Consider the following 72,089-nt stretch of genomic DNA (forward strand, 5'->3'; position numbering starts at 1 on the left):
CTAGACGATATTAATTATATCTCTAATACTTCTATTAGCGAGAGCGGTAAGAGCCTATAACCTAGGAAGTAACGAAGCTTACCAGCTTCCCAGAAAACCTTACCTTCCGGCCCTCCTACCTTTAGCCTTAATAATGGTAATAAACGTATTAAGGAGCGAGCGGCCTTCGCTGCGTGGTCTGCTAGCCCTTCCCTTTAGCAATCTTTGTCTTCTTGTAATGTTAAATCACCGCAAAATAAGGTTAACAATAATCGTAATTAAATTCTCAACGATCTTATTAATGGCTCGGCTAAAGAATACGATTATAGCGATAATACTAAGAATAGCGAGGTTATAGACGAAGGTAATACTAAGAACTGCAACTACGGAAACGACGACAGCGGCGATACAGATAATAACGACACTAGGGATAGCGACAGTAGTAATAGCAATAAGAGTAATAAGGCCCATAGGTGTGCGGGGCAGCGAGGATCGCTAGCGCCCGTTAGTGGTAAATTAAAACCAAAGCGTGCTATAAAGCATCGTCTTCAGCGGTCTTACCTTTCCCCTTTAATTCTATCTATACACATATCCGACCGAAGTACTACGCTTAGCAGCGATTATTATAAGCGGGCTAGATCCCCTATATATAATCGCCTTTATGCCTAAAAGCCGCTATTAAACTTAGCCTCTAACTCTAACTCCAGTAAAGCGATACTAGGAGCCGTCTTAAATACTAATTTAAAAGAATGGTTAATCTAAGCAGCTCTTAGGCGCTAGGAAAATAGGTCGTATATACTAGATATCCCTCCTTAATAATTCCCTTTACCTTTTAACCTAGTTAAGTAGCCCTAGAAGCTAAAGCCCTAAGAGCTAAAGGCTAGAGTAAAATTCACTAAAAAGGAAGACGCGCTGCTTATTAAATTAAAGGAGGAAGATAATCTTCTATAGGAATAGATTAAAGACCACTTTCTAAAGAGAAGTCTTGGGTCACTATAGGCATATTATTATTCAAAATTAAAGGCCCGGCCTGCTATATAGAAGAGAAGAAGCTAGCCTACTAGGTGAAAGAGACAGTAATAATAGTAAGGCCCTTCTTTCTAGCTATGTATTCTATTTATGGCTTTATCTATTTATAGCGCATTTTCTATAACATCTTATAATTTCCCATTATTAGCCCCTTATCTCAGCACTATAATATAAAGCGGTTACGGCTTTAGCATATATTGCAAGCCTAGGAGGTATAAAGATATAAGCTTAGCAAGTTTCCACGCAAGCTTCTAATTGTTTTTAGGGACTAGGGTCCTATTAGTTTACAGCGTTTAAGGCGGGATAGGAATTTAATATTAGTGTTTTGGGAGGTATAAGTTTAAAATAACGTACTAGATCCTAGGCGGGTCTAGTTATATAGTAACGTATATTATAGGGTAGGGCTAATATCCGGGCCTAGTATATAGTAAGAACTTACTAGTATAGAAAGGAAGTAGATCTCTAAGAGGTCGAGGTATATAGGAAATAATTGCATTAATTAGCGGGAAGAAGAGTTAGCTAATCTATAGAATTTTATATCTATTATATTATTAAGAACTACGGACCTGCCAATTAATCTATATACTAAAGTTGGACTGCCTCTAGGTCAATCTTTGCCCATCCTTTAATTAATTAAAGGACTGCTTGCACCATACTAGTCCATAAATTTTAGACCACCACTTTCGCACTCCAAAAGCAGTTAGACTATCGTAGCGTCCCTATATACTTTAGCTATAGATAATAGTATTCTGCCGAAGGAGTCCTTTAAGTTAATATTAACACCCCTATACTTAACTAGAAGTTATACCACTGTATTATACTTATAATCAACAGCCCATAATAGTAGTATCCGACTTAAGCGGTCTCTTATATTAATATAAACATTTTTATATTCCAGAAGCAGTTAAACTACATCTTTATGCCCCTTTTCTGCGGCTAATAATAGCGGTGTCTAGCTGTTTCCCTACTTATAGTTCACATTAACGCTTTCTAAAAGTAGCCGCATTACTACCATCCGCCTAAACCTTATAGCGCATAACAGCTTATATAAAGAGTCCTCTAGGTTAAGACTGCTAAGTCCACTTCTAATTAATAGCCGTACCACTAATTCGTGTCCGTTTCTTACTGCCTATAATAAATCCGCACGCCTATAGTATCAATATTAAGTTACTACTCCAATTTTAGCGGCTTTAAGAGATTTTTAAGTAGTTATATCTTGTCCTTGTTTCGCAGCCTATATTAGTGCCGTGTTATCCTTCTATTTAACGTTATAGCGATAAAGGTAAGGATTTAAAATACTATAGAGGCGGTTATTTATCTAGGCGAAAGCGTTAATATCTCCCTTTACTTATAGGTTCTCGGCTATTAATAACAATATTTTATCCGGTAGATTAAGTAGCAATATTCTCTATAACTGTTTATTAGGACCATAAGTAGTTATGCTTAAGCGGCGAGAATACTTACTGCTAAAGTGGAAAATCTAGCTAGGGCAATTATTATAGTTCAATTAAAGGGCCTATTATGTCCCTTAAAACTAAGGTTAATTTTTCCAGAGAATAAATTTGTGTTAGCGTAAATCGAAATCTAAATTCCTTAAGCGCTGTGGCTTTAGGCAGTATGCCCTTAGCATACCACCATTAACCACTTATTGCTCCCGCTGACGCTATAGTACGCGCTAAGCAGAAATCTAATTTATAATATCTAAATCTATTCTACGCGTATAAGGTATAAGTAGCAGTTATTAGTAGTCCTTATATTCTAATTTACAAACTCTTCGTTTTAATCTTTACTTTTTCCCCTTATACGTCTTTTATAAGTTTAGAATGTATAGTAAGCTCTTATAACTCTTTAGCGACTTATTTAAACTTTATAAAACAGTATATAAGCCTATAAAGGATCCTTAAATACTAAACTATACTACTCTACGGGCTAAAAGACAAAAGAGAGAGTATGCCATTAATTTAATAAATTCTCCGCTTCCTAAAACGTCACCAGAACCGCTACCTGTTGGTTATAATATATCTTATTCCGTGCCCCTTAAGGGTTCTTTACAGGCGTTATCTATTAAGTAAATTCCGCCCTTTCTAGAAGGCAAGGCAACTAGAACTTCTGTGCGATAATATAATACCCTAAGGATAATCCTACGGCTAACACTAAGATAGTTAAGCTGTAGTGATGTTAACATATTGGATAAACAGGGCCTTAAGAGATCTCCAATAAGTAAGGCTTCTAAAGAAGATGGAATAAGACCTAAAACTAAAACAACTCTATTAAATAAGGGTGAAGTCCACGCATAAACTTAAGAAAAACGGCAATAACTAGGGTTTAGCAGACAAAGTAGCACGTTATTTAAAAAAGCTAATAAGCTTAGTAACCTAACCGGAGCTGAAATATTCATAATAGTGCATTATAAGGGAAAGCACTTCGTCTATATTTCTGATAAGAGCTTATCCTAGCTAGAAAGGCTTCCACAGGTAAAATATCTCCTTAGGAATTTCTTAATATGCTATTACTAATATTTTATAGGAATCTAAGGTTATTATTATCCCTACTAATATTAAAGCTTAGGAGAGCATGTTTTAAGTTAATCTTTAATAGGTATTTTCTAGGGGATTTAATAAGGATATTAAGTTACTGCTTTGGACTATCTATATATTTACTATAAATTTAAATTTTAAGTTCTATTTTATATTTATCTAAGTAGGGTTAATAGATGTAGTTTTTTATTAGCGAAGCGTAACCATGCTTTAAACCTATGAGCTATAATTTAATCTAACGTCCGTCCCTAGGTTAAGAGACGCACCCCATTAAGAGACAAATTTGCGGTTTTAACCTCTAAAGTCTCTTACTCGGGAGTTAATAAAGTCATACTTAATGTCTTCTTATTCTTCGGCTATTTCTTTATATGGAAACCACTCTACAGCGAGAAAATAACTGTATTTAGTCATGCTATTAATAGTCCTGTCAGTAGCGTCAAGAGCCACTTTAGCTGTTCCCCCCTGCTCTATTATAACTATAGGCTTAAGTATAAATTTTAGGGTCCCAGATTAATAGCTCTATTAAAAAAATATATAATTTAAAAGTTTTAAGACACTCTGCTTTTATAAACATGCATTTAGGGAATTTCGCTAGGTAGAGGAGGGGTATCTACTAAGGCGTAATAATTTAGTATATATTAATGTGCATTAGCGTGCTTATATTAAACTATATTTTTATAGTATTAATTTTAACACCATCCTATTTTTAGAATACATTTTAGCATCATTATAGCGCACGCAATCTCTTCCCCGCTTCCTATTATTAAATATTTTAAACATTAACCACCACCTTAAACCCTTCTAAGACGTCTATAAACATTTATTAAATTATACTGCGAGAGCACGGCAAACAAGATATGCCACTATATGTCTTTCCCTAAAAAGTATACGTGCAACTATATAGTCGACTATAAGATCTGGGACTATTGCCCAAACTTACTAGATAGTAAAACTCCTTACTCGGACTAAAAGCCGATAAAGGGTAAAAACGGAGCAATTATATAATTAGGTAGTTCCTTAGCGAAAGAAAATTGCCCCAACTGCACCTAATAGTATGTTCGATATTAAGTGTGCTTATTAACGTACTAATCTCTAAACCTATAAGACCGCCGTAAGTAACCCAAATGCCAATATTGTAAAGGCTAATACTGCTATTTTAGAGGGGTCAAAGGATTTAGGAGTGATTTAACGGCTCTCTAGACTTATTATTAGTAATAAAGTTTTTAGTGAAAATAATATACCTTTAAATATTTTTGCAACTTTATCTGCACTATAGTAATTTCCTTCCCAGCAGTTTATAATAATATAGCCTATAAGACCTAAGTATTCCATATTAGGGAATTAATAGCTTTTAAATAACTCTTTAATCTCTTTATTAGTCTAACCATTAAAAGGAGTCTGGCCACTCGCTACCTTATATAGGGTGGATTTAAGGGCGAAGATGTCTGCCTATACTAATAGTAGCTCTCTAGGGTATTAATAACTATAAGCCACAGTAATAAGGAGAGCAGAGCTATCTAAAGATAAGCCACTAAAGTCGGCGACTTTTGTATGCAAATCTTGGTCCAAGAAAATATTACAGCATTGTAGGTCCCTATGGATTACGCTGTTTAAATAGATAAAAGCAACCGTATCCGCAATTTCTTGTCCCTATTAAAGCCGCTATTCTAAAGTAACGTTGTCCTTATAATCCCGAAGATAAGCTTAGAGATTATAATTACTTATAAACTTAAACTAAATACTAGTATTATAACGCCCTTAATATTGTAAAAGCCCCATATTACCACCACGCTCGTTAAAGCGCTTGTATATAGCTCTTTTAATAAGAATTATATCGTCGTTTTTAAAGTGAGGGATTTTAATAATACTCCCTAATAAGGCGTCCAGACAGACAAAGCTAAAGTTTCCCTAGTTTACCAAATTATCTCTTATACAGCCCTTTGGCCATCTAATTTATATTTCTAAGGGTTCTTGAACCGCGGTATTATATAGAAGACGTTAGGTGGAACATAGATTAAGTAGAGTTATGCAGTCATTTATTACTAAGGGGCGGCTTATTAGGACTAGAGCCGTTTTAGGTTCTTAGCCACATTCCAGTAAAGTGCTTTGCCATATTAGCGCTGTTAAATCACATAATAAGGAATCGACTTTATGGTTAAGTCTCCTACGTTTACAGCTAATTTATATTAACTCGCACCTAAAATAGCATTACAGATTCACTAGTTCTTTCTAAGTTTAATCTATTAACGCCTCTATTGACATTTACAAGACCCTATTATAGAGAGTGGGCTCTATCTCCTGTATATTAGTCTCCCTATACTCCTAAGGGTTTATAAAGCACAGACTAGGATCACACAACTCCTTAAAGTATAATTCGCTCGTTCCTAAGCCATAGCTTACAGCCCTATACGCGTGTCATTAATTGAACATTTAGAGTTAGTATAGAAAATTCAAGGTTCGCTAAGAATATTGGAACTCTCGCAGCTTTCTGCTCCTTAATTGCCGCCCGGTATAGCCTTAAAAATCTAAGGATTTAGAAACCAAGGCGGCTAAAAATGGATATACCTAAAAATAGGCTATTCTTTAGGGTCTGGCTCGGTCCCCAACTCCGCATCATCCTTTACTCGCTTCACCATTATTTATTCCCTCCTATTACCATTACCACAGTAAGCTAATATAGACCAAGCCAGTTAAGTACTAGCACAAGGAGTGCCTCCTAGCGTTCCTAAATCATACCGTGCACTAGTAGATTATAGGAAAGTTCCTTACACTACCCTCCATCGTGCAAAGGGACAACGGTCGATCGAAGAGAAGGCTAAAAGCCAAGAGTATCTCAACCCATACGAAGATAAAGCCGTTATAGATTTCTTATTGCAAATGTCTCAAGCCTTTACTAAGCCTGGATACGCCCATTTATACGTATTAGGAATGATAAGAAGTCCATAGTAGAGTTGTAGTAGAGACTTCTCATAACAGCCTAAAACGAGGCTCTGTAGACAAGGTGCGAAAGATAATATCGTATATATATAATTTTCTGTTTAGCAAAGCTTATAAGCTTTAGATTAACTTTAATCTCTAATCTAAGTAGAAAGATATATATTTAGGAACGCGGTTATTTTATTTTGTTATATCTAACACAAAGTACCTATAATTTGTCTCTTTACGGGGTGCGTCTCTTAACCCAGGGACAGACGTTACTAAATTTTATACTGCATAATTTAGAACCTAATTCGCCATTAAATAATTAATATATCCACGCAGGTAGTGTATATTTTAATTTTACCCTTTAGTAATACAGGCGGGCTTGCAACTATTAGCTAATCCTAAACCTAGTATAATATATAGAGACTTCCTCTAACCAGATCTTTAGGGAGAGTAACTTCTATTCCATACCACAAATCGTTCCCTTTAAAAGACTCGTGATGCCGCTGTAGCAAAACCCCCCGGCGGTGCGATTCTGGGCTGCCATTGATTTAGTAGTAGGTACCATCATCAAATAATGCTTTTTTAAGAAGACGTCCTTTAGCATTACCGCCGCTGCTATCTAGCGTCTATATATTATAAATCCCCTTAAGAGTATCTAATAATAAAGACTGATCCGTTTTATAGACGAAGACATTTCCGGAGGAAATTTTACCGGGCGTCTAATTAAGCAGGGTGACATAACCATTCTCCTAGTACATTAGCAGTAAAGTACTACCGGAATGGGTAGATAATATTGGACTTCCCACTGTCTAGTTAGGCTGCGATTAACTATCTTTATATATAAGATCAGTAGACAGAAGAATATTATTATTACAAGTATTAGGAGGAAGAAGATATGTTATATACAGATCTTTAAATTTGGGGGTCCGTGGCACTTATAATAAGTTTAGTTAAATATTAGAGTTCTTAAAATAAGCACTTCTTACTATATCCTTAAGCAAATCCAGGAAATCCTTTAAGTACTCCACCGGTAGCAAGAACTAGTATTCTCTCTACCCATATATGCGCGGATGCGGATTATAAAAACTAAATAGTAATGCAAAATATCCAAGCTATATATAACATGGCTGTTAGTATTAATAAGGTGGCGTTATAAAATACTATAGGGAAGACTGCCTTAGAATAAGTTTATAGTACTGCTATAAAAGAGCCTAAAGGGAATGCGTAGAATTTATATAGGCAATATTAGACTGAATATACAATATAGTTTACTATTCCGTATTCCTGGTAATTTTATTAGCTTTTTTATTTTTAGTCTTTAGGTTATTTAATAGATATAATAAGCATAAAAAGTACCCTATTTACTCTTAAGGGGCTATATCAACAACTAATATGGGATTAATAGGGACATTGTTTAGTATTAGTCACGTAGGTTACTAGATTCGCGACCCCGCTTACCTATAAACAAAATACGCACGTGCCAGATATATATCCACTTTCATTAAACCAACCCTCCACGTAAGAATCGTCAGGTATTTACCCTAATTACTGCTTAGATATGCCTCTACATTAAGTACAATGCGCTTATAAGTGCTAGTATCTCTATGCTTTCCCTACTATATTTCATTTATAATTACCCTTTTTCTTTTAAGAGACACTACCTCCTCTCTTAGCTTCTAGTTGGCCTTCTCTAGTATCTTAATTCTACTTTAGGCCTATAGATAGCTTATCTATAGAGCAATAGCATAACTAGGATTGCTGCTATTAAATGTATTGTTAGTAATATCTAAGACGGTAAGTCCTAACCTAACTGCAATATATTTATATACTTACAATGACTTCTAGGTTATAACGCCGAGTTAATCTCTCTCGCACTTTAATTTAGAGCCTTAGTGGTTCCGGTTTTGGCTTTAGCTCTAGTGCCCTATTAGTAAGGCCTCTTACTGCTATAGCATGGAAAGCATTCCTTATCTTTAGAAGCGCCTTTCCCCTAATAGACACGCCCTTTGCTCTAAATCTCTCTACATATCCTTCTCCGTCACTTATTGTTTCGCTATTACTTATATTAATTATTCTTTTCGTAACATTTATTTTCAATGTTTAATTAGCTGACTTTAGGACAGAATATGTGCTGTAGATTACTTAAGAAGTGTTTTATATAGGCTCCTGGTAAGGGGACGTAAGGTCCTTTTATATTCTCCTTCCTACCTATGCGTAGGGCTAGACGGATCCTTAAACCCCACTAGCGGCATAATTAATACCTATTGCTATCCTATAGCCTAGGTTAACGCAAAACGTGTAGGTTACAACATATAAGCTTACTCCGCCTCTATAGGAGTAAGGCATTATATAGAAGAGGCTGTCGTTGCTTTCTTTCTAATATACTAGACCGTATCTTATATACAGCTAAGCCCGCTTTACTAATATTCCAAGATTTAGTTAGATAGGATCTCAATCTATATATCTTAAACTATAGCTTCCTATACTATAGCTAAGACGTTTATAGATTTATCTGCAATGGTTAAAGAGGCTTAAAGCGTCACTATAAAGCTATTATTAAACGCCACCTTACTTAGCTGCCTCTAAGAGTAACGGAGCGCTAAATTGTAATAGGTGCGAAGAATCCTAGCGCTTTATACTTGGAGCTGCTTTTAGACTTCGGTGGTGTATTAAGACTACTTATAATCCAATAAGTAATAATAGCTAAGCACTGCTCACAAAGCTAGAGACTGGTACGTTAGTTCTTCCGCAATATATTTTAGTTAGGTATTTATATTTAGTAACAGCTCAGCTAATAATTACCCCTAGTAATGCCTCCTTTAATTTAAACAGCTATTATTAGATTTAGTTAAGCAGCCTATACTTTTAGGCGCAGATAGCACGCTAAGTAAGGAGTAATTATAGCCAACGGATATTACACGCCAGCTTTAGGGTAAAGGGGCCGCTGATATACTTCGCCTTATTTAGGTAATATTAATCTCCCTTTCTAAACTTGGCCTTAGCTCTGCTAAGCAGTGGAGGAAATATTATAAAGGTGGCATTCGCCTTACCTCTAAATGTCTTTAGATTAAGCTACCTTTCCTTTAGATACTAAGCCTTGCTAAAATATAGTTCTTTTCTATACTCGTTAAATAAGTCCTATTATATATAATGCCTCAGACAAACCTAAATTAGATTGCTAATAATTCTCGCAGGTCTGCAGGAAGAGCTTAGGAGACGATCCGTATATATACCAATATCGACAAACCGAGCCGGAGTGACGATGACGGATTATCAGGTGACGATAGAGAACTTAGGATTTGGCATAATCTAGCAGGCAAAACTCTATAAGTGTAATACTATACGGAAGAATAAAGTAGAAATTTAATAAGAAATTGTAGAACGCCTATAGAACGCCTAGTAGTCTGTCTACGTTCTAAAACCCACGCTTTTATCTCTCTTAGCTTAACCTCTTCTAAGCTCCATACAATTTACAATAATCTCTTGAGTTTCTTAACACAGGCAAAAGATTTTATTCACTATATTACCAATAAAGGGCAACTAATATATAATAATAACCCTAAACTCTATAAGTTTCTTTCTAAGCTTAAACACTTATATCCTAAGCAAGTACCAGTCATGTTTAAGATTAGTAGGCTTATAAATTCATATATTAAAGAGTTAATGAATAATATCCAGTGCATACTCTTTAGCGCTTATTCCATCTATTATAATCTACTAAGTAGGATTGTGTACCTCTACTAGTGTAGTAGAAAAGGGTTAGGAGGAAGCGTAGTAGGACTTCTACTTATCGCCAAATTCGTAGGGCTTCTCCTATAGGAATTTCTCCGGTCCTTTAAAATTAAAGTCATTTTCATTTTCATATATCTACTATTGGTACTTTCTCAGCACCTGCTTTATGCCTGCACTTACTAAAATAGTTTTCCAATTACTACCATTTTCTTTTAAAGAAGCTTCTTAAATTAGGGTTTGAAAAATATGTCTACTAATCCCTTTTATAAGTAACTTAAAAATCGGTTTGCCCTCTATTAAGGGTTCTAATGCTATATAATTAGTTAGATAAGAAGACTATTAGAAGGTATAACTGTTACCATCAATAGAAGTACTTTCTCCGTTACCTCTATCTTCCGGTTCTCGGCTAAAATATAGCTGTCTTTCAATCGCATCTAAGCTTTTTATAATATAATCGTGATGCTGTTGCTCTATATCACGAAGCTTCTAGATTTCTATACGCAAAGATTAATAAGCATATATATTAATCTCACTTTCCTATAATACACTTTTATTTAAAGAAGTTGTGTTAAAGCTGCGAAAACGATTTGCCGATCCCGAAACCAAAGCTCTGCTTACTTATCCGTTATTTCTAGTAATCTACACCCATTTTGCCAACAACCCCACGCTAAGCCAAGCAATTTGGCAGTATCAATCTAGCTCTTATTAGCATTAACACGAAGAAGCTTATATAAACACCACACACTTTAGCGGCTAGAGAAGTTTGCATAAATCCGCCAACCGGAATTGTGTAAGTTACTCCAAGATTAATATTTCTGCCTAAATCTATATAACGTAGGTGAAAGCAATACCACTTTCTAAGCGCTATGCTATGGTTTCTAAGGCATGCAGTATAAGCAAGGGGTTAGGAGATAAAGCTACGGCGCATTTAGCCGGCTCTACCGTAACTAAGAAGAAGTTCAGGAATATAGTTCCCACTCCATCTAGAACCGGATAAGGGGCTCTACGTACTAGTATTTAGGGGTAGCCCCAACAGTTTATTATCGCTTAAAGCTAATAATCCGACTAAGCCAAGTTTTACGCTCGGAATTAAATAGGGGACTTATTTAATATTATAAGAAGCTCATATGTTCTATATAACCTTATCTTTATAACTCTCTTAAATATAGTATATGCTTATATTTAGCAAATCAATCCAAAAGGCCTGCATAACTCCGCGCAGTCTTAGAAATCTCATTGTTTCCCTTAAGATAGATATAAAAGCTCTTCTACAGGTCCGCAAGCATCTTTCCTATGCCAGGAGAATGCCTAGATTCCTGCGACAAGCATAAATCTTTAACCTTTTCTCGTAAGTTCTTTTCAAATACTTTAATTTCTAGGTACTAATATCCCCTAACAATCTCTAACATATTAAACCAATCCGCCTATATCTGCTCCTACTCTAATACAACCTTATTAACTAGTGCTGTCAAGTTATACTAATCACTATATCGTAGCATCTTATTATTATCCAAAGTTATTAGTTGCCTCCTGGTTCGAGAAGACCTTTAGTATTAGGTAGACTGCATTTTATATATATAATAATCCACCCTATTATCGATAATAATTAGATCTACTATCCGTTAGTTTACTTAGAGTCTATATCTCCTCTGTTTTTAACTTTATATACTAGCTAAGGATCTTCCTAAGTCCTGATTTTTGTTATCTAATACTCCTTAGGGGCTTCCGGGCTATTCCTAGGGCTCGATATCTTCTATATAGAAGTGCCAGTCGTCCTCCTCGTTTGCCTAGTCGTTTAGCTCTTCCCTTAGTTACTCGTCCTAGTGCTTATCTAGCTGCTTATTCGGTTAGCCGTCTAGGTATTAGTTTAGCTGCTCCTCTAGCGGCTTATCTAGCTGCTTATATAGGGATTTGTCTAGCCGCTTCCTCGGTTACTTATTTGGCTGCTTATCTGGTTAGCTATCTAGGTATTAGTCTAGCTACTTCTTTAGCGGCTCGTCTGGCTGCCTTTCTAATTGGATTTTCAGGTATTGGTTTAGCTACTTATCTAACAATTTATCTGGCTGCTTATTTAGCCACTCGTCCAGCTGCTCCCTTAGTTGCTTATTTCTATACTGACCTAGCTATTCGTTCGGTAGCTTATTGACCTACTTATTAGCCTATTCTACTAGCTGCTTATTTAACGCGAGCTCTCCTAAGGAAGAGAATATTAAGGTTTTATCTAACATATTAACACCATTAGGTAGGTTATCTAAGATAGATTTCTCTAATCTAACGTGTTGGTCTAGATCCTGCATCATTTTATTAATTAGAGCGAAGGTTAAACTAGGATCAGTCCAGTCACCTTTAAACTCTTCTAGATTTAAGCGGTCTGCGCTAAGAGTAGGCTTATATAGAAAATTCTGGAGCAGGATATTATCTATATCCATATTGTTAACGGAAGTGTCCATATTTTTAAGGACTATATTTATAGCTTTAACCATAGCCACGTCTAAGCCGTAATTGTATCGGAAGTTATCTATATAAGGAGAGAGAATGTTGGCTTCCTAAGATCCGGATATTAGGTTAGGTTTAGTAAAAATAAGATCTTTAGGGTTTACTATTAGGGGATCTCAAATCTATTCCAGAAAGACATGGTCTATAAGGGTAAACATATTAAATAAGTTGTTTATATTAGAGGTAGAACTCTTTTAACATAATAGTTAGAAGTTATAGTTAATAGTTATTAGATACGGTTGAGACAAAAAAAGGCTAACTTAATAGCTTAAGTAGGGTTTCCTTATTCTAGTTATAACATTTACTATACCATATAATATTAGCCTCTGCACTAGACACAGAACAATAGAGGTAGTGCTATAGGGGGGGACGGTATCAGCTAGCCGCGTCCTTCTCTGCGAACTTCTAAGCCAACTATCTAGGAATATCTCTCTGGATCTTCTCTAGGCCGCTTATAGGTAGCTTCTTCATACAACCTCTAAAGTTTGCCGTAGAACGCTTATTAAACGTATAAAAATCCGTTCAAACCATAGCTGTACCGGAAAGTTCATTTAATTAGATATATAATGGATCTATTGCCGCCGTAGAGACATAAGACAACTAGGCAAGATCGACAAATGCCAATAAACTAGCCTAGATATCCTAAAGAAGAAACAATTCGGATAATACAATCTTCTTTAAAACAGTACCGCCGTAATAACGAGGCGTAATTTTATACTCTCCGCCGGCTAAGGCCGTCCGCCTATAATCTCTTATCGTTATTAGCACTTATATAGGATTTAAGACACTATAAGTGCATAAAGTGTAATATAAAGAGAAATATAAAGTCCGTATAAAGCCTTAGAGGCTTATACTGCCTTATGCCTTTATATATAAATTAGGCTCGCGCTATCTATACCTAAAACCCTAAGAGTAACTTCTTCATTACCTAATACCATTGGCATTTCTATCTTTAAATAAATGGAGGATTTAAAGGATCCACAGCGTAATAGTAATGGCTTACCACTTAGGGAACGTTTAGGGTGCCCTTTTAACTTAAGGGATATGCCGTATAAGGGATATATAGTAATTATTAGACCGTAAGTTCTTATATAAAACAGCGTTTAAGTTTACAGGCTAATACCATCTCTAATTATTTTACGGCATAACAATAGGCCGCAGAATTAAGGTACGCCGAAATGTTATAAACCCTTTATTCGCGGTAAGCTGACGAAGAGAAACTAAGATGTTTATTATAGCTTTATAAGGATGTTTCCAAGCCCTATAATAAAGAAGTTAGTCTTAAGGGAGAGACAGGTATACAACATAGCTTTAACTCGGGATTATAATTCTAGGTAGAATATAAACCTCAGAATCTTACGGCGCAAGAAATCCTTCGCATTGTCTTTCTAAGCGGTGGTAATTCTAAAAATCTTATATCCTTATTATATACACCTAATAGCAGCTTTTACAGGAACGCTATGGAGAGCGGCTTATATATAGCTTACTATAACTAGCCCTAACAAATAATCGTGGAATGGAACCACGAATGGCTTCATATTAGGGAGCTTTAGCATAGATCTCGTTCAGCGTTCCTAAAGTACATAGGTGCTTTACTTATAGTCACAGTTTTATCTACCATTAAATGGTTTATATAGTTTATGCAGCTAATTATATAACATTTAATATTCGCAAAACTATCCCAACGTTTTTTTTTTTCAATTTTCCTGTACGCAATGCTTTAATCTCTCGTTTCTTAAGCTAAATTAAACTCGCGGCTCTCAGAACCTAGTTATTTCCTTAGGTGCTGTTTAATATCTTAAATCAGAGCATAATGCGGTAGTTACCCCCCTTTTCTATCGCCTAAATGAGGTTTTCTACGGCGTGCAGTGCGTAGCCCTCGCTCTTTTAATCCTACCGCATCTGATTTAGAATCTCTAGCAGAGATCACCTGCCAAATATATTAACTAGCGATTTCTATATAGTTTATCATATTATACCTATGCATTAAGTGCCTTAATCTCTAATTTCAAGCTTTAAATCTCTTTATTTAACTATTCCTCTTCCATTCTATGCTAATCCAGAGCAGCGTAAGCCCCTTAATATACTATAGACCATTCTAAGACTTATTCGGTTTATTTCCATAAAGCGTTATCGGCCTCAACACGGCGCTCAATTTCGGCCTAAAGTTCGGTTCATGTTTAATTGTAAGCCCAAATTTCGCCTTGCAAGAGCTGCGATAGCTAAAAGTATTAATTTGCAGTAGGGATCATCTAAATAGTTATACTTACTCTGTCGGAGTTTGCTATATCTTACGAGAAGGTAACATTGCCAGGTAAGAGCTGTGGGTAAGGCTGTAAATAAGAGGCGGGAGTATCCATAGTATGCTCAGAAGGTACTAAAATAGTCGAGCTATTATTACGTGTTTCCCATTAACGGCTAGATAGTATACTTTAAAGAAATGGGTGTCTAGGCATATAATTATATTCTATAGTTTGTTAAAGACGGTAGAAAAGAAATACTTTACAATGCAAAAATATAACGGTTAAATACTTTATACAATTCGCGTAATTTTGAAATTAGTAAAAGCGAATTTTTATTTTTAAATATATTTTTTGTATTTGTTATTAAAAGCGCCGAAGCCATATAAATAATTTTAGACCCCTGCGCCTAGTATAGATTTTATTAATATAAATAAAGAAACTGTTTCTAACTACTAGTGGCCACAGATTATATAAGTCTTGCCACCAGCACTAAAACTTTCCCTATAAACTTCCAACCCCTAATAATATAGAGAGCAGCTTAATTTTAAAGCGCTTAAAAGTGGCTAAAGTAACCAAAGATATAGAAAGCCCAAAGCGCGTAAAGGTTTTGGAAGAAGCTTTCTAGCGTCACCCTCGGCCGCAAGGTTATAAAGTCCCTACTAAGGCAGCAGTCCCTACTAAGGCAGCACTTCTACAAAATTCCTTAAAGCGTATTAAGCTTCCACCAACTAGCTAAAATCCCAATCGCAGTGTCTCTAGCTCCCTACTCGTGCCTTTTAATGCAAATCCGGACTTAAACATATAGCCTAGCAGTCCTTAAAGAGCTCTAATGCGTCTTAAAGATCTTATACAAGGAAATCAGCTATAGATAATTTATATTAACAAGGGCACAAATGGAATAGTAATAGTAAAGAGGCTAGAAGCGAAGAAAGGCAAGGCAAAACTCGCAATATTTTAACTACTTTATTACAGAAACGTTTCTCAAATTAGTTAAGTATTTTTGGATAACGATTGGATATACCTCAGCTATAAATATTCTCGTTTTACTCTAAAGGAAATTCTTTATATTTATATACGTCTCTAGAAACGGCATATATAAGTTATTACAATATTAGTAAGTTAAAACGTTATTAGAGCTTGTTAAAGCACTAAATTAGTATAGATCTTTAATGCGATTAAGCATATTAGTATAGTAGGGTTACTTCACAGATCCGTTACTCTAAAAGCAGTTAGAATTTGCGGCCGTAGTAGGTGTGTCCTTTCATATAGCCACCCTAATTAATTCTACCTTTATATTAAAATCTAACATTTTATAGCTAATTTCGAAGATTATACCTAGCAATTAGCGTCCTTAACGTTAAACTTAGACCTAGAATAACTTAGACTTATAGTGCTTTAATATATAGACAGGCGGCCGTGGAAAGACCCTCGCGAAGTTAACTTTATTAGATAACAAAGGGCAAAGAATAGGGTTTTTGGTCTTAAATAGCCGGATAGGTGGAGCGGATATAAAGTTTTAATTAACTTTTTAGACGAGCTTTTTAATACTAAGAAGCTAGCAATTATAAAGTTAGACAAACCAGTATATTACACCAGCCTTAATATTTGCAGACTACTTACTATAAAAGCACCTATATATATCACAATATAACCCTAACTACTTTTACCTACTGCCATTCGTTAAGCTTGTTTCACTAGAGTGTTTTAAGCTTTGGCGCGCATTAAAGGATAGCTTAGTTAAGTAAAAGGGATGGTTTAGATATACTTAGTTTATAAAATATAAAATATTATATTTTGTAATATTTAAATTTAATAATATTTAAGATTATTTATATATAACGGGGTTTTTATAAACACCCTAGTTTTAACCAAGCTAGCGTACTATAAAGGCTCAGTCAATAGAATAGGATTCTATTGATAGCTTGTAAACGAGAATTCCAAGATAAGGACTAGAAGAAGGTCGAGGAAAGGACACTATTACGGCACTAATCGCGCATAACCTGGATAGGGCCTAGTTAGAGGGGTTCGCTTACGCCTTAGCGCAGTATATAGACGTGTCCTTTTCACGACCTTCTTTTGCTCCTTATCTTGATATCCAAGTCTATAGACATTACAATTATACAGGCTTACATACGTTCTTTACGGCGCTCGTGCCTTAATTGCCTCATCGCTATAACAGACACGTCTATATATATGGCGCCAAGGCTCGGCTCCGCCAAGCCCCTAACTAGGGTCTGTAACAGTGCCGTAACATATACCACCTACTATTTTAAGTAAAGTTTTATTGTTTTACTAAAATTAAAGTAACACATATATTTAAAAGGCGGTGTGTTATACTAAGGCTTACCTAGGCGTAATAGATATAACTTAGGTAAAGCTTTAATGTTCCTTTTAGTTAAAACTAAAGGTGTTAGTCAAAATCCCATTACCTACATTATTTTTACTTAGCTTTAAATACTAAAATCTATTAAAATTATTATAGTAAGCGCTAAAAAAAAAGAAAACAGAAAACAGCTCTATAGCATCCTATTACCTCTAGTAGTTAGCGCAGCTACGTCTACACGGCCTTTTATAGGGGAAGTTTTAGTATTTTTGCAGTTTAAGGGAAAGTTAATAAAACACGCTAACCATTAGACACGTCAGGAGGCCGTAATATAAATTTATATTTCACGCCTATAACCACGCGCGTTTATAAATATAAATAACAATTTAGTCTAGGTAAGGGGCAAGCAATTTAATTATTTTTGTAATAAAGAGTTATATAATATCTTAAAGGAGTCCGTAGAGTATTACCTAACAATCAGTCTTAGATCACTTTTAGTCTTTAAATCTTTTAACGTCTTTAATCCTTTATTTACTATAAACACTCTTTCTCTACAATAGATTATTCTAATAACTTTCTTTTAGGAATGGAATCTTAGAATTTTAATAACACAACCGTTACTATAACGCCAATGAAACTTAATCCGGAAGCCGAAGACTTCACTCTTTACTCCCTATCTATAAGCGAAATTAAAAGATTTTGTTCCCACATACCTCTAATCGACTGGCTTTAACGAGATACCATAGAATTAAACCTATTTTAAGGCGACTTAGCTAAATCTAATGACCTTTACAAGCAAGTAGAAGACCTTACTAGGTATAATATTAAAATCTATATCTATTAATCCTAGAGCCCTAATATAAAAGCAGACAAGTAAGTGAGACGCAGGCTATAACCGAGTGTTTAAGACGCGACCTTAATACCTTAAAGGATTGGATTCGCCAGATAGCAGAGTTTAAAAAGACAATGGCTAAAAGTTTTCGCCAAATTGCAGAGAATAAAAGTCTTAACCATATGGGAGAGGCAGAAAAGACAATAGCTGAAATTGCGGGAGCTCTTAGTAACGAGCACACCAATAGAGACCAATCTACTCACAAGGCAAGTCAATAGCATAAAGCTATTAGAGGAAGCTTTCTAGTTATTTAATTACATGTCTTGTATCTGCTCGCGTATAATATAATAGTTAAAATCACTTCTAAGTTTTAATTAGTAGCTAAATAGTTTTAGCCTACGTGGAAAAAAATTCCTATAGTTTTTAATGCGGTAAGGCTATTCCATTTATACGGGAAGGCATTTTTTAGTAAATGGGAGTTATATAGGACTCCGTTCTGTATAGGAACTAAAAAAGCTAAAATTAAAAGTTTAAGGGGTACTTAATCCGTATGGGATTAGCAGAGTTACTTAAATAGAATTACTTAGTATTTTCGTCCGTACGGGTATAAAAAAAATTTAAATTTAAAAGTCTAAGGGTACTAAGTCCGTATGGGATTAGTAGGTTTGCTTAAAATTAATTATTTAGTATTTTTATCCGTATGGGAATTATAATAAAACAGCGTACGGAAATTATAAATAAAAAGGATTTCTACTAAAAATCCCATACGGGATATTTTCTTTTACACTTATGTATTAAAAATAAGATAGAGAAACTGGAACTTTATTATTCTACGGGATGGCGTAGAAAATAAGAAAAGAAAAGCCACTAATTTTAAATAGTTTTAAACAAAGTTCCGTACGGGATAGAAAATAATAAAAGTTTTAGTTTTATAGCCACTTTTCCCGCATAGGAGGATGCCGAAAGAGGTATTTAAAAGCTGGATATAAGAAGAGAATTTTAGTAGAAATCCCGTATAAAATATTATATTTTATAAATATTTTTTTAAAATGGAACACAACTTTCAGCTTCTATAAAAATTTTTATTAAATTATTCCGTATAGGAGGATGTCAAAAGAGGTATTTAAAAGCTGGATATAAAAAGAGAATTTTAGTAGAAATCCCGTATAAAATATTATCTTTTATAAATGTATTTTTAAAATAGAACACAAATTCTAGTTTCTATAAGATTTTTTATTAAATTATTCCGTATAGGATATTATAGGAAATAGGATATAAAATCTAGGTAATTAAATTTTAATATAGGATTAAAATATAGTAGATTATTATATTTATTAGCCGTTTATACTATATAGGATAAAATTAAAAACGGCACTAAAGATCTAGTAGTCAAAGGAGTTATATATAAAAGTTCCCTATAGGATAAATAATCTATTAGTTAGAAGAGTTATAAATATACGTCTATACGTATAATGGCAAGAAAACGAGCAAGATTATTAGATTTAGGGGAGACTAGAAATGTACATGGTTAGTATTGCCTCTATTATACTACTTATAGCTAAAGGATATAGTGCTGGCGTTAGAACAACGTATAAACGCTCTAGTAGAGTTAGAGATATAACGGCACTCAGATTGCCTAGAGCAACTAGAGGAGTTGCGGGCCTTTATAAGACGTTCCCAAATCCATACTAAAAGGATAAAAATTGAAGATAATAATTGATACCGTACGCAAGATGACTTATTTTCTAAGTATAAAACTTACGGCCTCTAGCGGGGAAAGATCTAAGAACTCCTCTTAAATCCGTCGCATGCATAATAGCGTTATAAGTTTTTTACTCTCTTATTAAAGAAGCTTATACAAAGAAGAATTGTAAGCCGTTCTTTAATAATAAGTTAGTAGCGCGTTACTAATAAATGCAGTTCATCTTGGTTAGAGAAGTATGCTTAAAGGTGTTAACTTTAAGCGTCTGGCTCAGAATATAACAAGATATAACTAAAATAGGCTATAAACAGCGAGGTTTGTTCCTTAGAAAGAAATAAGATTAAGGACTTATATAATTTCTTTGCAGTACAATAGGACTTTAGCTTCGGCATTTATTCTAGGATACGGCTTAAAGCTATAGAGGATAGTTATATAAAGGTGGCTAGATCTAAATTAATAAGATAGTAATTGGAATATAATAGTGAGTAAGGGTATAATATAAATATTACAAAAATACTGGCTCTAAAGCAAATAGAATTTAAGATTTAGGAATCTAGAAAGTTTAGAGGAGCCTTTATATAAAATTCTTGCACGCGTTACGGCAAATATAAAAGTACCTACTTACAGATTATCTATAGGAGAACTGCTACGCTTCCCCACCACTTAGAAACAGATACATAATACCGCGACATAACGTGGAGAGAAATCCTAAAACGGTTAAGAATATGCATCAAAGTAGTAGAATCAACTCTTAGATAATAAAAGCCCTATATTTAATAACTCTTATTAAACACCCCCTTTAAGACTTACTTCCTGCACTTATAGATTTAAGCTTATAAAGCGATACCATATTTAGTAATAATCTATCCTAGAACACTGCTTAAGGACCTATAAGGATTATTAGTAAGTTTTCTAAGGTTAACGAAGGTGATATATATAATTTAATATTATTAAAAAACTATACTTCTATATAACCTAGGGGCATAGAGCTTTATAGCTATTTCCACTAAGTATTTTAGAGGTACGTAGTACGCGGCACTTATAATAGAAAGCATAGCTGCCTGCACTAAGGCGTTATATACTAAGCGCTGGGCTTAAATTAAGACCGAATAAGCCTATTTGCGCATTAGCCACCGTAATCTAGCGTTTGGTGTAAATTAATGGTTTTAATAACTTTATAAGCTTAAAGAGCCCCCAAGGGGCTGTGTAGTTAATCTGCCGAGGGTTAAAGCATTTAATAAGAAGCTGCAAAACTCGGGTGTCTTATTAAGATATGTTATATCTATATAGAGTGCCACAAACTCCATAAATAGAGCCTAAGTAATTGGATGGTACCCCTTATAGGTTAAACACTGCCTTTAAATAGGCTCTAGAACCTAGACGTAGGAACGCCTTAGGGTTAGTAGTATAATTATAGACTAACAGATGTCCCGCGTCCTTAATAATAGCATAGTTTCCCAAATAAGCCACTAAGACCTAAGTGAATAAGAAACCTGTTAAGATAAGCCTTATGCTTAAGGAATAACACCTCTAGCGGCAAAAAATTATACCTTAGTAGTTTATATAACGTAACTTTCGGAGTAATATACTCAAAGGCATAGTTAGAGCTCTACGCTGTATAAAAGAGATATTGCCTTGCTGTTTATTCCTCCTCTATATCCTTTATCCCTCTTCTATTCTCTAAACTCTTTCAGCTCTAGTATATATTAATCTCACAACCCTACCGATAATGTCTTTTATAGTTAAATAACAGCCGCAGACTTCTAATCCTAAATAGAAGCAAACATCCTCCGTGCCCGATTAATTATTTAATATAGTTTCTTTATATAGCAGCGGCGGTAATACCATCGTAGATAAGACCATATACGCCGCCAAGGCATATAATAGTAAGGCCAATGCCTAAGTTCTAGTAATTAGTTTATAATATTATTAATATAATTATAGGGGTAAACTTGAAGAACGAATCTCGTTTTAGGAATGTTAGCGGAATTACCTATACTAGGGTTATAAACAAAAGCTTAGAGTTTCTCGTATTATAGAAGCCCAAGTAGGTGTCCGTAGTGGAGTATTGTAAAGGCCTAGAGTACCTAGCATACGTCGTTATTAACGATAATGATAGTACGGCGTTGGCATGTTAGGACCCTACTTAGGAGCCACCCATAAATCTACCACACGATAAGATTTAATCATACTACACTCGGGAACCGACTTAACTTAATCGACATGCTAAAATATATAAAGAGCTTAAATAGATAATAAGAGGTAAAGCGGGGGAGCCTAAAGGCCGGAGGCAAGGATACTAGTTAAAAGAGCAGTCTAAGAAGTCGCTAAAGGAAAGGGGACACAAGCGGAAGGCAGATAAGCTGTTAGAGAAAGCCACACGTAAGTAGAAGGTAGATACTAACATTTGCAACGGAGGTAAGGGGATAGAGGCTTAATAGTAATATAATGGGAGACGAAGCTAAATTTAATTCAATTAAACTATCACGGAATATTGCACAAATTGTTAACACGGGGAAACCACGTAATTAAGTTAAGTAGCTTAATAATCCAAAATAATACTAGGCTCTTCTCCCTATCTTTCTGGTAAGTTTTATTAAGATTACTAACCTCTAATATATAATTATACTAATGCCCAAAAGCCTCTAATTAGCCAAGTAGTAATTCTGAAGGCTTAGTTAGTATAATAGTAGGAAGAATAACTGGTTTCTAAACCATCTTTATATTAACACTCTTGTCCTAAAAAGAGCGTACTTAACCTAGAGTCTCCTAATATAGCTTCCCCCGAAATAATAGGAGGGTGGGTCCATCTAGGGCTGCTACTAATAGAAATAAGACTTGGTTCTAAGAGCGAGTAGTAAAAACCAAATATATAACTATTGGATTCTTTAGTAACTTACGCACTTATATTAAAGTCACTTATGCTAACTACTGGGAGACTTAGGCAAGCAGCTTAATTGGCATCTAAAGAGGAAAGACAATTGGAACTAGTGCCTAAACTATCGCTTTCCGCATAAATAGGAAGTTTAATACTTATAAGTTTCGTGGTATAAAATAAGCAATTGTCGATCTAAGGTATGTAGGGATAAATCTGGCCTATAAAATCCAAGATCTAAGCATTTATCCTCTTCAATAATTCCGTACCAAAATCTAAGATGGCTTAAAGTTTTACTCTAGTATTATTATCGTTATGGGAGTTAACTGGATCAAAACCTTCCGCCCCTAAGCTTAAGTTCTTAAAAATTAGGTTAAATTCCTGGGGATTCCTAGCACGTTCTGCCAAAGTGTTAAGGGCATCCTTTATAAGCAGTTCCCCTTTTAGGTATCCGGCTTATTTAACATAGACTAGGCAATTTAAAATAGGGTAATCTAAGTAGAAGTAAAGGATAATAGACTTTGCCTATATATGGACTAGCGGAAAAGAATGCATTATAATATTGCCAATAAAGGTTTTTAATTTAAATAAGTAACAAAATTAAAGTTTATATAGGCGAAATATTCTATCTACGAAGCTTTATTTACATAGCTAGACTAAGAATATAGGTTTCTTAGAAAACGCCACTAATAGTCACTCCGCAGAAAAGATCACGCGCGCTTTGCAACCACTATGTTATTTTATAAACAGTTTTTAAGAGAGAAACTCGAAACTTCCATAATCCGCCTAAAAGCGAAGTTACAGCCATCCTTACCGCATAGATATATAGGAGAAGCATCTATAATGCGGTATTAGTAATAGATTTAAAGTAACTATATTCCTAGCTATAATAATAAAACAGGAATATCCAATACAAGACATTAACTGGGAAATTTATAATAAATAAATTTGGATATATGATCTTGAAATCTATTAGCCTAGCCAAAACTAAAGAGATTGTTACACTACCTAATTCTACTTTTACGACTAGAGATATTTCTCCCACCCTATTGCTCTTATCTCCGCACTATTATAAATTCTAAAGGCCAAGAGCGTACTCCAATTCATTAATTCTTTCCTATTTGCAGTGGTTCTCCCATTTAAGATCTTAAAGGTGAAATTTAAGCTCAGCCTCATTATCGAAGATCCGCTCCTTTACTTACCCAAGCTAATCCTTAAACTGCTTTAACTTTTTAAACCTTATCTATTTTACGTTTTCGAGCTCTTTACGGCACTTAAGCAGTGCGGTTTCTGCCTCTAAATATTAATCTTAAAGTATACTAATTGTTACTCTTGCTTTATCCAGTTTGGTTTTAAGATTTTAAATTTAAAGTATAGAGTTCTACTCGCGAAGAAAGAATTCCTTAAGAAACTCCCAATCGGTACGGCTGTTAGACTTTTAGCAGAGAGAGTAATAGCTTACACTCTTTTACTTATTAGTAAAGCTATTAGTAAAGGAAGAATTTAGACCTACCGGAGTGTTTAAATTAGTACTAAAAGAGTCTATTTTAGGCATTAAGCTATTATTTCTTAAGATAAGGTAAAATTCTAAGATTAGTATATAACCTCTTGTATTATAAGGCAAAGGAAAAAGCGCACCCTAAAAGACCCTAAAAATCTAATATATTCTAAAATCTAAAAACTGTTTCTAAAGACCGTTATAGAAGATATTAGCTAAAGATAGGGCTTATATATACAGATACTAGGACTTAGCATCACCAAGAAATCGCTTATATATATTTTAGTTAGACCTTAAGAAAACGAAATAACTAGCTAAAGGTTACATAAGGCTTATAAATGATCTGCTATTAAAGGCCAATTAGGGGCTTTTGTAATAGCCATGCCCCGCACTTACTAAATATTAATTGATTATAAATCTCGGCGATTGTATAAATCCAAAGCTTACATAAGCCGCCCCTAGCAATTTCAGTTCTGGACCTCAGCTCCATCATTATATAATTTAGTTAGAATTTACCTAAGCTTATCGTAGTTTATAAGAATAATTTTGTAATAAAAATGGCTTATTATCTAAGAGGTGTACCTAATTATCGAAACCTAACTCGCCGGTGTCTTATCGGGCTAAAAGTCTATACTAAGGAGCGTAATATTATATATGTTTGAGCGAAGGGCTTTTCTTACACAGGCCTTAAACTTAGGCGTCCCACAAACTGTCAGCCGTTGAATTAAAAAGTATTATCACCTTTTAAAGGAAACTTACCAGATATCATCATATTTCCTACCTCGGTAGACTATTCTTAGTTAATAATCTATACTGTGTCTAGTAGATCTAAAAGCTTATAAAGCCTCTTTCTAAGGATTTTATCCCCTTTACTTAGTTCTTCCGTAGACCCAGCGACTTCGTATAAAAAAAAAATAGTGAAAATCTAGCGGTGGTCCATATTATATAGAGCTAGGATAAACTCTTTTACCCATTTATATTAATCTTTATAGTTAGCAATACCCTTATTTTTCTAGTATACTACGGATTCTTACCTTTTGTTTCTAAGAACTATACTAATAATAGCCTTTATATACAGGCAGTCCGATCATTATATACTATTAGGAGATATTAAATTAATAATAAATAGCTTGTAATTCCGATACTATTTACTATAAACAGCACCTTATTGTATTGGCTTAGGTAGTAGTACTAAGTACCTCTATATAGTCCATCTAATATAACTAAAGTTACTTCACTATATAGCCTTAGTCTGCTACTAAACCCTTACTTAGTTCGAATAAGGAGTACTATAGTTTGCTTAATACTAGTCTTATTATCTAAGACCCATGCTATTATATAAGGATATACTTAAATAAGGCCGAAACCATACGGAATAGTGATATAGATAAATTACCCTGGCAGTACTTTCTAGGGGCGTTTTACTATAACTCTAAGTTAAACGGCGTTTTCTAAATCCTTGCCTCCTTAGGGATAGTAAACTATAGATACTCGAAAACCTAATCCTAGATTTCGATATAATATAAATCTAGCCTAAAGTAATTTCTAAAGAACCTAAAGTAATAATGTGACTAAGAGATAAGCTATAGAATAGCTCGGCTTTAGTCTAATGTGTAACCATAATGTTCCCATTAAAGCTAATGCGAGAAGAAGGTAAGTACGGAGGAAAATTTCGTAAGCGTAATAATAAATAATAAAAAAAGATAGAAGGCTAATAGCGGAAATAAATATAATAAGCTGTTTATAATTAAGCTTAGTAGGAATAAGGGAGTTTTAAATAAACTATAATTTCAACGTTTGCTATACGCGAATACTTTAAAGATACTATTAAAAGTGTATAAAGCACTCCTTCTAGAACATATACTTGACCGATCTAGCGGTAAATTAAGCTATAATCACATATCGGCAGGCGTAGGACTTTATCGCTAATTAAATTAGTTCTGCCCCTAAGAAATAGCGGAACTACGTTAATAGCGAATAGATATCCTAAACGCTGCGCAAATTAGATGCCTGTGGGCAGGCCTAAAACGGAGCTAATAACATTTATAACTGCGTAAAGGAAGATGTAAAATGCAGCTAAAAGACTAATGTTTAATATGCTTTTTTGCCTAGGAACAATTAAAGTATATAGAGTCTATTTCCGGATATTTAATAAGAGTTTTTCACGAGCCTAAGAGCTAATAAGCTTGGAAATCCTCTAAATAGAGAAGATGGCAATAACTGCGCCGTACGAAACGACGTAAATAGTAGTTATATTTATATTCTTTCCCTAAGAATTTTATAGGATAGTTAAGCATTATAAAGACGCGCTTAGTTCTTTATTAAAAGAAATAAGTTTACTAAAAAATAATAATAATAATAATTCTTTGATTAACGTCTGATACGGATGCTATCTAGCCCTACGCAGACTACTCCGTATACAAGGGAAAAGTAATATTGACGGGAAAAAACCCTTGCTGCTAGGGGGGAGGAAAAACCCTATAAGCCACCTCAGTAGGATGAAAAACCCCGTTTGCTATATCCGCACGTAGCAGCGGCCCTACGGGCCTACAGCTACGTCCTATCCTCCTTAGATGTTCGAACTCCTTAGAAACCACTGCTTCCTTCTCTAGCTTATCCAAGCTAGGGTTCACTACGTCCCAGCTAGGCCTTGCTACTTAATTGCTGTCTTACTATTATTTCCCATATCTTGGCCATCCCCTATATGCTATCTCTTATTTAACCATTGCTATATACGCCATGCCTCCCCCCCCTAGGGCCTATCGAAGGCGTAAGGGGGATTTATCCGTTCTAATTACCATAATACTAACAGCGGGATATGTTGTATTGGGTATCTTTTGTGCCTAGGCCCCAGCTAGGCCCTTTCTAAGGGTTACTACTCCGTCAAAAGGAGATAAGGAAAACCGTGGGTCGCAATCCAGGCTGCTGGGTATTTGGTACTTGTCAACGGCGAGTAACCGCATACTCCGCGGGCGATCGCCCTAGGGGTTAGGAGGGGCCGTATATTTGCTCGTTCGTTTACTCGTTCGCAATCGCTCGTTCGTCGATATAAGAGGTCGTTAATGCTTTCTGTTGGGGGTCGGGGGATGCTATCGAATGCTGTATATCCACGTTGGATTGTACAGGTGCCTTAATAGGAGAGTAGCGTAGCTAAATTGTAGAGGGCCATAGTAGTGGTTTTCGAGATCTCACCATCTGAAAATTTTTCACCACTGCCCACAACGCTCACAACCACGACCACTAGGTCCTATCGCACGCTGTGCAACGTCTCTGCGTTGGCTCTAAGTCTGAACTTCGAAGACCTAGGTTCGTAGCCGTCACCACGTACAGGTGCAGAGTCCGTTTTCAACGGCCTAAAAAATAATAAATTTTAATAAATTCTATAATAAGATATTATTTTAGCGCTCTAACGTAAGAGCGGGTACTAAAAGAAAATTAAAAAAGCTATAATTAGAGACTAAAATCCGGGCAAGAAGCTATTTTAGGCTCTAACTAATACGCTATAAAATAGTCGAACTCTAATTAGTAAACTAGCCGCTCGCTAGATATAAAACTAGTAGCTTACTTTACCTTACTCGTTTTTTAGCTAAGGGCATATTTAATTACTATTACTTAGCCATATAGGCTCTACTAGGTAGGCGCTCTTAAAAAGCCACCTAGGCCTACCTAGGCCCACCTAGTCGCGAACGGGCCACTAATATCGATATCCGCCTGGTAAATACTATCCGTTCGACGCCGCAGGTAAATTTAAGCAGATCGGTCATCTCGGTAGTTAAAAAGGAGGTTTCACCTAGCCAGGTAAAGGCGTTCGCGCTAACCGCAATTGCGCTTATAGTGGCGAGTTTTATTAGCAATTTAAGCCACCTAGGTAGGCGAATTCCACTAGTTAAGGGAGTAACCTATAATATTTTTAACCTATTCTTACCATCCTGTAATCTAATTCAACACCAACTATCTAGTGACGCTCCTTTCTTACTAAACAAACCCCTTTTACTAGGTGGAAAGCACCCCTGCCTTAACGTCTAGAAGAGGCGCTTATATCCTAAATACTAAGCCTAGGTAGAGTTAACCTAGCTAAAAAGTTATTAAATATACCCTAAGGCGCACAACTTGCATATAATATGCATACTATGCCGTTTACATTATCTCTAACAGAATTAAATATAAATATTATTAAGAATACTTTTAATTACTACAAACTATTATTTTATTAATCTTACTTTATTTATCTACCTTCAAATCCCATTAAAAGGGTATTAATGCTATGCCTCGCCTAAGGAAACAATACCGCACGTCTTTACATAGGTCTTCAGACGCCAACAACCAAATATTCACAACCCGACGGGAAGGCATCTTTAAGAAAGCTTCTGTCCTTGCTTAGCTGGTGCCCGGAATAAGAGTTGCTATCTTTATAAAGAAAAACTAGGAAATCTTCACGTTTCAATCTAATAAGAACTTAACTTCTTAGCCTCCCTCTATAGAAGAGATTATAAACACTATCCTTATTTACTATCTCTATACGCTTATATAGAGTAGCAAAGGGCAGGCAACCCAATTAATAAATTTCCCTACTATTATTAAAGTACCGCTAAAGCACGCTTATAGGGGGATAAAACTCCCTTATCCAGCCGAAGCTCCCTAGAACTTCTTCTATTTCTAAGCCAGGTCTACTATAATCTAAATATTAGGGTTAAGAGCAAGCCTACTTACTTATCCTCTATCGGAAGCATTGATTTATTAAAATAGTTTTCATCGCCTTCTATTTACTATAATAGGATAGAGTTTATAGACCGCCATAGTAAAGTGTTGCCCCCTATTAGTAATTAGGTATTAAGGTCACCCAATGGCAACGATATAGGTAATCACAACTCTCCCGCTCCTCTAAGTAAGATTTTTTATACACCATATAAGAATCCCCATTAACGACCTTACTACTATAGTCAAAGCCTAAGCCGGAACTCAACCAACCGTATAATTCTCCCTCCTCTTACAGCACCTATATTTGGCACTTTGCCTTTAAAGAGATTACCAGAATAATTTAAAGAATTTAGGTTATATTATATATGACGCTTAGTGAATTATATATAAGGATAGGGATCCTTTATATTATTAGAATTGGGTACCTAGCCTTCTAAATATTTTTACTATAGCGCAAGCAATTAAATATTTAATTCACTATTAAACTCAAATAAATAATAACCCTTATCCCCTAATTAAATCGCGAATAGTATATATAGCGCTTCTTCAATTTATAAAATAGAAGGCGCTAGCTAAAGTGACATTTCAGAAAGACGCTCTATTTCCATAGAAGGTGCCGGCTAAAGTGATATTTTAGAAAGACGCTCTATTTCTATTAAAATAGTTATAGGTATATGCTAAAGCAAGGGCATCTCCTACTATACACTCCCATTAAAACGGAGTTGCCTCTTTAAGAGTAATACGTCCTCTAATCTATTATATAATCGTTTTCTCCCTAACCCAGACCTCCTAGGAAGCCTAGTATTGCTATCTATAGTAAATATACTCCTATATTGGTTTATAAAAGCCTTAATATCTTCTTTACTACCTATATAGCAAAGTCCATATCTTTTACATGCCTCTAAAAGATATTTAGGGTTATAAGACGTTATAATAGTAAGGTCAAAAGCTAGAAACTTTACTATACTCTAGGATACCTTTTCGTAATATAGTATATGCCTAGTTAGAAATTCTCTAAAGCCTTCTAGCGCCTAAGTTGGCTCAAACACGATCTCTAATCTTTGAAAGTCACTATTCTTATTTAATTTAATTATAATAATCCGAAGGTCACTAGATATATCTACTTCAGTAATAAAGCCCAAATCCAGCTCCTTTTTATACTCCTTAAGTTCTTTTAATTTTTAAAAACCTCGGCTAATAAGGTTATCTTTAAGTTATATATTATATTCGAGGCCTGCAATCTTTATCTTCGCCGCAGAAAATATATGTTCTGCTTGGCCTTAATATATCGCCATGCTTTAATCGGCCCAGTTTTATAATTCACGTTGTTAACATTCGTGTTCAGTCTCTGCTATCTATTTTAACTGCTTTTATTAACACTTATACTCTTCTTCTAACAATTTAAGGACCTAAAGATGCTTAGATTGGGCTTATATTATCAGCTAACCCACCACCTCTTAAACTGCTTTTTCCTTTTAAGACTTGGCTAACTCTAATACTTAACACAGTCTTTTATCTTCTTGCTGTTAACGCACTTACTCTACTAACTTAAAAACTTTTATATACTTAGACCGGGCTTCTATTTTCAGCTAATCCACCACCTCTTAAACTGCTTTTTCCTTTTCAGACTTGGCTAGCTCTAATGCTTAACGCAGTCTTTCATTTTCTTGCTATTGACGCAGTCTTTTATTTTCTAGCTATTTACGCACTTGCTCTAATAACTTAAGAGCTTTTAGATGCTTAGATTGGGCTTATATTTTCAGCTAATCTACTACCTCTTAAACTGCTTTTTCCTTCTTAGGCCTAGCTAATTGCAGTACATAACGTAAGTTATTATTTTCTTCCATAACTTATTTCGTCTCTATCTGTATTGCCTTTAAACATTAGGTTAGAATAGCAGTTTCACTCTTTAAAGCATTAAATGCTTTTATTAACCCTTCTATTTCAATTCTTGCCTTCTCTATCTTTCGTTAGAGCACTTTATAATCTCTTTTTTTCATTTATAAGCTGTTCCGCATTCCTTCTTAGGTGTCTTTCAATTTTTTTAAGCCGTTATTTAACTCCAAGACTATAGCTATCTAGGCCTCCAGATTATGTTACAATTTCTTAATTTAGGTATCCTTCTTATCTTCTTCTCTAGAGCCCTATTAATATTTATTTTCTACTATTACGCTTTAAAGACATTCCTTCTTAGCTACGGCCGCATTAAGTGTCGACTACTATTACACCAACTGGGATTCCAGCCTCTTTTTGGAATTCTTAAATGACATACTTTAAGCTATTATCTCTTCTAGCTTATTACTAACTAGAGAGTACTCTTTCTTAAGATCTTCAATTTGGGATTTTGCCCTCGCCAATTAATTCTCTATTATTATAGAAGTGGAAGCTATTAACTTCCTAGCAGTTTTTAAACTTATTTCACTATCTTCTAACTCTTTAATACGTGAATTTAATTGGCTTATTTTAATTTGCAGTTCTTTAACTAAGTAGTAATAGGTATAGTCGTGCGCATTAGTAGGACTCTACATTAGTATAGTATTTTGGATTAATAGCGACCGAGTTTCTAAGGTAAAATATGCATCCTTCTCTTAATTAGTTAAGTTTATATATAAAAAAGGGGGCTGGGTATACCTTAAATGACTTAAATCCGAAAAAGGTTATAAAGAAGTCACGTTTTATAAAAAAGGGTATAATATTGGCACCAGGATAAACCTTACTCCCATAAATGTATGGGATAAAAAGGCAATTATTATCCTTCCTATAATTATCGTTAAAGGGCCTTCTATACCTTCTATTAGCGGGGAGGGATTTAGAACTAGTAAAGTATAGTAATTAAATGCAGTTATCCTGGGCTTCCGACTGCTTAAGAACTAAGGCAATAGCTATAACTTTTCGCTCATTCGTGGACTTTAATTAAGGGTTAGCTTTTTGCAATAGCTAAATAGCAAGTTCTCTTTTAGGATCTTGCGACTTAAGCGCGAGAGCTATAGGAGTCCAAAAGCCTAAAGTAATAGCCAGATAGCTGAGGTTTTAATATAGAGCCGGACTTGGCTCCCTAACGGTAGGCTTTTCTTTTCTAATTTCTTTTCAGGGAGTAAATTAAGTCATATATCGGAAATTACGAAGGCAAAACGTCTATAACTATGCATAGTAAAGCCATCGGTCTTCTATAAATCCACGCTTTAAGCAACACTACTAGCTCATCTCTAAGAACGGTATAGTTAAGTTTTTAGGACAATAATAGCAACCTTTAAGGCTCTTATAAATTGTTCCTTTTATTTTATTACCAATTAAATGCTTTAGTATAATGCAACAAGGTTTTAGGTATTTAAGGTTCTCAAAAAAGGTTCTTAATAAGGGAATTAAACAATCTACTAAAGAAATGTTCTATAGAATAAGGTCTCTTATTAACTAGTCTAAAATAGTTAGGAAAATCTTCTTAAACTCCATTAGCGCGGTAACACGATCTATATTGGCTTTTAAGACAGCTAGCGCAAACAGTTCCAGATTCTAAACGGTCTCTACATCCACTACTAATGGGGGTAAATCTATACCATTGCAGCTAATAATCTTCTTCCAATTTATAGAGATAGGGCGAAGTCCCTTAAGCAGTTCCTAGTTTATTTAGCTAGCTCTCTCTATAAGCAAGTAGAGAACGGCATACCTCATCACACTTAAGCGTTAAGAATCTATATAACGCTCCGATCTAAATTGGTTCCCATAGGCCTGGCATTTCTACTAGGGCATTAAATGCTCTCGCAAAGTAAGAATTCTTAAAAAGTTGTCTTAGATCATTCGGCTTTAACCCATCTAATAGAGCCCACCATCTATTCTCTAATTTCGTATCATTCTTAAGATAATAGTATCGTATTTTGCGAAACACTTTCCCGTCTAACGGTTTCTATTTATTTAAGTATTCTTTAATTATCCTCATAAGGACCGTTTATAGAAGATCTGCAATAGATTCTTAGCTAAAGTAGTAAGACACTTAAGTAAACGGGCTCACCTTTGGAGAAAAGCCTCACTATCCACCACTGGTCATTATCGTCTAAAAATTCTTTAGCAGCTTTAATACGATATAAGCCTCTAAGGCAGTCCACGCTCCTTAGGTTAACAAACGGTATTAAGTTACCCTCCTAAAGTTAATAAAAGCGTTATTTATTAAGGCCTAAAAAGGCTAGTAACGAGATAAGGGTCGCATTGTCTATAACAGCATTAATAAATTTTTCTTTCTCTAGCCTTTTATAACCTACTCTTTTAAATACATTTCTAAGGCGGCGGACGTTCTTTTTGGATAGTAACCGATGTTTTTTACGTATAAGAGGATGGTCGAAATTAAGTGCGCCAAGTTTTATTTTCGCTATGCCTAGGTAGTTCCGTGCCCTAAGTATAGCTAGCTTAGAGTTGTCTATGGTTATAGGAAGAGCCATTACTTGTATACCGAGAGCCCAGCACTCCTACTAATGTGGAAGACTTAAAGCTCTTTTATAAGAAACATTAGTTAGTACCGAATATTAAAACTAAAAATTTAATTTAGTATTTTAATTGTACTATCTTATAAACTATAAAGCTGTATTAGGTGGTACGAAGCGGAATTAAATTTTTAGGAAACTGTAAATATTTAAATATATATATATAAGCAAATTTTTAGAAGATTCCCTAAGCTCCACTCCTCCGCCTTATCCGCTCTTATTAATGGCGAAAATTCCTTAAATAACTGTCGATTTTAAAAGCGAAGGTGCTATTACTAAGCACCGACAAGCTTTTAAGTCCTTAATACTAAAAGAGAGCCAGCATCAGAGCCCATTATTTATTACGCTAGTTAGTAAAAAAACAAAGTCTGCTATTCTGTAACACCTACTAGGAGATACTATAGGTGGAAATTTTCTAGCCGATGCGTATAATCAAATCTACCTTTAGGAAGACCCTAAAACCCGTAAAGATACCTTACTAATCCTTTTCATCAATTGCGAACTTCAAAACTATTCTTTATCACAGTTGCTTCTTTCCTATAGTAGTGGGGAGATAGTAACAAGAAAAATTTCTTAGTAGTAGCCTTTAAAATGTCGTAAAATACTTAGCTTATTATTATATAATCGAGTACTCTTACCTTTCTCCAATATAGTCTGCTATTTCGTTACAGATCTAGGCGGATTAAGGGAAGTGTCTAAGCTTATGGCTTAGCAAGCTGTTAAATCTCCAAGTTCCGATCTCTCCGTGCTCCCCCGCATTCTACTAGTATTTAACACATCCTCACTAACCTTTAATGAAAATATTGCTAAATTAAAGTCCCTAGCTTTAATAACTAAAATAATGCAGAGCTTTAAGTAATATAGTAAAACTAAAGACGTAAATATAGATCTAAAGGCTTATTTTTATAGTATCCGTATTCTTAAACTAAATTTGTCTATAAGCTTAGTAAAACGTTCGTGCGCGTTCTAAAAGCGAATTCTTTTTATATTAGAAGAAGCACGCGTCTTACGCCAATCCACTTAAGTTAAATTCCGTTTTAAGCATTTTAAGGCTTTATTAAGCTTGGCTTTAGAGCACTTTAGCTCTACTATTACCGCCCCGTTCTTATTTATCTAAGTAGTATAACCTTATAGCTTCTTAAACGAGGGGTTCTTAGCGTACCTTAGAGATCTTATTAAGCATATGCCGTCTTAGGCATAGCTATGGCACTTTATCGCCCTATTAGTAGTATTAGCGTTAATTCTATTAAGCTATCCCCCGGGTTCTTATTATATAACCCCCGCCCTAAATCTAGCTAACTCACTAATGCTAATTATAGACTTTCTTCCTACTTTTATCTTCTTAAAGCATTTCTTAAACGCTTATATCTCTGCAATGTAAGACTATACTATAAATACAAGTATCTATACAAAATTTTTATTAGCGGTTCTAGATAATTTCTAGTCTATGTTCCAAACACTCTAATTAAACTCTTTATTAACTACATCCCAGATTTACATGCAAAATATTACAAGGCTTTGGCCCCAAGTAGCAGAGTTTAGAAGCTATAAGTCTTGCTTCTATTATCTAATGCGAATGCCTAAAAAGGTATTAGACTGCAGTTATACACTCTGTAATATATATATTAAAATATATAGAAGACAATCATCCTTAATAAAATACAACTATTATCTTTCGTCTTATGTCCTCTATGCCTTACCTTACAAAGCGTCTAATTTTTAATTTGTGCCACCTAGTGCTAGTATCCATATTTTAAGCATAGATGGCGGAGGTATAAGGGAAGTTATATCTCTTATCTTTCTAATATATATTAAGCAGACACTATCTAACTTTAGATATTCACTGCGAGAACATTTTAACCTTATCTATGGCACTTCTGCGGGTACGTAAAAAAGAAATATTACTATTAAGAACTTAAGTTAATCTGGTAATTAGGTAGAATAACTACTATAGGGATAAGTTTCTTAGGGTAGAACGCAGCCAAGTCATTATAGAGGTTTAAGGATATAGCAAGCAAGACCTTCAAGCGGCGAAAATTTAGATCCACTTTACTTACTAGGTTATAAGAGATAATGCTAGGCTACGCCCAAGATGGCTAGTACAGCCTTACCGCCATCGAATTAGGCTTTAAGGCCGCTTTTAGATCCCACCTAAAGATGTTTAATCTACTAATAAACGATACTAGAGTTATAGTAATAACGACAACTGTCAAGGAGTCATAGCCTTGTTTGTTTTGCAATTATAATAGGGGTAAGCAACCTAAGGATATTAGTAAGCAAAGTACTTTCCCAATTTAATATAGTAGCGTCCTAATTATATAGGGTATAGTTTAATCCAGGCCAACTATTTACAGCATGATATATCTATTAGTGAAGCGTATATTTAATCTAGGGGATGCTTAGAATTAAGCTAATACATTTTAGGGTATGTTGTACTTCTGCCGCACCCTGGTTAGCTAATCTGTTATATATCCTATAATTTAATACTAATTAGAAAGGTTCTTTAAACCCAAAGTAGTAAAAAACCTTAGCACTTTTTAGGATGGGGGCCTTTAAAATAATAATCCAATTGTTATTGCCTAATTGGAAAGTCTATTCCTATGGCCTAAAAAGGGTAAGCCTAACTTTACTCTCTTATTAGGAACCGGTATAACCTCTATACTAATAGCTGCTAGCACCTAATCCCTAATCACAGATTAATTTTACCTAAGACTCTTTAAAAGCTTTATGCGGAGTCTAAACAGCGAGGAAGCTTAGAAGAGGTTTATTTATACTATCCCAGTACAGTACCGCAACAGATATTATCGTCTTAATCTTTATCTCTAAGGGCCTGAACCTCCACTCAATGACCTATCTATGGTAGGAGAATTAAAAAGCCAAACTACGGAATATATAAAATTAAGTTCTATAATTCCTACTATTATAGACTTAATATACGCCGCAATGTTCTACTTTGAGCTTAAATATCCCCCTTAGTATATTAACGGCCGTTATAAGTGCGTTAGTCATATATTTTGCCGACTTAATCTCCCTCCTAATGGGCGTTAATACTTATACTCTTAGCTTATTGCCATATTATTTTAGTTCCTTATTTATGGTCATCCAACGGCTTATATATTAAAGGTACTAAAGGGTTATCCCCCATTTAAATAACGTGTATAATTTGTGGTTGATACCTTAAGTGAAAGTATTATAATCTCTATTAGAGGGATTACGAGCATGCCTAGGTTAATAAGCGGATTTCCTATATCTCTTAAAGATCTGATTAATTCACAGTAACTTTACGCTCTATTTAGCTGGGCAGATCACTTAATATTCAAAAAGCCTCTTCCTTCTATTCCAGCAAAGCGAAAAATAGATAGACTATAGTAATTTATTTATTCTGGTAAGGCAATTACTAGTTACTTTCTGTATAATATTTCGTGCGTATATTGGCAAAGCCTTAGCTACCAGGCAGCTAGAAGCGAAATTATCCTAGAAACTATATTAGAGCACAGCGGTAAGTATTCTACTTAATTTAGATATCCGGCTTCCCCTAGAGTTAAAGTTTAAGTTATTAGCATTTAAATTACAGGAATTAGTTTCTTAAAATTATCTAGAAGGCGCCAAACTAACCAGGCGCTTAACACCTAGCTAACTATACTTCCAGTCTAAAACGGTATTAAAATAACTCAATTTAAGAACAAGTTTCCTGTTTTCGGCCTATAGCCTACTTTAGTAGTTATTTATTAGCTCTTACTCTTATCAGTTATAACTTTAATTTAATTATTAACCTCTACTAGTCGCCTTTTATACTTATAACACACCTTATAATATACATATAATAAAGATATGCCTCTATTAACTCCTATAGTTGTTATATATAACACAATTGCCATTAAAAATCCTAAGTTAGTATTATTGCTACAAAGTCGTATTTGTAAAGTTGACCTAAGATTAGCCTTCATTAACGACCTAGGTAAGACCCACTAGAATTATCTGGCGCCTAAAATAGCGAAATATGTAATAATAAAACCATAATATGCTTTAAGCATAATAGGCTATAGCTAATAAAGAAGGTGAAGGCTTTCCAATATAATAGTGGAAAGGAATCCTACCTCATTAAGTAGGAGCCCAGTATAATTAAGTTTCGCCAACTTGTAGAGAGGTACTCTAGGGAGTTACTTAAAGATATAGCCAAGTTATATAATCCTATAATTCTAAATAACGGATTATACCGCGACCCTTATAATATTATATTTTAGAAAGTAAACTAGTTTAACACCTGGGTTTTAGTTTCTAAGTTAGAAGGGGCAGGCAAATTAATTTATGATTATTGGATGGGAATTGGCGGTATTAGGTGAGTTTTTATACCAATAGTACTTTAATTCTCAGCTTATCTAGTCATAGGTGCCTAGAGACTCGCAGATAATTTAGACGGTGGATTAGGAAATGTAAACAGATAGTAGAGATTATAAAATTCACTAGATAATAATCTATAAGTTTCAGGTTTCTTTCACCTACCTAATTAGTTCAGTAATATCATGCCTAAAATCTATACATTCTTTAATAATTCGCGTAGAATGTACGCATCTGTAAAATGTAATTAAGCTTTAGCTTATATTATTAGGTGCTATAAAGGATAAAGGATGAAAGAGAAGGGCCTTAATAGTTTTTAATTATTAGTAGGATTAATTTTAGTAGGCCGACATCGTAATGTTTCTAGATTTAAGTGTGGATAATATATACTGAGGTAAAAATAATATAATCTTAAATTCGTTAGATCTCTTAGAATACCCTATTTAACATATTTCCCATTTACTGCTTAACCAAAATTTAGTGACCTAAATTTATAGATCTTTCCCGTTCTTAGCGCCGCATTATGTCTTATTAGAAGAAGCGCTTTATTACAAAACATATAGGGGTTATATACTAAGTCAAGATTACTAAAACTGTATTTATTATTTAGAACACTTTCTATTTTCTTATTTAAATTTCCTATTTTATAAAATTATAATATTAAATCCTAAAACAAGATCCTAAAACGCTAACAATACTCTATATAATAGACTACCGGCGCCCACTAAGATAGTTAAGCTAAACTAGTAATAAGATCCAATCCTACAATAAAGACGTCAATCCTCTCCTTTATCTACTTTACGTTTACTTTAGCGCAGTTAATCCCCTTTAATTAATCTTTGCCTAGCCTTATAGATTTAATCCTAGAGGCGCAAGCAGGCCAAGAGCTTATATTTTAGTTAGTTATGCCTTTATAAGTCCTATTTTACAACACTAAATCTCCTTAGGTTATTAAACTCTTGAAATGCTATATATAAAGCCACGTTAAGTTTTTAGAACTTAACTTTTCTTCTAATTTCGGCCACAGCCCAACCACAAAACTGCGCAGGTAACTAGGTGGCCCGGCTCAGGATTCCTCTAAGTACGCCAAACGGAACAGCCGCTATTTAATGGTAAGAATCTCTAACTTATTATTTAGAAACTATAGCTAACCCTTTAAATTAAGGCAATGCGTTAGTGCGGAGGCCACGTCATTCACGCTATTAGAGATTTTTAGCAAAGTAGGCGATTATAAGGCCTTTTAAATAGATAGTAAAAGCGCTTAAGTTATAGTGAATTATAAAGGAAACCTTACTTAGGCAGGAGTACCGGTACCACCTATAACTTACTAGCCTATTAATCCTTCTAAAGAGATTATAGAGGTGATATACTTATAGTATATTAGTAAATTTCTTAGTATTAGTTATAGTATAGTTAAATTAGTTTTAAATTCAATCTTTAAACTAGTTAAAGTAATATTATTCTTTACTCTACTTATAACTAACTTATAGATAGGGGCTAAAATTAATTCCTATTAAACAGACGATCAGGAATAAGAACTCTATTTTATTAAAGAGGGCTCTAGAAGCTCTCTATATATATAAGGTAGGTCTAGGTAACTAAGACAAATATTATAGGCGATTAAGATAAAATAGGTAATAGAAATAGGTAGTAAGGCGTAGGGTACTAGGCATTAAAGATAGTAGTAAGATAGTGGTAAAGAAATCCAATTCAGGTCGATAATTCCTCTTAAAACAAGTTCTATCTACCCCTACATTACATCTACCTAAACCATAAGAAGTCCTAGGAATACCCCCATATATCTACCATAGCTATTTAGGTAAATTCCTGCGTTATTCGCAATTAGGGGGGAAATAGCAGACAACGTTAGCGTTAATCGCCAAACTATAGCTCCTATGTTTGTTAGCTAAGTTAATACAATCTAAGTTATTAAGTTCCATTTAATTTAAGGGAGATAGCATGCTATTACAGAGGATAATAAGGCTTAACTTCCTAAAGTAAGCCCCAAAGCGTTTTATATAAATTTCTCCTCGGCTCTACCCGCATTTAAGCTAAACACCATACTAGCATAATAATGAGATTTCTTAATAGTTTAAGCACAGTAGAACTATTACGGGATATATATTTTTACCTTATAATTAACCAGGAATTTCCCGCTTATATTTACTAGATTAAATTAATTAAAACCTATATTAAATTGACCATTACTTTAGCAAGGGTCTCCAAAACGACTTTACGTTAAAGTATAGTTGAGGCTAAGAAAATTAAATCTTAATATTATTCCAACCGTAGCGTTAAGCGTATTTAGGGAAAAAGATAAATTCCTATGGTCTCTAACAATTATATAAGCAGTAGGTTTCGCAGATAGTGGAAGTTCGCTAGCTAAGGAACTCTATATGCCTACTACAATTCCTAAAGACCGCCCGCCCATTATACCGCCGGTTTAATAGATTAATAAGTTATAAAATAATACTGCTTTGGCACTCTTTAGTAAGATAGCATACTAAATTAAAGTAGTAATAACAAGAGTGGAAACAATAAATAGCTATATAATGCTTTAATCTAATGGGTGGATAATAGCTTCGACAGATATTTATATAAGATATTAGAATAAAATCCTTAAATAAGTAATCTTATAACGTATTTAACAAAGTATAATTTAAAAAACAGAATATTAAAAAAAAATAAACAGGAATATTAAAACTAAAAAATATAAAATAATATTACTATAAATAGGAACGGTAGTTATAGAGGTTCTATAAAAGATCTTAACTCGCTCTCTTAGTTATCTAAACCAACCTCCTAACTATATAATTTGAGCTATACTCAATTATCTACTCTTAGTTATTTAACCTAACTTTAATATTACTAATTTAAGCTACGCTTAATTATCCACTCTTAATTGTTTATGTCGGGAATGAGGCAAGCGGTCGTCACGTGTCGACGTGGCCCTAGCGTGGTAAGGAACCTTAAGTTCCTTACCCCTTTCCTTATTCCTATTAATCAATCAAGAACAGAACAATCATCATACTATCTACGAACCGTAGCTACGTGATATCCCCTTATAAGTCTAACACTAATTAGTGGTTAACTTTACTATTATACTATAGAGCAGCTAGGTATTCCACCAAGAAGAGACGAGCCACTGTACCAGTGCTACTCGTGCTAAAGAAAGCTGTCTTTTGAGGTTAGAACTGGTCCTAAACCTTAAATAGAACTCTTCTACGAATCTAAGGATCTAAAGGCCAGAACTAGTCCTGAGCCTTTCCAAGATTACGGATTCTTGCGTCCATTACGCAGAATAACACGCTTTACGAGTCTTCGCGATTTAAGGCCAGAACTGGTCCTGAGCCCCATAATCGCAAATATACGTCACGAACGCGTACCAAACGACAAATACAAACCATGAACGCGTACCAAACCACGAACGCGTACCAAACGACAAGTATACATCACAAACGCGTACCAAACGACAATTCCTACAACTCTACAATCTCTATTACGACACCTGACAATATAGCCGTAAGCCGAAAATATGGCTACAGTCACGTTAAACAACTGGAAAGACTCCTTACCACTAGGGGTAGCTTCGTACGCGAAACTCATTAACGAAAATTGGAACGAATTTACCCTTAATACAACAACTTGTACCGCAAAATAAGTTAACAGCTTTCTCCTACACCGTATTCTATTTTACTAAAGTAGATACTACGCCGATTCACAGCTATAGGAATATTTTAGGGAGGATTTTATAGGATGGACTGCCAATACCTGGGCACTTGGTAATATTTATATTATTTGAGATTTTTAAGACTTCCTTTAGGAGAAAGGAGTATTTATCCCTATAGATGGGGGTAATATTAGAAACAATATTTAGAAGCAAGTTCTTAACGCAGAAGAAGAGCACGAATGGACTCTACAAGAGATTAAGCACTAAAAGAAGTTTAACTCTTAAGGGAATCCTAATAACGGACAGCTATAAGCAACACTATAGATAACCTTAGGCTATTAAATACCTTAAGTTCCTTAGGCTGCCGTATCTCAACCTATGCCTTAAGCTCCGCAAAAACCTCCGCAGCAAGATCCGCAGCAATATCCGCAGCAACCTCCGCGGCAACATCCACAGCAACCTCCGCAATAACCCCCGCAACGTAAGCAAGCGCAAGATCCCCTTGCTTCGAGATCTAATAACCTCCAAACCCTGCCACAGCAAGATCAGGAGAAGAAGTTCAGCGGGGAATTAGAATACGGCAGAGGGTACGATCAATGTCAACCATAAAGCAATCGTGGAGGTCCAAATGGAGGTCCTGGTGGAGATCCTCGTAGAGATTCTCGTAGAGGTCCTCGTGGAGATTCTCGTAGAGGTCCTCATAGAGATCCTTGTAGAGATTCTCGTAGAGGTCCTTGTGGAGGTCCTCGTAGAGGTCCTTATAGAGGTCCTTATAGAGGTCCTTATAGAGGTCCTTGTAGAGGTCCTTATAGAGGTCCTCATGGAGGTCCTCGTGGAGGTCCTTATAGAGGTCCTCGTAGAGGTTCTCGTAGAGGTCCTTATAGAGGTCCTCGCAGAGGTTCTCATAAAGGTCCTTGTAGAGCATTAAGAACTCTTTAGGATTCGATAGATTAGTAGCTAAGACAACCCAGCAGATGCGATGATAAAGGCAATTTAAGAGCATTCCTATTGGTTAACTGTCGTTCTTATTTGCTTAAGCTAGCCGTATCTAGTTACGCTCCGCTAGCTCCACAACCCTATTTTAACGACATAGTTTCCTAGGGCATACTACCTGCCAAATTCCTACCATACTTTGCCGACCCTAACTTCTACTAGCTAATTAGGATTTTCCATGCCCGGTATAGAAAATCGCTATTAGCTCGCTTACTACTAGCGCCTTAGCAACTCCCTTTGTATTCTCGTTAAACCTAACGTCCTTCTTTATCTTCTTCTCCTTAGCTTTGTATCTTTATATAGTGGCAATCTATAAGTGTATATAGATGGCAACCATAAAAGAAGAGTTGCTAGTGTTGGGAATGAGGCAAGCGGTCGTTACGTGTCGACGTGGCCCTAGCGTGGTGAGGAACCTTAAGTTCCTCACCCCTTTCCTTATTCCTATTAATCAATCAAGAACAGAACAATTATTATACTATCTACGAACCGTAGCTACGTGATATCCCCTTGTGAGTCCAACAGTTTAACCTAACTTTAATATTACCAATTAGCACGGAAGAATACTTATAATAGCGGACGTTTAGACTAATAGACTTGCGGTTAAGTATTAGGGTTTATTATAAATTAACAATATACTATACCTAAGTCTCCTACCTACTAACTCTAAGCCATTAAGCCTAGCGTCTTTAAACCTAGCGCTATTAGAGACAAACTTAAAATCAAAAATTAGAGAATATCATTAAGCCGTTTAAAACATATTCGGATTATCGGCGACCTAAAGCTTTAGTAGTAAATAACAACTTTAAGGAGAAAGAGGAGATAGAATAAGTTATCTTAGATAATAAAATAGAGATAAATTCCTTAGATAATAAAGATGACGTCGAAATAAAAAAGGTTAGGGTTTAGAATCTAACTAAAAAACACTACTCCCTAGACGAGAATGGGGTAGCACTTTAGCTTAAAGGGGCAGTGCAAATGTCATAAGATTAAGAAAAAGGGCTTAGCGAGGTACTAAAAGAGATAAGAAAAGTATATTATAAAGCCTTTCCCTTTGTTAGACGGTGGTGGGATATAGGCATTTTATTAACTTATAAAAAAGCAATAAATAAACTGGATACAGAAATTAAGAAATTTAACAGTAATTATAATTCTAAGCTAGTTTAAGCCATCTCTTTTAAGTTTAATATAGCCTACCTAGAAGCTAAAAAGGCCGCAATAAAGAATAAAACATTGGATGTGGATAATAAGGATATAGTAAAAGAGTTTTAACGGAAAGCCTAGGATAAGTTTACGGAATTAAAAAAGAAATATAAGCGACCAGACCGTTATTAGTATTTCCCTTAAAAAATAATACTAGACAATATTTAAGCGTTTAAAAACCAGCTTAATAAAATTAATACTCTTAAGGAAGGAACAGTCATAAGAGAGAAAAGTATTAAAAAACTTACGGAGGGGTCAGTTATGTTCATTAAGTCGCTAAAAAAAGTAGGCATTAATTATAAGTTAATAACGCCAAGCCACATTAAGATTAAAATTAAGCAGTTAATTAATGAATCGCTAAAGGCTACTACTGCCTATTTAGCCTGTTTAGAGGCCCTAAGAGGCCTAATACTTAAGTAAATGGCGGTATGGAACGATATTAGACTATAAGTACAAGAATTTTTTAACTTAGCCCGCTAAAAGAAGTTTGTAGCAAGAGATATATCTCTAAAAAAAGCAATTAAAGCAGCTAAACAGAAAAATATAGAGCTTATAAAAGTCAATAAAAAGCTTAACCTAGTTTTAACTAATTACGAAATACCAATTCAATCTATAAAAGAAATTCTTAGTATCTTAGAGATACCTAATAAGGACACCCAAGAATAAAAAAGAGATTAACTTATACTTAGGATTAAAGCGATACTGTTATTAGAAGGTATTAATAGTGCAAGCACTTAGATTCCTAGAAAGAAGCTAGTACTCTCTATAGGCGCTACGGCTCGAGAGAGCTTAAGGCTGCTAAACTCCATAGAGGGCGATTTAGCCAAACAATTGAGCAGCGCCAGCGGTGCTGGGCCGTCTATAAAGATTGGCTCTGCTGCTACTAATATAACAAGCTCTGCTAAACCCTCTATAGGTATTAACCCCAGAGTAAGCAATGCTAAAGCAAGCTCTACTAAACCACCTATAAAGAGTAGCTCCCGTACTAAAGCAGTAAGTTCAGCTAAAGTCGGCAGTTTTACTAATGAAAGTAGTGCTAATAAAACACTATTTGTTTCTAAAGAAGAAAGCTTTACCAAATTGCCTATAAAGAGCGATGCTACTGCTAAAAGGGTAGGGTTTGCTAAAACATCCAAACCTAACGGAAAGAAAGCTAAAAGCGTCCTACCTAGACAGAACGCCCTAGAGCCCGCAGCTACACTCTATATCCTATTAGCTACAGACCCTATCGCTCTAAAATATATACTAGAGGCATTTAAATCCGTAGAGTCTAATATAGACCTTAATAATCTACACTCTTACTAAACGACGATTGCATTGAGATGCCTTTATATAAGGATGGAAGGACAGAATTTAGCATTCTAGAGGCTACGAGACCTTACGAAAACAAACAGTAAAGTCGCTTTATTATCAATGCGGGCATAGAAAACCATCCATTTTACTAAGTAATTAGTAGCTACTAACTTGCGCCAAGAGGCGCTGATAAGCTTTAGAGCATAGAAGAGAAACACTCTAAGTTTAATAAGAAATGGTATAAGGTATATATAAATGACGGGAATGGTAAAAGAAAACGAATCAATATTATTAAGAAGCTTGGCCTATATGTACAGGTCCTATAATCCTGTAATAATAGCAAGCGAAAGCTAGATACCTATATTAGAACTGAGGTCTATAAGGAAAAGACTAAAAACCCTTACGCTAACGAAATGCCGCTCGTTAACTGGTTAACTAAATTAGAGATAGTCGAAATAAGTAATAAGCGATGGGGAGAGGCTTAGGTAGAGATTTTAACGCAAGCTTATATAAGGAAGAGGATAGTATTTAAGAAATTAAGAATATGCCGGCTGCATCCTAATACGGGGAAGCCGCTATTAGAGGAAGACAGAATAAATAAGCCATAGCTATTCCTAGATGCAGAAGGGTCTCTAAGTAGTTTAGACGGCGGCGGGCAATAAGCTAGCGAAGAAATTAATATGTCTAGTGTTAAAGTTAATAGCTCCAACTCCGATTCCGATTCTCTTTACGGCTAAGGCTAGTTTAATACTTTAGAATATTTAGTTATATCTACAATTAATGTTTAATGTTTAATATTACATAGAGTATACCAAACATTCTTTATAAGTTTACGAATAATCCTACACCTTATAGTAGTTATATTAGAAGTCAAAAGATATATGCGGCAGAACGATGCAGGAAAGAACGTTTTTATAGGTCGAGTCGGCGAAATCAGTTAACGAACATTAGTCGTTTACGAAACGAATAAGAATCCTTAGCATGCAGATCCCCGATTTTTGCGCCCAAACTTACGTGTAAAACCGTAAGATAACTAGCCCATTTCCACGTTAAACGCGCCTTATTATCGATATAACGTCCCTATTATTAGCTAGTTAGTTAAAGCTGACGTCGCCCTACTATTTATCCTATCTTAACGCGTTTCCTAGTATTGTAGTGCCTTATACTAACCCTACTTATCGCGCGGATATAGACCGTCTACGTACCCTATATAGCTTGCCCCCCATAGGGCCTTAATATTCTACCTCTTACGACCTAGTAACTAGCTTCGCGCTCTTATTGCGACGATACGATCGTCTAGCTACGGCACGTATAGGAGGCTTAATAAAGCTCTAGTGGCAGAGTCGCATATAGGTGGGCTACGCGGCCGATTTAGAAATTATATAAAGAATATTTAATATTTAGATTAGTTAAATTAAGCCAAATATTAAGCTTCTCTACAGTTATATACACGAGATTCGTGCCTAATATACGTGAAATCTAGGTGCAATATATATTAAAAACCACTGCATTTCGCATATAGAGTCTACGGATAAAACTGTATATTTTATATTTAAATTCAGCTCTATATACACTAAAATCTACCTAATATACACGCAAATTTTGATCTAAAATGTATTAATTTTAGATGTATATTGCAGAGCGTAAAGACCATAGGGACCTAAGTTTGGGCGTAAAAATTAGGGATCTACATACTAAGGATTCTTATTCGTTTCGTAAACGACTAATTTGAGCAAATAGCATCCCTCACAACCTTCTCGCCCTCCCTCGGCGCGCATACGCCAGAACTAAGAGTAAATGAGGTTTTATCCCCAGTATCCACCTAGTGATACTCAAATACAAAACCAACATTTTTTAGGATCTTTTCGCTCGACGGCGTTGCGGTCACATATACCCTCTTTTTTACATCTTTTACAGAATTTACCTCAGACATAAATTTCTTTACTAGCAATTCTCCATACCCTAGACCCCGGTACGCTAGGTGCATAGTAAAGGCATTAAGTTTTACCTCGCATCCCTTAGAGCGCCTAACATTGTTAGCAAGTGTTTAATGTTTATACTTTAGGCTTTATACTTAGATTTCTAAGGCTCTATCTACTTCTTATACAACACTACCGCGCTTAGGTTCTTGTCTCGGCCTTATATATAAAGAGTATTACTAAGATGCTCTAGACAGCCTGGATTTAATATTAGCGCGATTTATATTAGGTAATCGTAAATACAAACTATTATCCTTAGGCACCTCCTTTAGCTAAAAGCCTATGCCAATAATTATACTAACAATAACCTTATTTCCACGCTTTTCTTATAGAAGGTTTTCGGGGAAGGCGGCGGGAATCCAGCTAAACTTATTTGGACGGTATAAATCCTCTAAAACGATAACCTTGCCTTTAGGGTTCCGGAGTAACCTAATAAGCTAAAGCTTGTAGTTAACGAAGGTATCTCTTAGGTATTTTTTATACCACGGTCTTTAGTACTAGTTAACTAGAGATAGTCTAAAACCTAATATTATCACCACAGCAATCCGGTCAATTTCTTTTACTTTAGCGATACGCGGTTTTTAAATACCCATATAGTCTATCATTTCCCTTATAAGCTTAAGAATCCATTCTATTATAGTAAAGAAAGTCAGGGTCCGTATTAGACTATATTTATTTTAAACAAGATCTAGTTCTTCCTTAAGACCGCCTCTTACCGCATTAATTAATTTAGGCACGTTTAAGAAGTCCTTATTAGTTATATTAGTGCAAGTGCGCCAAACAAGCTCTAAGAGCTTTTCTGTATTTTCCTTACGCGGCTCTTCTAGCATCTTAGAAATTATCTTTAAGCGGTGTTGACTGACCTCTAAACAATATCTCTTCGTATCTAAGATAGTTCTAGGTAAGAGAACCGTTTCGTTAAGTAGACGGTACGAGCGAGGTCAGAACGCAGTTATCGCAATAATTCGCTCTTACTAGCCTTAGAAAGGCATTACCTTACACTAAATAAGCGATCCTTAGAATATAATGCCCTAGCCCTAGTATATAACGCTAAGTATAAGTTTCATATTAAGAATACTAGGAGTCTTACTATCTACAAGGGAGGCATTTCTACGGCGTCTCCGGACAGACCCCTTAAAACTATCCTCCCTCCCTCTATTTTCTCATTGCTTAACATAGTAATACATATAAACGTATAATTTTTTTTATACCATAGTTTAGGAATGTTCGGTCCGGTTATATATACATAAAAGATATTGGTATCTATCCCCAGTTTAAGCTTAATCCCAACCTAGGCAGAAATATATTATTCCACCCTCTTGTCCTTCTAGGCGTCGCTAGTGTATTTTATATAACTGCGATCCTAATATTAGTATAAACCTCCCATCCGGAATAGGTCTTAGAGATTACCTTAAAACCACGCCTATTATTTCTTTCTAAGTAATTTGACCTTTAATAAGACAGGCCTTTATAACCCTTTTATTAAGCAATTCTTCCCTCATTTGCTTAGTAATAGTGGAAAGGAATAGTAGAATAGGACTAATAAGTGCAATATCTAATACGCCTAATTTAGGAGGAAATCTAAAATCTTTTATAGTCTGTATTATAAGATCGCGCGGCCATACCTAGGGTTTAAGCAATTTAAAGTTTAACTATTAAAATAGAGATCTATTAGTACAGTATAGTAATACTTCTCTTACACACATTTTATCCCTTCTTACCTCTATCGCTTTTAGTATTTCTATTTGCTAGCGGCCAATTAGAGGTATATATATTACTAGAGAGCAGCTCTAGAAACTAAAGTTCGAGAGGGAAGCGCTCCTTAACTTATACTACCTCTCTATCTACCTTTCATCCACTAGCAAAACTACTTTAGAATACCGTAACGGTAGGATGAGGTCGTATTTAGTAGCTTATATATAATAGTTTGCGTACTAGGCTCCTAATAACTAGTATAACAATTTCTCGCATTAAGCATGTAGGTATATCTTTACTATCTAAATACCTTTGGCCACTAACCGACTACGTCCAACTGTAAAAATACCCCTTACTTCTCCATAGCTAGTACGTCGCAAACGGCGGGGCTATATATTAAGTGTATTAAAGCTTAGCGATATTAAGGGTCTAATCCTATAATTAATATTCTTGTACTAAAGCAAAACTACGGTCTTAAGCTTTATAATTCCTATTCCTACGCCTATTAAAGTCCCTAACCTACCCAAAATTAAGGAGCTATTTCCATATTAAGCGATTCGGTAAGTAAAAGTAAATTATTTAATATTACGGAACCTAAAGGATTGGGCAGCATAAACCCCTTAGCCACTATTAAGTCCCATACCCCCCAACTCCTTAACTAGTTTATTTAGATTCTTACCATCTCTAATAACGCAGCGCTATCCATATCTCTAGCTATGTCGTTATATTCTTTATCCAAAGTAGGTATATTTTATAGGGGGGAATCTTCCTTCTAGAACTTTACTAGAGTTAACCCCTAAAACCACTCTTTCTAAGGAACATTATACTTAATAATAGGAAGATCATCTATTTCTTTATCCAAGACAATAGTGAGGTTATAACGTAGCGGTCTAGTCCCAAGAGCCAAGGTAAAAGTTTAAAGCTTACTATAACACTATTCCCCATCTACGCTAACACCAATCTTCTTACCACTATACTTTATTAATTAAAGCTCTTAGCAAAGTTTCGGCTCAAAGCAACATTTATTTATCTCGTTTATATTCTTTAAAGAAAGAATAGCACGTTCCCGCAATGCACTAATAAGAGCCCTTACTTCATTATTACTCTTTATTACCTTCTTAGAAAGTTGTCTCGCTACGGCGTTATTAATATTTTCCATTATCTTAAGGAGAGACTCTGCTTTACACTTGAGACTGTTCTTACGCAGATATAAAGTTGTAAGTAACATAAGCCTAAAAGGTATCTTAACGTTTAAATAGCTGCCTATCTTTTTTAATAGATCCAGATCTACGTAAAATTTCGGTTTAAACGGCCGTACCATATTATCTCGGAATGAAACCTTGGGGGGGGAGTGAGAAGCAGAGGGGTTTAGGGCAGTAGCAACGGCAGCAGTAGTGGCGGCAGTAGTAATAGTAACAGGAGGAGGAAAAGGAGGAGGAGGAGGAAGAGGAGGAGGAGGAGGAGGACCAGGAACGTTTGGCATGATTCTCAGTTTCTAAGTTAAAAGATGCTAAAAAGAATAAAGTCGAGATATTTTAATACTGGGGAGTTAGATATATAAATAACCACTAAAGCCGAGTTATACTAAATTATAGGACTAGACCTACACTGTAAAAGGCTCTTCTAATCTATATCATACGTTTAGCCTAGAAGTTATTGCCGCACGCATTATGCTAATTCATCGTCGTGCGTTTATATATCTGCTTAGTATTACTCAATGCTTAACCTCTAAGGGGGTATACATGCGAGCTTAAAGAGATGCTACCGAATGCCATTTAATGCAAAAGGAAGGCGCTTATACGCCGGTAGGAGGCCTGATTTCATAGCTATATATTGCATTTACACCTTAATTATAGTCAGATAATTGTTATAGCGCAGCCAGCACGTTATAAACGACGATATTGGGTTAAGAATCAAGTGCATTAAGACTTAGCGATATTAAGGTGTCGACCTAAGTTAGGTCGTCTTTCCACCCAACTTAGTTACCTACCCCTTAACTTGGTCACCAACTCGGTTACCAACTCCCCCCCCTATACCTACATCTACCTTATATATATATAGTCTCTTTTCTTTATAGAATTAAGGGATATATAAGTCCTTTTATAACCTTCTTTTTTGCGGTCGACATAAGGATCTAATTCGGTGGTTGGTATTCTTATACTAATGCAAATGTAAAGTCTCTAGTCTTAGAAGTCTTGGTTTTATGCGTATCAAAATCCCTAACTAGCTTTCGAATTTGCTAAATAAGAATCCCCCATTATACGCAACTAGGCCCTCTTGCTACGTAGGCCAAAAGAAACATCACTTTAATGGCGATGCGGATAATCCTGCCCTGCTACTAAATAGCTTTAATTTCGACAGTATATCTTTACAATCACCTAGGAGGAAAGAGTTAGCATTAGCTTGCAGTAGCTTATAGGTAGTTGGCCAAACTAACCATAGTTTTCATCGAGCCTATACTCTTTATAGGGAGCGTTAATTACCTATTACAAAATAATAAGAAAGGAGCTAGCTCTTACATCGCTACAATATTTACTAGACATCTTTTCTGTATTTCCTAGTATTTTATATAGTAATATCAACAGTTAGGTTAGGTTTTAAAAATGAGGCCAAAACCAATCTAAAATACAATTTTAAGGCTTGAACCGGTTATAGAACTGGTTAAACCAGATTAACCAGATAACATGTCTTAAAAGTGTTTATTTACAAGTTTTAGTGTATTTTTTTGGCCTTGGCAGAGGCTAGCCCTATTTAAATTATAGCGCTTATCCCTATAAGGTAAGGCTTAGTAGGGGCTTATATAGAGGCTTATACAGAGGCTTATACAGAGGCTCATTTTTATATTATGGCCAGAGCTATCTGGTTTTATTAGATAACCAGTTTATTAAAATACCTAATAACCGATCCAAATTGAGCCAGTAAAATCGACGAACCGGTTACTCTTAAGATTTTAGTTAAACCGAACCAATCCAAAGAGTAACCTAACTATTAACATTACTGGCGGCGGCGTACACCAAATTCTCACGGGAAATTTGCTATAAGTTCTGTTCTTTGGTTTTTCCGGCCTTAATAATATACCGCATGGAGATGCCTCCCTAAGGAAGTCCGGATAGTTTACGGCCTAGATTAAGATCTCCTAGCTTAAGGGAAGCATAGGAACTGCCTACTCGCTTCTAATTTTCGACCTCTCGTTCCATCTCTTCTTTTTATTCTCTTACTTTTTATTCTCTTACTTTCTCTCCTATAGAGGCAATGCATTGTTAATAAACGATTTTAAAGGTAATATAAAAAGGCAGACGGAGCTTTACTTACGGAATTGTTGCTATGCAAGTTTATTCTAAGTCTTTCGTCTCTTACTAAGATCCTTTACCTCCAACCATTCATCTCCTTTTACTCGCGATGCCTCTCCCCTTAGTCTTAGTAACTCCACTCGTCCTCTAGACTGCTGGTCACTCATTTGCTAGTTTTATAACATCTTTTAGTGCTTATTAAAAAGGATCTAAATTAATATAACAGGTTTCTATAAGGGGGGTATAAAGTAGTACTCTTCTTCATAAGGTCGTATAGTTTATTCCTCTAAATTACAAAGTAAGGCGGGCCTTAATTAGGTAGCAAAATAGTCTAAAGGGAGAGGAAAGGTTACAGAACGCCTACGGAAATAACTTGTTAGCAGGTAAAGGGTTAAGTGCATAGTTACTTACCTAAAAGCTAAGTGCAGTTAGTAGCACTATAGCCTTTACTATAAGATATAGGCTGTAATGCAAATAAGGTCTTTATTAGATAGGATATACAAATCTTAGGAGTCTATTTATATATATAAAAGACCTAACCGGCCTAAAACTGAGGCTCTTAATGTTAATTATAATGGCGAGGCGCAGACTACGGTGTGCATTAACTAAGCTGGATTAAGTGTATATATACGGTGAGTAATAAAGACGTATTAACGCCTAGCTAATGCTAGTGCTACGGGTGACGAAGATAAAGGGTTTATAGTTATTTTTTTCTATCGGTAGTTGTGGAATTGGTTTATTAGAGTAAGCAGCGGCTGTTATAGGTGGTAGGCTAAGACTTAAAGGGGATTTTGGCGGCAGAGATACAAGACATCTAGGCGGATTTAGGAAATATTCTTAGCTAGTAGTTGATTCCGGGTACGCTTTATTCTAACTCCCAACGGCTCTTAGCTATTAATAGGGTAGTATTTATACAGAAGCTTCTATTACGTTACTTTATATATAAGTCTATATAAAAATAAAAACACATAGTTAGATATCGGATTAGCGTAACGGTATTACATTACGTAAAACGAATTATTAGAGAGTAGTTAAGAATCCATTAGTAGTAGTAAAGACGCTGCTCCTATAGAAAGCTTAGTAACTAACTAGTGTAGAAGCATTAAATTCTAAGACCGCCTCTACTTTTAGTTCGAGCTTAGCTTAACTAAAAGCATTAAATTTAGAGGCCGCCTTTGCTTTTAGTTCCAAATATAAGACTCCAACTACACCATTTAGACCGTTGCCGCAATAAGCGCCCTTTAGCCGCCATTAACAGCGATGCTCTTTAGACGAGATAATACTACCATATAATTAAACTACGGCAATAGTATAATAGTAACCTTTAACTACCTTATCCTAAACGTTAATTTGCATATCCAGATGTTCCTAAAATATAGCCCTAGCTATTGCTATAAAATATTAGTAGTATATAGCAAAAGTGAATATTAGTAAACTAACAGAGAACTACTTTAAAGTCTATTGCTGTCTGCGTTATACTAATATAGTTATGCTAATAGGAGCAAGGAAACTACAGTTTTCTATTAATATCAGTTTAAGAAAATATTAGTTAGAGGTAGAGACGTATAAATCGTTAAGATCAGCGCGTAGTAGCTAGTACTGTTACTAAAATTGCGAGGTGTGGGTCATAATGCAAAGGATTTAGTGGAGAAGGTACGGGGTTCTTAGTAGCCTTTTATATTATAGCACTAACTTAAGACTTAGCTTCTAACGTATAAAGGATAGTAAAGGGCGCGCTAATTACGGTGTGCTTAGGCTTAGAAAGATTAACCTAACCTATATATATACACGCGGCGGGTAATAAAAACCGGTAAGTATCTGTCTCGGAATTGTCAAGGCTAGATCGCGGACAGGAGGGTGCCACTAACGTATATTCGAAGACCGCAAGGCCATAGAAAACTTACGTAAATACCACCTCGCCTCTAGCTATACTTTAGATACTTATAAAATATAAGCCGCCGTTAGTATTACGGGTAGTAAAAATTGATAAAGGTTAAGAATAATGTTTAAGGTTTAAATTGGATTGCCAGATAGTATAGGACGAGAAGACGCTACGAATGCATTTATAGAAGCCTATTCTGCGCCGCCTTTAAGTTCTTCACTTTGCCGCCGGTTTCGGTAAGTGCACGCTGCTTAACAACGGCATTTTTGGAGCACGGCGTAAATTAGGAGGCACTAAATATAAGGGAGGAGTAAGTTGCATATGTATCTGCGAAGGTTGCTAAGCGCTAGAAAGTTTAGGGAGAATTTGCATATACGACTATAGAGGATAAAATGTTAGCATTATATTCTAAATAGAGACGCTGGTTATAGAGCTACTTATCTATAAGTATTGCCTTTAAGGATTAAATAAGAATTAGTAGGCGAAATTAATGGCTGTATATATATTATTTAGAGGATGCTATACGCAACAAAGACCGGTTAAAGGTCGCGTGCCATATACCGTTAGTAGGTCTTATTACAGCTATATACAAAGTCTGGGCTACTAAATATTATAAAGGGTAGGAGGGATAGTGCAAATACATTCGCGTAGGATAAGATATTAGGCGTCTAATATATATAGCGGCCCGCACAGCGGCTATTATATATATTAATTATAGGATGCTATACATGGCGAAGATCGTTTAAAGGTTATACGGTGTAATAGTTCCTATTAAAGCATGCGTAGGGTTTAGATTAGGCTGCTAAACATTATAAAGGACGAGAAGGGGCGTTATAAGCATGCCTATGGAAAATAGGGGTTAGCAGCCTATTGTAGATAGAGAGACGCGGGTTATATAGTTGCTTACCTTTAGCGGTATATTTAAGGCATCGAAAACATTACTACTAAATCCTTACTAATAAAAATAGTAAAGCCTAAGCGTTAATAGTAACGTTTACTTAAGCATTAGGGCGTTAAATGTTTAAGGCTTGTTTTAGATACTAAGCATTTTAATATCTATATACGTTTACTACCTAGCGGAGGTTAAAAAGCAAAAAGCCCAATAAAACCTGCCCCTCTAAACCGCCTGCCCCGCCACTAAGTTAAATTTCCCGGTAGCATTTATACCAAATTTAGATATAACAGTGTAAGCATAAGTAAGAACAAACCGCCTAAGAAAGCTCTCCTAAAGAGCAATATTGTTATACCCATTATTAAAGAGAAGTATACAGACCTCGCACAGTCCAGCCTTAAGAAGACAATTAAGAATATTACACAAACCAACGAAACATCTACTAACCCTTTTATCGGTCTAGGGGAGACTAGGGAAAGCTTTTAAGCGCGCCAACATGCTATAAATATACGTTTACTTTAGCTTACTCCTATAGTAAGTCGGACGGCTAACACAAACAAGATACTAAGATTAAAGATGCCAGAAATACTTTATAGGCTAGGGGTTAAAGCAGATAATGTTTCCCTTATAATAGGCCTAACACTCTATTTTACAGGGAAGTATACTTAGATATATTATCCATATAAGTTGGTTATTTACACGTTAGTATTTAGCTATTATAGGGACTTATAGGTCCTAGATAGTAATAAGGTTCTAAAGGTTAAGAGCGGTTAGGGTTATTACTAAGCCGGGCCGTAATATATTAAATGGAAAGGGAGCGGAGGCAGCATTAGTGCAATTGTGACGGTTTCTCTTATAAGCTTAGGCGTCACTACTAGTTCTACTTTATAAATAGTCAAATAATTATATTATGTTAAGAGTTTAAAACTTAGGTGTAGGAATAATCCTTATATACCCATTGCAGAGCATTAACCTCGTCTCTTCGTTGTCGCTGCTTTCTAGTGGAATGTTAATGGCGGTATTAGCCTCATATCCCCATTCCAGATCATCAAAGCTCGTCTCTAAGTTGCCGCTGCTTGCTGATGGCATGTTAGTAGCGGTGTATATTGGAATTACAAGGTCATGGGGTCACAGCGGAGGTATCTTGAGGGTCTAATTGATGATAGAGATGACGCAGACGATGAATATTGATTGATTCGTGATGCAGTAGATGCGGTTAATGTCTATATAGATTGCATGCGGACTTCGTCCTCGCAATGTGTCCAGGGCTTAGTCAGCATCTCTCGCTTAATTCTGACACTCCCCCATACTGACGACGCTCTCCTCGTCTGTCCTAAATAGGCAATTATAAAGCTATTCCCAAATACCTTATAAGTGCCATTTGGCCTACATACGGAGGGAAAACCTAGTAGGCGAAAAACCTCTATCACTTGCTCCGTCAGTTACCGATTCCTAGCGTTACACAGTGCTTCGTAAATTGGTCAATCGGTAGCACTTTAAGTCGACCTCGCTAAACCATGTCGTTTCGTACAAAAGGTCGACCGTACCCTTATTGTCGCAGTAGAGCGTAGGGATAAAAGGGTTGTCGTCGTCTCTCTCCCCCAGGTCTCTCGTCAGCTTCTCAAGCCATACTGCTGACCTTACTCCTTCTGACGCTGCCATAATCTCTACTTCCATTAAACTCAATGCCGTCAACTTCTGCCTTTAAGCCATCCAAATCACGGCTCCCCCATAGCGTATAATCAAGGGGGCGGATTACAGTTATAATCTTAATTGATTTAGAAGCCTACGAATACCTCTACAGGTCCTAGGTCTTTGCATCTCCATTCTCTTAAAATTCTTGTCTTCGTAATATCGGGGGTCTGCTTATCTCCCCAAATGCATAGTCTTGCCTTCTTGCGAATTACTTCTCCCTTGGCGTTGTACTTATGCTTTAAAACTAGCTTACTCGGGAGTAACGACCTTCCTTCTAGTACTCTCCCCCATAATAGTATAGGTGTGCATTCTCTTCAGTACAGGCGTCCCACCCTTAGCATCACCTTGCAGATTCAAGCGTCCCACTTAATCTTGACCTGGGCTTCCCACTTAATTTAAGCGGCCCACTCGGTCTTGACCTGGGCTTCCCACTCGGTTTAAGCGGCCCACTCAGTCACCATCTAGCCTACTCGTAGTTCCCGCTACTGGAGTCTCTATCGGCACTTGGTCTTGACCTAGGCTTCCCACTTAATCTAAGCATCCCGCTCGATCTAAGCGGCCCACTCAATCACCGTCTTGCCTACTCGCAGTTCTCGCAACTAGAGTCTCTGTCGGCGTTTAAGGTAGTAGGGGGAGGTCTAGGTCAGTTCGCGGCTTAATTTAAGCGTCCCGCTTGATCTTGATCTAAGCGTCCCGCTCGATCACTGTCTCATAGCTTGGCTTATAGCTAGCACCTGACGTGCTCTATAAGGGAACCTATACTCGTAGTAAGCATAGCACGTTCAGGGTCAGGGGTAGATTAAATCGCTATCGAATTCTTCCTCAGCTATTGCTACATTCCCTACTTCCTCTGCCTTAGAAGCACCTTAATCTTAATCTTTCTTCTTAGCGTTGTCAAATCGGAATTGTCTGAGCAGGGGACAGTCTTCCTAGTAGTGGCCTTCCTGATAGCATACTCTACACTCGTCTTTCTCTGGTGGCCTTAGCTCCTTACTATAGCTGTAGCTCTTACCTACTCAAGACGACGAGCTATGGCGATAACGTGATAAGGAATAATCGAATCTACTACGACCTCTGCCCCTTGTTCGACCTTGGTTTCCCTTTCTCCCCCTAGGTTCGTCTTTCCTTTCTTGTGCAAGTGCTGCATTTTGTACCTGTATAGGGCGAGCAGTCTCATGCTCCTAAAGAAGGGTAATGCAACTCTCAAGGTCTCGTTTGTCTCGTAGACACCAGGTCTTCGCATTCTGCCACATGACATCGCTTGGTAGGGCTAGAAGGAGTTGCTCTTTAATATCGTCGTTGGTAAGTGCTCGAGGTATCGAAGCTAGATTGATCTTGAATCGATTCAGTATATGCATAAACTCGGCGATTCGCATCTTCGTAGGGTCGAATATAGTGCTATAGAACTCCCTGCGAAGTCTAGAGGTATAGACCTCGTCATTAGCCTTATTGAACTTCTTCATTCCTTCCCACATTCCCTAAATATCGTACGCCTTCATCATCGCACGCATCTCTTCCTGACGGTCGTCTCCTATCGAATTGTAGATGATCTTGTTTGCTTCCCCTCGTCTTCTTCTTCCGTCAGCTGAATTGACTCGATTTGGGTCCTCTGCACCAGTAATAAAATCCCAGCCCTCTGACATGATCAGAGCTGCCTCGTAGGTGCGCTCCCAGTCTGCAAAGTTGTCTCCATTGAAAATAACGATTTTACCGGCCTTGTGATCGTACGTAGGTGTCGTTAAGGTTAAGGTAGAGGAGGTTATTTTAGGGGTCGATTTTCAAGTCAGGAGAGGTGTTGCTACCCGGGCTTATAACCTGTTGGAATTACAAGGTCACAGCGGAGGTATCTTGAGGGTCTAATTGATGATAGAGATGACGCAGACGATGAATATTGATTGATTCGTGATGCAGTAGATGCGGTTGATGTCTATATAGATTGCATGCGGACTTCGTCCTCGCAATGTGTCCAGAGCTTAGTCAGCATCTCTCGCTTAATTCTGACAGTGTAACCCTCATATACCCATTGCAGAGCATCAAACCTCGTCTCCTCGCTGTCGTTGCTTTCTAGCGGAATGTTAATGGCGGTATTAGCCTCGTATCCCCATTCCAGATCATCAAAGCTCGTCTCCATGTTATCGCCGCTTGCTAGTGGCATGTTGGTAGTGGTGCGACCCTCATATGCCCATCGCAGAGCAGTAAAACTTATTTCTCGCTGTCGCTACTTGCTGGCGAAATTTGCGCAAGGTTACCGCGGGTATTAAAAGGCGGGGGGAAATCTTATAACAGGTGTTCTTAACCAGGGGGGATTATAAGGGATTCGCACACTAGCTTAAAGGCTTAAGGATATTGTCCAACTAATTATAGAGAAGATATTCCATGGCCTATAATAAATTAGAGATTCTGCTATTTAAAAGCATAGCTCTACTCTTATATATCTACATACTCTCTACCTAACAACCTATAACGGCTACAAGTGCATCTAATCCCCCCCTATTATAAATTCCCCGATTTAATAGGTAATTCTAATTTATATTCATTCCTTAGTAAAACACGCCTCCTAATAAATTATTTACTTTAAGTCCGGTAGGGCCTAAGCAGGCGCATAATTCGATTGGCTAAGGAATCCCCGGTACACTTAATACGTTTCCCTCTATAATACTAGTTAGCGACCTTAAAATATAGACTAGAAAGAGGACTAACGGATAGGTAATTAGTCCCGCCTCTTAACCTAGTATAATAACTGTCCACTTACGCCTGGGATAAAGCCTGGCTCTAGCGTTAGGACATAACTCCTTAGTTAGCTTTAATCGCTAAACGTAATCCACTGCGCTGCCGGACCTACGTCTTAGATACTTATTAAAGCAGCAGAGTAGGTAATAGAACGGACCTTTTTATAGAACCCTAGGTATACCTTTAGATATAAGGGCCGCTTAAGCGTAGGAGTTTTTATATTCTAAATTAGCTAAGCGGAATAAACTAAAGCAGGTTTAAATAGTTGTAGTAAGCTATCGCAAATTCGTATACTAAGCTTATTCGCTTTTGCAGATTCCACTTTATCCTTAATTTTTAAGGTTATAAAAATTAAGACTGCCGCCTTAAGCTTAGGACTATTATTTGGCAAGCGGGCCTACCTAGATTTTTTAGTTTTTTTAACATTTTTACACTTTTAGAGACTTACATATTATTGCTAATTAATTCTAGAAGTAGAAGTAGGAACCTATAACCACCTAAAGGAACTTTTAGATTATTAAACTTCCCCCTAGCTACAACCTAATTTGTTATATTTTCCCGTACCTCTTCCCTATTAGCCCTAGTAGCATTACAGATAAGCCTAGTTAGCATAGTATAGTTTAGTAGTAGTTAATATAACTAGTAATAAAACAGCATTAAGAATCTCTAGCGGATTCTGTTAATAATAACATTCTTCGCCAATAGGACGATAGCATTATATCGCGCACTTAAGAGACGGCTAATGTCAGCGTTTAATTTTTCTTTAGTTTTAGTTACTTAGAAGAGATAAGTTAAATCCTTAGTCTATTCTAAGTAGTTGGCTTTAATACTATTAGGAATATAAAGCTACTCCTCCTTTATATTTAGTAAGCACTAAAGGTTAATATTTAGTAAGAGGGCTTTGTCTAGCAAAGGCTCTATAACTAATGACTTGCTTTAAGGAGTGCTCAATACTAAAGAGTCGTTTAGTAAAGGGCTTTAGGCATTAAACAAAGGCTCTATAACTAGTGACTTGCTTTAAGGAGTGCTTAATACTAAGGAGCCGTCTAGTAAAGGACTTTAGGTATTAGATAAAGACTCTATAACTAGTAAATCGCTTAGAGAAATGCTTAACGTTAAGTATTTATCTAAGACTAGATACCTTAAGGCTTGCTTAGCTCTTAGACATAGTATCTAGGCTAATTATAAGGGATATTATTGCGGACACCTCGGGTTGCCCTTAGGACAACCCCCGGACGCCCCTTAAATAGTCGCCGGTTACGTGCTGGAGGCACATGCCCGTAGTATATAGTCTCCACGATCCTAGAGGCCTTACCTCCTTAAGGATTCGTCTCTTTCACTAATCTATCCTATTCCAATCGTGTCTTTATAGCCCCCTATCTACAAGATCCCCTTACATTTAAATCCTTCCTACTCTTTTTTAGAAGGGTAGTCGGCTTTAAGGACTAGATTGTTTATTTACATCTTTTATTAATAACCACTATCCTCCCTTAAAAATCTCGCGATAACCTAAACGGAAACTCTACGGATACCTTATGGAAAGCCGTCGCGTAAAGGTAGGAAGGTCCCTCTAATAGCGAGAAATTGCGACAATATAACCCTCTAGGCAAGACGGCCGAACGAGCCCTAATACCCAGATGCTCCAGGAGCTTAAAGACTCTCACATACCTACAGTTACCACTAAGGAAAACGCAGATACTCTCTATAACAGTTATAACACTACCAGAAAGCAACCGGAACCCCTCTTGCCCCACCTAAGCCAATTAGAAGATTAAGCGCCAGAGGCGACTTTAAGATCTTCCCCTAAGCTAGAAATGCTAGAGGAATATACTAACGCGTCCGACTAGGGAACTAACTAGAACCCTCCCGGAAGACCACCGGCCTATAATTAGTATAGTGGCGGTGCATAGACTGCTTACAAGCTAAGCGGGCCTACCCCTTTAGGTAATCTAAGCTAATCACTAACTTAGGACCCGAGCCTCGTTAGGAAGCCTATACTAGCTACTAGTACTAATACTACCTCTATAGCAGGAGCCTCCCCAGGCCTAAATTTAAAAGGTTAAGAGCCCTATACCAATCTCCTTTAAGATAGATATTAGGAAGCTGTCGCAAGGCTCTTAAAAGCTATGCGGGAGGAAGCTACTAATAAATATATTAGAACCCTTTAAGGGCAAATTTAGATCTAGTAGGGTCTAATCTAAGCTAGGCAAATTCTTTTATAACCTAGTTAAGGCTAAGGGCTTTCTAGGAGCTACCTAATACCTACCTAAAAAGGTATAGAAGACTTAGAGAGTTATCTACGCTATAAACAGAAAAAGGATATAGACTAACTAGCTAAGGCCTCTAGTAGTTTAGAACTCCGCCATAGACCTAACGCCTAACAGTTAGACAATTAGGTTTATAAGGTAAACAACTTCTTTAAAATGCTAATAATACAAGATAATACCAAAGAGCGTATATGCTAGATTATTAGCAAGATTAAAGACCGATCGCTAAACTAGATTATACTTAATTAGCTTAATAAAGAGCAAATTACTACATAGTTATAGCTATAAACCTTCCTAAAGAAATAGACTTAAGATCCATATATTATATAATATAATAATACAAAGCTATTTTGGAATAGGATATAGCTAGACCGCTATAACTTCCGCTAGTTTATAAACTTTATAGAAACTTATACTTAATAGATAAATCTAGAGCCCTTTAAAAACAAGAACGGTAGCATCTATAAGAAGGAGAAGATTGGGTTTATCTAGGCTAGAATTAAGCTAGCAATTCGTAATAAAATAAAGTGCGTGGGAGCCCTATTATAGATCACTATATATGCGGATTTCGAACGAGCAGTTCTAAACGCTAAAGACGCGGTAAGAAACCAGACCTCTTTTAGTAGGAAGCTAGGGGGTTACTAGAAGCGCGGGCACTCTAATAGTAATATAGGGCAGACCCAACCTTTAAAGAAGCCGTTCTTAAAGAAAACTTTAAAAGGGTTAAAGTTAGGAACCTTAAATAATAGAAAAGACTCCTAGGGCTAACCCGATACCCGTTTAGTACCTTTATAGAAATACTCTAAAAAGTTAAGAGAAAACTCCAGAGGTAGATCTTATTAGAAAAACAAGTAGAGTAATAACCGCACTAATAATCTAAAAAAAGAAAAGCTCTAGTTATAGACCTCTCCTAGCTATAACTAGGGCAAGATATAGAAGGAGAGACTCTCCATATTGCTATTAAGCTGGAAATAACACTCCCTATAGGTAAGGTATAATAGTTCTAAGCACTATATAACAGCGGCGCTGAAATTAATCTTATATAATATAATTTAGTAAAAGAGCATAAACTTATCCTATTGTAAAGGTAGCAGAAACCTATTATAGGCTTTCTAAATAAGCATTAAATCAAGCTATATAGTGCCTATAAGCTTATAGTATTAGTGGCCGATATATACAACCGCACTAAGGCGGTCGGCCCGCAACCCTTCTAGGTGGCTGACTTCGTAGGTTACGACCTTATCCTTAAATACCCTTAGCTTGCGAAAGCAGATCTTAAGATACGCTTTAAAACAGGAGCCTTTAAATAGTGGAATAATAAAGATTTGGAAGGGCGTATATTACTAATAAGCCTAAAGGATATTCTAGAGAATATAGCCCCAGGTAAAATAGTATACACTCTACACCTAAAGGAGTATCAAATCCAACCCCTATTTAATAGCAAGATAGGTATAGAGCTTAGTATAGGTAACAACCCCTCTATAATAGAGACCCTATGGGGAACTACTGGATAGGTCGCGGAGACATTATAGGGAGGCGGCGATCTTAAGGATCTTATAAGATACTTTAACCGCCATAAGTTACTCTGGCTTAAGCAATATACGGAGAGTATACTATAGTACCTTAAACGCTACGTTAAGGAGTTCCCTACCCTTTATTAGCTACCGTATAAAACGATTTAACGTATGGTGGCAACTATATATAAGCAACCACTATAGCGTATAATACTGCCCGCGAGCATTCTAAGGGAGCTCCGGGACCTACCTAATAATAATATAGAGGATAAACGCGACCCTAATTTGTTAAATATTCTAGTAGGCCTAAGGGACTTACTAAGGGTATTTTCGGGTAGGAGAGCTAAAGTCCTACTACAGAACTTAGAGTATAATTACGTAATTAATTTAGAAGAAGGCAAATAACTACTAAACTTTCCTATCTATAACCTCTCGCGTAAAGAGCTTAAGATCCTATAGGAGTACCTTAATAGCTTACTAGAAAAGGGATGGATCCGGCCTAGTAAGTTACCGTTAGGCGCGCCAATCCTCTTCGTCCCAAAACTAGATAGAACCATAAGGCTATACGTAAACTATCGCAGTCTTAATAAGATTATAATTAAGAACCGTTACCTACTACTACTAGTTAGTGAAATACTAGATCGACTATCTAGGGCAAAGATCTTTATAAAGTTAGATCTACGAGACGCCTATTATAGGCTCCGTATTAAAAAAGGGGATAAGTAAAAGACCGCTTTTAAGACCTAATACGGCCACTTTAAGTATCTAGTGATGCCTTTCGGGTTAGCTAATGCGCCTATAATATTCTAATTGTACATTTATAGAGCCTTAGGGGGACTAGTTAACCGCATATACGTTATCTATTTAGATAACATCTTAATTTACTTAGAAGATAAGGATTAACACAAGTAATACGTCCGCGAAGTACTGGAACGTTTAGATAATTAGGGCCTCTACGCCAAAGCGTTAAAGTATATCTTTAATACTAAGTAGGTTAAGTTCCTAGGTTACATTATAACGCCTATAGGTGTAGTTATGGACCTAGTACGGGTGTAAATAATCTAGGAGTAGCCGGAGCCAGAGAGCTACTAGGATGTTTAAGTATTCCTAGGCTTTGCCAATTTCTATAGGCGCTTTATCTATAACTACTTGGACATCGCCTAATACCTATCTAACTATATTACGGAAGCTTTCTAAGACCTAACCTAAGGAGCAAAAAGCTTAAAGGCGGTAAGAAAGAAAACTAAGAAGGGATTAACCAAATAGTATAAGCCATAGTTATGGCCTAGAAAGGTTTAGGAGGCCTTTTAAAAACTTCGCGTAAAGTTTACGAAAGCTCTATTACTACGGCATTTCAACCTAGATTAGCCATTAATAATAATAACTAATGCATCGAATTTTGCCCTCGCTAGTATCCTACTATAACCTAATAGGCATCTAGACGCTACCCAGCTCCATTAAAGACCAGTAATATTTTATAGCAGAAAATTCCAGAGACCTAAAGTTAGGTATTATACCCACGATAAGGAACTACTAGCTATAGTTAACTACTTTAAACAGTGGCGATATTACCTTAAGCACGCGAGCTATACCACTTGTATACTCTTAGATCACTATAATCTACGCTACTTTATAACTATAAAGGAGCTTATACCTTAATAAGCTAGATAGGCAGAGGAGCTTACGTAATTTAATTTTAAGATTAAATATAAGCTAGGGGAAAACAACCCTACTAATAAACCATTACGACGGCCAGACTATACCAAAGGCTTTAAAACGGGAGAAGGAAAACAGATAATAAATATCTTACTCCCTATATTATAGAACAAGCTCCAGGTATAAGATGCTTAAGTACCCACAGCTCTATACACTAAGTCTCAGGCGGTGTAAGCCCTATTGGTTTCCACTAACATTCTAGCTAGTACCCGGTCCATTACCAATAAGGGTCCGAATATACCTAAACAGGACATCCCCAATATATTCTTGGAACCTAGTAATACACCATCCTTAATTACTAAGCTATCCCCTTAAACTAATAGCAAAGCCATAAAGTAATTAGAACTTAGAGCCCTGTAATAACTAAAGGACTTTAACCTTATAGCGGCCTTCCTAACGCACGCATATTAAAGAGTTGCAAGATCCATAGTACCATCTAGTTTTATACTTAGAGCAGTATAGAATAAAACAGCTTTTACCTAGGAATTATTTAAAAGGTTAACGGATCTCATCTATAAGGTGTAACGGAGGGACGCTTCCTATACTATTCTTAATATAAAAGTAGACCGGAAACGTAACAGAAAGGAAGCTGCTAGGCGCTACTATTAAGAACTAAACCCAATAGGCCTACTACGTAAAGGTAGTAAGGTTTGGGTACTATAAAAAGCAAATCTATAACAGAAGATTCTTATAAAGAATTACAATAATCCCCTAGGCGGCCACTATAGTCAAGTAAAAATAGTGGAATTACTTTAGCGCAAATACTATTAGCTAAAGCTTAATTAGGAAATAAAGGAGTATATTAGCTATTACGAGAAGTGTTAAGTATATAAGATCCACAGGCACAAGCTATAGGGTCTACTTAAATTAGTTCCCCCCGCCAGTAAGCTATAGCGACATTACGCCATAGACTTTATTATAGATCTCCCGCCATCTAAAGATGGCCAAGGACAAACATATAATTCGGTCCTTGTACTTATTAATAGGTTTTTAAAGTACGTCTAATACCTTCCCGTTAACAAGACAATTAATACATAAGAGCTCGCCAACCTAATTAAGGAGAAATGCTTTCTTAAGGTAGATCAGCCACACTCTATTATCACTAATAGGGGCAGCGTCTTTATAAGCTAGTACTAGTTAGATCTATACTTCCATTTAAAGATAGACTACTATTATAGTATAGCTTTCCACCTATAAACGGATAGGTAAACGGAACGCTAGAACCAGGAACTAGAGTCTTACCTACGGATATATTTAAACTACTAGCAAGACAACTAGTATAAGCTACTTCTATACGCGGAGTACGCTTATAATTTAAAGTAATATATATTATATAAGTATGCACCAATCCAGATTACCTATAGCGTCTAACTATTTGGGTTTAATAGTATACCCAACAATCACTGGCTAAAGCCGCATAATTAGTTATAGGATCCTACCAGAAAGTCCAAGGATATCCACTAAAGAGTATAAGGATACCTCTAGAAATAGAAGGAGTAATAAAAGTATACAAAGCAGAGCCTACAAGATGCCTAAAAGTAGCAGAGACTTTAGTATAACCGCAAGCACCAGAACAAGCATTTTAGAGTAGGCAATGAGGTTCTATTATATTCAACAAATATTAAAACCCGTTAACTATTAAAGAAGCTTAATGCAAGATACCTAGGTCCCTTTTAAGTCAAGGAATAAATTAGTAAGCTAGCCTATTATCTCTAGCTACCCCTATCTATAGCCTATATGCATCTAGTGTTTCACATAAACCTACTAAAGCTATAGCATAGACCACTACTAGAAAAGAACTTCCGTCCAGGCCTAATTAAACACCCTAAGGTAGTGGGCGAGCGGTACAAAGTTAAAGCTATACTATGCCATAAGTCTATTAAGAACAAGCTTCAATTTAAAGTTAAATAGCTAGGCTAGCCCGCTAAGGACTCTATATAGGAACCAGAGGATCACCTTAATTATTACAAAGATATTCTAAAAGAATATTAGGACTAAGGTCCACAATCTATAAATCGCAAAAAGCACTCTAATACTACGGTGTCATCGCGACCTATAAAGAAAGCTTACGAAAAGAGTAAATAGGTTAAATCGGATATAGAACGGACAAGCTCCGGAAACCATAAGGATTAGGGCTATATAGCCCAAGGCAGGATAGGTCCTTAGCCTTTTCACGTACATAGTATAAAGTTAATAGAGCATTTTGCTAGAATTATATTCCTATTTATTAATCTATACCAGGAACATTGTTCCTAGGGCTCCTAAGCCCTTCTTAAAAACCTTCTAAGGCCTTCCTAAGCACCTAATCAAGGTCCTTAATTACTACTATATATAAGAATGAATCCCAAAAGTCCAAACCACAAATACCCAATCTAAAAAGCCACTACGCCCTATCATTATTAGGAGTAGGATTAGTATCCATTAGGCCACTAAGTAATAGCTAACGAGAATGGGATCTAGATGCCTTAGTAGGCGTATAAGTAGGCATAAAAATAGGGGTAGGACAATAAGGTATAGCTAGAGCAGAGACTCTTAAACGCTTAACACTAATATTAGGTCCAAACCAATACTAACGAAGCTCTTATAGCGTAAGCTTATAGTTAATAAAGACATGCTTAAGCCCAGAATAAATAGAGACGTTGGCTAGCTAGCACAGTCTAGAACTACCAAGACCTTACTACAGTAACCGTTAGTTACCTATCCGCTAGGTACCCGAAGGGTAACCTACCTAATACCGCATCATATTATACTCTTTCGAAACTTAACGCGCATACGCGAACTCCTTCCTATAGTAGACGGCAACCTTCTTCTTATTACCCCTATCCCTTATCCTATCCTCAGTATACCAACCTTACTCTTATATCAGGCGTTACTAGCTAGCTTGCTAGGAATTATAGGCAGTATAGATAGCCGTGGCATAGTCTTAAATTTGGCTAAGTTATTTAGCATTTACACTAGAATAAGAGAGAGCCCAGGCGATATAGTAGTTAAGGACATTAAAGGAACGTCGCCACTTAGGCCCAGGCTATTATTAAAGCTTAAAGTCAGCAATAGAAATCTATTAAGGATAGAAAAACTTACCTTAACGTAACTACCGCTCTTAGTACGCATGCATCGATCACAAGGACTAAAGGTATTGGATTTAACACAGTGCGTCTTATTATAAGCCTCCAGAATTCTATTATCAGATTTCTGGTCTTTTAAAGACGTATAGGCAAAATCATTTAGGTAGGACTAGCACTAGTTACGGGTCAGCGGGGGTTAGGGTTCCATATACAAAGGTAGGGCTAAAATACGCTATAGAATTTGCTTAAAAGAGCAGTTAGCAGAAGAACAAAGAGGCATATTAAATTATTAATAAAAAAAAAGAAAATCTTAATAATATATCAAAGATACGTCCAAAATTGGATGACGGTTAATAGCAAGAAGTAAGGTGTTTAAGAAAAGGAGCAGCTTAATAAGCAAGGCGTCTTTATACTTTACCTTCCAATACCCTTCCGGTAAATAACCGCAACCTTACCAATATAACTCCGTTACAATAGCGCTATTCAGAAGAAAGAAAACACGCATATAAGTCATTTAACCATCACTTCCTTATAAAAACTAACTATGCGGCCGGGGGAAGGCAATTAAGACGTTAAATTAAAGACGCATATAGGTTAAATTAGACCTAAAATAATACCACAGTATTAAAGAACAACGTTATAGACGTTCTTAACAATCGCACAATAGCTATAATTGCTATCGCGAAATGTCCCTATTTGCTAGGTAGTAGAGCTACGCCAAATATATAGCACAGGACTACTAGATTTAAAACCACATGCACCAAATCTTAAAAGATAAGTCTCTTTAACTAACTAATTAATATCTTAACCGCATCTAATAACCTAAGGGCAAATATGGAAGCAATGCGTTAGTAACGTAGGGGATTATAAGAAAAGGATTATAAGAAAAGATTATAGACCATATTTTAGTAGTTAAAGACGACGGCAAGCTAAGGCTCTATATATTAAATCCTATACTAAAGGTTTTACGGAACTATACTAGAATACCAAATTGCCTATAATACTTATAATTAATTATAGACTGGTATAAAGGCTTAGAAGCAGAGTTGCATAAAAATCCCTATATCAGCCTAGGTAGTTACTAGCATACTTCTAATAGGCTTCTAATAGGTCTCCTAGTAATCCTTACATCTTTTCTCCAGTTATATTTTTTCCTTATTAAGGTTTTTTAGGAGTTTAAAGCAGGGGTTAGATAAATAGATAATATACAGCGGTATGCCGACACCTCTCTAACATCTCTCCGAACCTCTTCTGGGATAAGCCCTTATAATCTCCCTACCGCAAGGTAATGGCGATGGGGGCCGACCGTAAGAAGGGGGGGGCAATGTAAGGGATATTATTGCGGATACCTTAGGTTGCCCTTAGGACAACCCCCGGACGCCCCTTGGATAGTCGCCGGTTACATGCCGGAGGCACGTGCCTATAGTATATAGTCTCCACAATTCTAGAGGCCTTACCTCCTTAAGGATTTGTCTCTCTTACCAATCTATCCTGTTCCAATCGTGTCCTTATAGCCCCCTGTTTACAAGATCCCCTCACACTAATAAAGTAATAAGACTTTAAAACTAATAGACGCATTAGCAAATTTACATTAAAGAAGACCTAGCTAGTTACCTCTTTATCTATAAGAGCTTTATTAAGTAATAAAGACCTAAACCGCTGGAATCCAGGCTTACTAATATCAGCGCCCATTATTAAGGCGCCGTAGGTATAAGTACAAAAAGGTTATTAGAGATGTCTGGGGAAGCCTATACCATTTAGGCTATGCCAAGGCGCCTATTCGTGCCTATAAAGTAGGCGCCTTAGTATAGCCTAATATCTACCAACTAATTCCTAGAACGTAATGGACGTATACGCTTCCTACACAATAGGACTAGAAATATAGCAGTGCTAGCATCTAAAAGATTTGCGAGATCGGACCTGTGGCGGAAGCCAACGCAACATTTAAGAAACTCTAAGCTATAGCGATGTTTTCCTCAGACAGCCTAGGGGCTTTAATCCTCAAGTTTCGATATAGTTATTAGCTAGGTTAATACGTAGACCTAGTCCAAGAATGTTGTCTTATAGTGTTCCGTAAACTATCCCTATAAAATAAACACGTTCTTATTAGAGATTATAACCTATAAGTTATAGGCATACCTTCTTAAACGGGCACATTAACGCCGCAATATCTTTCTTTGGCTTTACGGTATACCCCATAAGCGCTCCCCAAAAAGAAGTAATTACTATAGCGATACCCCTTTGTTAGGGAAGCCAACGTTAGCTTTTAGGGGAGGGCAGTTATTAATAAATCCTTAGGTATATCCAAATCTTAAATATCATAGTAGGGGAGGACGGACGCTTAGTAATATATAGAGCAATTGCGCCCTAGGGGCTAGAGATGCATATTACATTATTAACTTATTGCCTTATTATCCTTAAGACCTTACCAATTTTCTTTTACCTTATATTTCCCCGCATGCACAATCTACCGCTCGAGCATTAGGCTAATATATAGTATACTTATTAACATAGATTCTGTTCTTCCCCTTATTATTATTATACTTATAGCCTACGTAGTCGCGGCCTTTAGTAATACTTATACCATTCTTATTACTAAAAGTCCTTTTATAACCTATATTATGCCTTATCTAATTACTTGTAATATAGTACATTTTATTATCCTTACTATAGTATACGGATTATCGTTAGGTATTAGGTAGTAAGATGGGTTAAACTAAGCTCTCCTAAAGGCCGCTTTACTTCTTATAGCTACTTTAGAGGTAAGTATAAAGCCTAAGTCCCTTATATATAACTAATACCTAGTTAGATTTTCACAGTAGCCATTTTTCTTCCCTTAAGTGCAAAGAATATATCCCTTATAGGTATTCCAAGATGGGTATATCTACTTGTAAGTTCCGTTGTTATAGTACTAGGGATATTTTTAATAATACTTTTTGCGATTATATATACGAAAATTCTAAATTGGGGCTCTAACACTAACTTTGCTAAAGTGGAACTGCTGCTATAAAAACCAAAACATATTGCGGAATACTAGCCATCCTTCTCTTTGGGAGTATAATTATCCTTTCCTTCTATATAGACTACGGCAAGCCCGTATTTGGCTCGCAAACCGCAAAAATTAGAGACTAGGGTTGGCTACAAGCTAGTTTATACGGATTTTTTATTATCGCGATTTATATAGCCATAGGCGTGTTATCAAAATTCCCGGAATAAGGTTATAATATAGACTGGGTATATCTTTACGAACTACTTTTCTTTTAGTTACTAACATTTACAGGTCCTTCTTTTAATAATATCCGTCTTAAACCTTCGCGTTATACTATACAGTAGCATTAAACACCTTAAACCATCCTCTCTCCCAAATCGATATACCAGTAAAGATAATATATTAACTATCGATCTATGCTTAATAACTGCTGGCAAATCATCTGTTAATATAGATCTAAAATTAATACCTCCTCCTCCTCCTCCTCTTCTTCTACTAGTTTATAAAACTAAGTTACCGGATAGGATCTACCATCATCCATAAGTTCCCCCTTATCGTATTACCAGTTTATTATCTAACGCTACTAAAGCCCAAATAGAATAAAGACTATAACATTGTTATAAGTCCATATTTCTTTAAACTAGAAGGAACCGAGGAAATAGAGAAAATGGATACCATAGTTATACAATTAATATTTATCTCCTTATGTTTTTTCCAGGATCTTGATATTATAGGTGTTATGAATTTCCACTATTAGTAGATTAGATCTCCAAACGCAATTACGATTAACTTTCTTATATTTTAGTTAGACCACCTCCGCTGTAATATAAGAAATCTGCAATTCTATTCCGATAGTCGTTCGTTAAATTAAGTTAATAAAGGCAGTGCCCGTCTAACCTTTGCTTTACTACCTAAACTAGTAGAGCTACCGCCAGTCTAAATTAACAATAAAACGCCACTAGACTGATTCGCCAGAGTACCTATCCGTAATAATCCTAACAGTGCCCTCGTCCGGCTAATGAATTGCGCCTCTCCATGCTTCCTCTAGCAATCTCTTACCCTTCCGTATAGCAGTCCGCTCCCTAACAGTCTGTCTTTTCAACTTTTCATATCCTACACTTCTACTATCTTAATTGTGAATCTTAACACTTTCTAAGTATGGTATTAAATGATATTACTTACATAAGTATTTAGTTATCTAGTTATTATTCATATATACTAAGCTAATATCTTATCTTTAGGTTCTTGAGGTTAAGACGGACGGATACATCCTTTAGGGAGACTAGTTAGAAAAACTAAGAACTTAAAAGCAGAGACAAGTTACAATATCACTTATAGGCATATAGCTTATTATCAGGTGGGTAATAGGAGACAGTTAACAATTTACGTCCTAACTAAATGTTAGAGACTTAACTCCACGCTTCTCTATAGTTATTATAGAATTTTCTTAGTTCTATACATACAAGTATATTAGCGCGCTAATTTTATAAAAATCTAGCAAATTCTTAAAGTATATAGCTCCTAAGCGCAGTATAAATCC

At 36.0% G+C, this 72,089-nt stretch overlaps 6 protein-coding genes across 6 annotated transcripts; 3 read left to right on the forward strand and 3 right to left on the reverse strand.

Annotated features, from left to right (window-relative positions):
* Positions 1–1,972: 1,972 nt before the first annotated feature.
* Positions 1,973–2,137, reverse strand: K441DRAFT_532261 (uncharacterized protein; the record flags this gene model as incomplete). The annotated part of the gene is made up of 1 exon (XM_067642230.1): positions 1,973–2,137. A coding segment is annotated over one exon (165 nt), but the record flags the coding sequence as incomplete, so codon positions are not given.
* A 2,884-nt stretch (positions 2,138–5,021) lies between these two features.
* K441DRAFT_531752 (uncharacterized protein) lies at positions 5,022–5,192 on the reverse strand (the record flags this gene model as incomplete). The annotated part of the gene is made up of 1 exon (XM_067642217.1): positions 5,022–5,192. A coding segment is annotated over one exon (171 nt), but the record flags the coding sequence as incomplete, so codon positions are not given.
* A 1,047-nt stretch (positions 5,193–6,239) lies between these two features.
* On the forward strand, positions 6,240–6,491 carry K441DRAFT_532005 (uncharacterized protein; the record flags this gene model as incomplete). The annotated part of the gene is made up of 1 exon (XM_067642222.1): positions 6,240–6,491. A coding segment is annotated over one exon (252 nt), but the record flags the coding sequence as incomplete, so codon positions are not given.
* Positions 6,492–16,433: 9,942 nt separating this feature from the next.
* Positions 16,434–16,659, forward strand: K441DRAFT_460646 (uncharacterized protein; the record flags this gene model as incomplete). The annotated part of the gene is made up of 2 exons (XM_067641770.1): positions 16,434–16,523; positions 16,570–16,659. Coding segments are annotated over 2 exons (180 nt in total), but the record flags the coding sequence as incomplete, so codon positions are not given.
* Positions 16,660–57,105: 40,446 nt separating this feature from the next.
* Positions 57,106–57,578, forward strand: K441DRAFT_650334 (uncharacterized protein; the record flags this gene model as incomplete). The annotated part of the gene is made up of 1 exon (XM_067647017.1): positions 57,106–57,578. A coding segment is annotated over one exon (156 nt), but the record flags the coding sequence as incomplete, so codon positions are not given.
* Positions 57,570–58,188, reverse strand: K441DRAFT_650335 (uncharacterized protein; the record flags this gene model as incomplete). Its single annotated transcript, XM_067647018.1, has 1 exon — positions 57,570–58,188. A coding segment is annotated over one exon (279 nt), but the record flags the coding sequence as incomplete, so codon positions are not given.
* Positions 58,189–72,089: the final 13,901 nt, after the last annotated feature.

The sequence above is a fragment of the Cenococcum geophilum genome (genome assembly GCF_001692895.1).
Source record: "Cenococcum geophilum 1.58 unplaced genomic scaffold K441scaffold_1, whole genome shotgun sequence".
Taxonomy (NCBI): Eukaryota; Fungi; Ascomycota; class Dothideomycetes; order Gloniales; family Gloniaceae; genus Cenococcum; species Cenococcum geophilum.